Here is a 72,089-nt window from a genome sequence, read left to right on the forward strand (position 1 = left end):
GGTGTCCTTCTTTGATTTCCCAGTTGAAATGTCTGAGTCTGATTCTCTTTTCTCCTGCTGTTTGCTCTTGCTGGACTTGGCTCCCTAGAGCTGTGGTACTAAGAAACAACTGAATATTGATCTCTCCCAGTTAATTCTCCAGGATAATCTTTTTGTTTACTCTTTTTGCCAAAGCATTTTCCACTGAGATTGCTTCTCCTCTCAAAGACCAACGCGCTTTGCAGACACCCTGGTTTTCTAGGCAGGAATGCCTCTTCTCTCTCTTGCCTTGATGTATAACTGGCATTTAGCTGCACTCAAGCACTTTTCTCAAAGTGCTCTCTTGCCCCAGTCCCTGGTGTTTGTTGACCTCCCTGCTAACCTCTGTCATGCCTGTGGTTTACCAGAAGTGAGTGTGTATCTGCTTGCAGGGATTGATGAGGATGCTGGGTACCTGGATCAGCCCATGAGGAAGATATTTGTCCCCACTCAGTGACCTCCATGCTGACAGAAACTTGAAGTCTGTCAACAAGGCAGTTAGTTTTCTTTCCAGCCTGTGCTATATTTTACGTTAAGTAGAGGACTGTCATCTCCTGACCCCTAAAGTGTATGACTATTATGTCAGAGAAGTTATCTTTAATCATGAAATATGTCATCTTAATGAAGAATGAAATCATTATTTATTTGATAAGATTTTTGTTATCTGGGACGTTGTGCTAAGCAACATAACTATATTCCTATTATTAAGAGTTTTTTAAAATCAAATCCTTACATTAGCTTTTTCTGGCATTTTAACTACAATTTATCTCAGGCTGGGCTGTGAAAAAATGCATGGAGAAAACAGGATGTTGTCCTCTCCCATCCACTTTTAAGAGCTTTGTTCTGTACAGTGTTGCCCAAGGTGATCCTGATCCATTTATAAGAATGGAGGAAATTTTGAAAAATAGCCCAGTAATAATACAGAAATTATTTCCCCCAAAGTAGACAAAGATAGATGAAAGAATAACTTTTTCTCCTTTCTTGAGATGAAATCCAGAGCACTGAACTGATAAAATACATGAAAGTTGCCAAGAAAATCCCCAAATGGAATTATTAATGAATAATATTGATTTCCATTTTATTTAGATGTGTTACTGTAGAACAGTTTATTGGGAGGAACCCTGCTTTCACTCAAATATTTATTTTTCAGCACTCAAACACTTTCAATAACTCTGCTTACCTGCTTTTTTTTTTCAAAGCAAGAACTCTGCACATTTCTGGACCTCTTGGCTCTTCTCAATTTTAAGTAAAATGTGTCTTTGATAAGCCAAGAATTTAAGCACTCAATTGATTTTTTTTCAGGTGTCCTGTTGGGAAATGCAACTTTCCACTGCACCAAATTTACCAGAAGGTCCCTGGTCAGTATGGTGCATGTTGCACTAGAGGCTCCCCTTTGAGGCTCAGTCCCTGAGGATCTGGGTTGTCTGGGTCCTGGATATCTTGAGAGCCAAAGTGACTGACTGAAAATCAGCTGCTGCAGGAGGGTATTGGGTACCAGGGCCTCTGGGCCAGCCTTGGAATGCTGCATGAGCCCCTGAGGTGATGCCACCCTCTGGGGGAAGCCCACAAGGCATTGTCCCCTGGCTGACAGCTGTGACCATGGTCAGAGCTGACCTCAGTCCCACAGCTGCAGATTCCCACAGACAGATTCAGATAGGGCAGTGTGGGTCCCGTTCCCCATCTCTGTCCCAGGACACTGTTTTGGACCTGGCTTGCTGGCCCTGGGGGCTGGCAGGTGGTCTTAATCATTACTCATCTTAAAAGCTGATAAGGGCTGTCAGCAAGTCAGAGCCTGACATTTCAGCTTATGTCACAGCTAATTTTACTTTATTTCCTCGTAACCAGTGGCAGTCAATGGGCCACCACAGTGTGTGATAACCCTGTAGATGTGCTGAGGGCACAAGCACACAACATGATACAGGAACAAGGTAGTGTTTTATTCATTGTGAAGTAGTTTGCTGCTGAGATATTGATGTGCCCTGATCACCATGTGCCTTGTTCCTCCCTCACTCAATGCTTTCTCTCCTTCCACGGGCAGTGACATGTGAAAGAAGCAGAGAAGCGTGCTGATTGTGTACAACAGAGCTGTGTCTCATACCAACTTAACCCTGTCTAGCCAAGTCTGTGGGCACATTTCTGCAGAAAAAGTGAGAATAACTTCTATCAGCTTTTGCACAGTTGCTCTTCTGCAACCTCCTTCTTTCTCTTCTTCTCTCTTGCCCACTGCATCCAGCTTCTGTGATGCTCTGAGCAGGCCTGTCCACACAACTGACTTCTACCACTGCTGTACTAAGTCCACCTCCCACAACAGATCAGACTTGGTAGCAGTTTGCCTGAAATGCATAGTGTAAAAAGACATTGCTACTCTATACCTTTCCTGAGGATGTGTTTCAGAATTGTCACATTATGGAAGCCTCTAGGAATGGTGAGCATTCTCATTATTAAAGTAGACCTGATCAGCTGGTCTAGGATATGAATTCAATAGCAATCATTTTGCTTCCCTGCTCTTCTGAAGGACCCATCTCAGATCAATGGTAGTGACTCTCCCAATAATCATGAAAAAAGATGATGTAGAGAATTACATGTCAGTGTGCTTGGAAATTATTTTAATCAAATGATGAACTGTTCAGAAAGTACCTGAAAGATAAAGAAAGTTAAGGAGGTAGTGGGGATTTGTAAGGAGCAAATTGTGTTACAAAAAATCTAATTTTCCTCTGCAGCAGAAAAGCAGATCTAACTAATCTATACAACTTCACTTTGGGAACTCTTTTGATTTGATCTCACATGACATTCTTGTATGCCAGCAAAAGACATACAGCATGGATTACATCACTAGATGGTGAACCCAAAACATGTTCTGTATCTACACTGAGAATTACTTCAATGGCAAAATCTAAAGTGTCAACAAGGCTCTTCCAGGGGTCTTTCTGTTCCAGTTCTGCCCAGCGCTTGCACTGCTGATCACACAGATATCACAGAGTTGGGTTGGAACACAAGCTCAAGGTTCAAAGTTCCTTGGCAGTATAGAGAAAGGGCATAAAAACCAAGGACTGCTGCAAGGGAATGCTTCAAGGGATGAGCACCCAGCTGCTTGGGCGCAGTGCATTTAACAAGTAGCCAGGTTGCTGTTTTGGAGAAGGATCATGAGCAGAACACAACAACTCTGTAGTGTTATGAAAAAGGCAAACAACCTACCACGATCTATAAACACACGTGGAGTTGGCAAAACACCCAAGGTATCAGGAAGAACCGAGCAGGAATATCTTGTCCACTTTTGGGCACTGTGGTTTAATGAAGATGGAGGCCAATTGGAGAATGTCAGAAGAGCAATGTGAGCACATCTGTACTGTGAAAATATTTTTCCCTCCAAAATTGGCTGTAAACAGACAGTTCCCTGGCCTGTGCTAACTCATCAGGTATGTCCTGCAGCTCTCCAGGAGAGTGCAAAGCTGTCCCAAGTCCAGCTGGGCCAGTGACTGGTTGCTATGGCCTAAATGTTACATGATCCTTGGGTATATAGAGATCATGACCATTGGTTTGCAGGATTTTTTAATACACAAGGACACAAGAGGCTTTATCTTCTAAATTTCTCTGGTTTTATTATAGATCACCACAAATGCTATGCAAGGATACATATATCAATAACATTTACATATCTATCAAGCCATTAAAATTACTATCAGCAGTCAATACAGCACCCCCAGTGGTATAGCAACAATCCATTGCATAGCAGCAATCAATGTTATAGCAACCAATAGCCAACCACCCTAATGGGTGTAGGGACTATTGCAGGTTACTACACCCTCATCGCTAGTGAAGTAAGCTTCTCAACAATTAGCAGCACACATGCTTATGACAGATTACTTATATAGATGTCTAATGCCCATGTCAAATGAGTTAGACAGATTGCAGAAGGGCCCAAACCATCCCGCAGGTGGGAGAACAAACCAAACCAGACTGACTCCAAAAGTGGGCCCAAAGGGTGTCTAGTAACATAACAGAGAGACTCACTTCAGAGATTATCTCACATCATAGGGCTTGCAGCTGGATCCCCAGTGAGAGCCCAACATCTGGTAAAGAGTTCATGTGGAGCATTTAGCCTGTTTAAGGATAAAAAATGCATGCAGCATGTATTGTTCTCAGTTGTTGTACTCATTTTGCATAAAAATTAAGTCCTTTTCACATCACAGAGGCCTAAGAGGATGTAGACATCATCCCTTCAAGCAGCCAGTAGATGTTGCAAAACTTGATTTTTCCCATATAACAAATGATAGCTGGTGTTTTCTGACTTTTTCCAATAAATTTTTTTTTCTAGACTCCTTTTCACCTTTACAGATTATAAATGGTCATTAAAGGTCCTTGTTTTTCCACTTTTTGGTGGTATCTCAGAATGTCTCTAGTTTCTAGGCACCCTGGGTATATTTCAAAAAGACCAGCTGCTTCATTTTTGAAGTTTCTGGTTCTCAGGCCTGGATCCCAGGCTCACAGCTCCCAGGCTGGCAGGAATTTTCTGTGTTAATATATTTCAGCAGGCATTTTGTTCTATTCAGTAATTTTACCCTTCTAGCCAGGTTGCATTTGAGGCTACTCACATTGCTTGTGTCCAGAAATTATCTCTGATGTTGTTTGAATTATAGACAAAATACATGATTTCATGACCTTTATCACAGTCTGAAATGCCTGGCACCACCACATGAAAGACAAGCACCATTTCTTTTAAAGTTTTAAACATGATGCCTGAGAATTTAATTAGGTGACCTTTATTTATTTTGTTGTGAGAAATAGTGAATGCAAGTCCCTATTCACGGCTACATGCCATTCATGGCTGTGTACACATGAAGACACACAGGCTCCTTTCTGAGCCTTTTCTTTCAAAGATGAAAATATTTTGAACTCTTTAACCTTGATACAAAAGCTATTCCAAGGCTTTGACTGCTCTTACCTTCATATATATATGTATTCTACTTCTGTTTTCCTGGAGGAGGAAAGAATCTGAACAGCACAATATGATCATGCAGTGACAGAGGATTATTATTCTGTTTGTTCTCTGTTCCCTTCTCAAGAATTCTTAATGTTCTATTTACTTTTTTGATGGCTCCTGAGCATGGCATTGAGATTTTATTGTAATTGTCAATGGCAACTCAAAAATCTTTTTTTTCCTGCTTGCTGATAGCTAATTTAGAGCTCATCACGGTTATGCATGGTTAAGAATGTTTATTTCCATGTGCAATACTTCAAATTTATCAGCATCTCATCTGCCATTTTTCTCACAATCACTTGGTATTGTGGGCCATCTGCAACTCTTCACAGTTGAATTCCATTTTATTGCCTTAAATAATAGAGTATCATCAGAAAATTTCATTACTTCATTTTTCCAGATGACATATGAACATGTGGGATAACATGAGTTCCAGCACACATCCTTTCAAAAAACTACAAAGTGCAAAGTCTATCCATTAAATTAATGATTTAAAGACATAAAATAACAAAAAAAAAAAAAAAAAAAAAAAAAAAAAAAAAAAAAAAGAGAGAGATTTCTTAATAGGTGAGCAGTAGATATGTCTCCATCTTTTCCATCTTTTCCTGTGGTGTTATTTTACCTTTAGTAGTGCTATGGGGACTCAGATGGAAGAATACCTACAGAGGATATCACTCAATATTTCTGAAGATTCTGCCTTTTACTCTTGTGACTATTGTTTTTCTTTTGCACAATAGTCTGCTCTGCTCTGTATCAGGGCAAGATGTCACCACCCTATGGGAGCTGCTGGTCCTTCTTGCCATATTGTACTTAGGTTTTCATCATCTGACACAGAGATGTTTTTCATTTTCATCCTATACACTATCCCAGTAATACCACAGCATGAGAAGCCTTTAAGTCATTGTTGCGGGAGCCTCAGGAAAATTATATTAGAGAAGCCCTGCCACTGAGCTGTGAGGTGCAGAAAGGACCCCCTTGTGTACTAAACTCTTTCTCAGAGAGGAACCTGGGGGCAGATGGATCTGATCTTAGCACAGACTGTCAATGGCTCAAGTAACTTTGTCCTGCAGGCTTTAATGATGGCAAATCAGATATATTAATATAATATGAATTATTTATTATGACAAATGATTAGACAAAAGATCTTAATCAGAGTTACTTACTACACAGTATAAAAAGCTAAAACTATTAGCAGTGTGTAGTGTAGTATAGTGCAATATATCAAAGCAATTATATTAAAGCTAGCAAAAAGAAATAATTGTTAAGTAGAGATTGGTGTAACTCACCATACCAGTGCTTGTGGGCAGATCCCTTTCTCTTAACCTCAAGGAATATCTGTGGGGGGTCTCCCCCTGTCCAAGGGAGTAAACTTCACACATTCCAAGCAGGAATGTGTTGGAAGAACCTAACTCTATGAAAGTGCTTTTATACTATAAAGTGATTGACTACCCATCATATGTGTCCAGGAGAGCTTAGCAGCTTATCTGCCAAATATTTGCCTCTCTATCAGGATGATAGTGTGGGGGTAGTTAGCCGGACTGCTTTTAGCATAATTCAAAACAGCAAAACCAGCACGTGGCAGCCCCTCTCAATCAATCCACTATTAATAGCTTTGCAAACAGGATATTTTCCAAGCTGCTTGATCACATTCCAGGGCAGAGCATCTTGCTACAGTCATGCCTTCCCACAATATTTTCAAACAAATTTTGCAAAATCACTTGTGCTTTCACATCATGCCTTTGTTTGCTCCACTACTCCGTAGCACAGAAGAGATGTCTCCATTCCCACCACCATTCTTTTTCCCAAATAAAGTAAAGGAGGGCATAATAAAGAACTTTCCAGAGGCCATTTTAATGCCTTCCTAAACAGCTAATTTGTAGTCATCAGCTTTTCCCCTTTCCCAAGGTTTTTGCATTGTATACAATAGCTTGGTATTCAACCCAGGGGCCTGGTGTACTGTCAACCATACTTCTGTTTCAATATCTATTCTAAGATATGCACACTTGCAGTTCCTTTCTTCCCTTCAGCATCTGAGGCCAGGCTTCAATAATTACTTTTTCCCAGGGATGGTGCCACGGCAGGACAGTCTCAGCTGCAGCATCAAGAAGTGACATGCATCATTAGGCCTCTGAAATCCTCCCTGCACAGAGAAGAGGATGCTCTCAGTGAGAGTACCCAGCCACAAGACCATTAATTTCTCACTTTCCTTGAGGCAACTGAGGGAGGATGATATTCATGGTTTTGTTACTTCTCTCTTGTCTTCTTGGTTTGTGGTATTTACAGATCAGGAATGACTGTACATTTATAAAATACTTGTCTGCATGACTTCCCTCACTCCACTAGATGGTTCAGGAAAAAAGGCCACATTGATGCCAGGAACTGGGTACAAGAAGCAGCACAATTTTGCATCCTTTCCCCATCATGGCTTTTCACCTCTCACTGGTGCCTCAGCACACAGAGGGGTAACCAGGATGCCACAGTGGGCTAGTTCCACCTCCAGAAAAAGGGAATGGAGGCCACTGGAGACAGTGAGGATCACTGCATGGTCTCCAAGGAGCACTTGCTACTGACGAAGCTCTGCCATGGACATTGCACTACTTCAAGCCTTTGCTTTGCCTAAATCCTTCTAGGAAACTTTGGGAATTTGCTTTATCTATTTGCTGACCAAAATCTTCATATTCTGCACTTGCAACACTGAAGGAAGATGGAGTGAGCATTCCTTTCCACAGTGCAGATATACTTGGGCTCCTGTCCTGAAGGGAGGACATTAGGTTGAGTGATGGCTTTGGTGGAAAAGTCAGAGGAACACAGCTAAGTTAATTGTGGTGTTTGTTTGGGATATCTGGTGAAGGCATTCATAGTGGATGCATCCCTCTTCCCTGACAAACCAGAGCCAGAATGAAGTCCCACAGGGACTTGCTGTGGGGACTTGTGTTCCTCGTGTTTGCTGAGGAAAGCCCTCAGTGCACAGACATCTCCCTCTTTTCCAGGTGGTGTTTCAGATGGCATTGCAGAATGGAGCAGGATGAAGTGTGGATGAAACAGAAATCTTTCACTGAGTGAAGCTATGCAAGGACTAAATCACAAGGAGAGACTTATGGCTGGATAAGAAAAGAACAATTCAGAAAGAGGTCTGGCAAATTCTCTGTAATTAGCCACATGAGATAGCACCGGCTCACACTTGTGACAGAGAAGCTACTCAGAACCCTTCATGCCTCTTTCTGAAGTCTATCCTGATTTCTAAACTTCTCAGTTGAGCCAGTCACTGCAACAGAGAGTCACTGCAGTTTGAAATATTTGATCAGGATAGTTAATGTGTCTCGTAATGTGGTAATTCTTCCCCCACTGCCCCAGCAACACTGTGTTAATTGAAGCTTGTGGGTCCTATCTTGTAGTAGCAAAATATACAAGCAGCTAAAATAGTGTATTTGTTGGTTTTGCCTATTTAGAGAGAATGGAGTAGGTGGTACATAGGCCAAACATAAGTTAGGAAGGTTCAATTACCACTCAAACCCACTAAGCCAAATCATTATTTGCAGCAGCAAACTGCTTTAGTAGGACTTTACCCCTTTAATAGGACTTTCCCCATTCCAGTCTCCTGAGCACTCAGCATAGCTCATCTCCAGCTCTCTACAATTTGCAGTTCCTTACATTAGACTTCATGGTCCTGTGTTAGATTTGCTCTCTTCCCTTCCACCCCTGCAGTCGACAATAAAGACTGTCTCCATTCTCTATAATATATTACCTTTACAGCTGCTGTAATTTATTGGCCCAGAAATAATATAAACAGCTGGAATAATCAGACAACCAAAATGTTACATGGAATAATTATATATATTTTGAAACTACACAAGAGAACAGAGTATAATTTGTATTTCCAGTAAAATATGTAAGACGGTGGTACAACTTGAATATGGATCATCAAATACTTAACACATGAAGATCACAGTATTTTCTTGTAAGTAAAAATGCAAAGGAAGAAGGAATGAATTCCTAGGACAGCAAGGAGGAGCAGTGGGTACATGCTGAAATAGCAGTGTGACATACTCTGCTCCCATTGACAACCCAAGCCATGGGCTCTGGCGGTGTTTCCTGGGTGAGGTGCTGCAGTGGAGAATTCATTCCTCTCCCTGGTAATGGAAACACCAGAACAATCAGAGTCCCTTCTCAGACAGCTCCCCTGAGTCAGTGCAGTGGGAACGGCTGCAGGCAACAAGCCCTTTTCATTTCCTGCTCATTCATTGCTCCCTCTGTCACAGCTCTTTAAGTGTCTCGTTTCCTAAGCCTTTTGACCTGGAGAAACAGAGTAATGAAATTTTTGTGAAAGGCTGACTTAGCTCTCAAACATCAGTCACTGGTCATCATCATGTGAGGTAGAAAAAACTTATTACTAGACCTTTCATGGAATCAGGGCATGAACCACAGGTCACCAAAAGCCAGGGTTATTTTTTTATTAGCTGCAAAAGCCTTCAGGTACAACTGTCATGACCAATTCTCTTTGAAGAGGACCATGAGGCCAGCTGACCCCAGAGAGAGCTGGAGAGGATTGTGAAGGGGGTGTTCAAGCTCCAGAAGTCGGCCATACCTTGCAAACTGGATAGCTTTTATCTGGGAAACTTTTCCTAGAGAGAGAGGGGTAAAGTTGGGTGATTGATGGGCTGTCCAAAGGGATGCAGTCAAGAATATGAAAAGCAAAGAATAATTCGTTATTCTAGCTTTGGAGGAGGATTAGTTTTGGGGTGGGGGGGGGGGGCAGGGGGGGGCGGGTGGCTGGATCAGGGTGGGAATTGCACCTCTGAACTAAAGAGAACACTGGAGAATCTTTAAAATCATCTGTACTACTTCAGCTGGCACAGTCAGAAGAAATCTATCTCTGCTTCATCCTCTCTAATTCCACAAATAAAAACATCCACTAAGGGGTAAAAAGTCATATATATTTGTGGCTTGGCAGCATATCACAAGAGTGAGAAGTTGGGTCTGCCCTTCCAGCTGTTGCAGATCACTGAATACCAGCAAGGTTTGTCTCCTGGTTTACCCTCAGCTGGCAGCTCAGCCCCATGCAGCCAATTCCCACGGGCAGATGGGTGTTCTGCCATCTGCAAGAAAGACCACCAAAGATCCCTGAAGCCCTCTGACCCATTTCCAACAAGGTCTAGAAAAACAAACTGTGTGTGATAACTAATTTGCATAGAAAGCAAGAAACTTAGCTGCAGGGTGGGGAAAACTTACCTGTAAACCCTGGTAAGCCTGGGTGCACACATCCAAGGACACCCATCAGCTGGATCAAAGCTGCAACTTGATTGGTGACCCTTCCTTCCGACACTTCCTTCCGACACTTCCTTCCGACACTTCCTTCCTTCTTTGTGTGTTATTAGCAGTTTTCAAGTTTTCAGCACAAATCCAAAACACAGCCCCATGCCAGCTGAAGTAAATTAACTCTATCCTAGCAAAAACCATAGCAAAACAGATTTTTCTCTCACTTCTTTCCAGCAGCTCCAGAGATACCAATATGGCAAATAATCAAGATAAGTAATAAATTCCCAAAATGTTTATCTTGCAGTTATACACTTATTGAAGGCTTCTTGCTCACTTCTGTTTCTCATTTCCTAGTTTTCTGTAAATTGCCTGGATGCTATCCTAATTTCCTGCTGATAATAAGAATTATATTAAAGTACAGATTTAACCTTTTATTTAAAAAGAAATTCTGATATCTATGATACTAAAATAATCTTTCAGGAGTGCAGAGAAACTCACAGAACTACTGAAGAATAGAGAAGATTAACAAGTTCTGAAAGACAATTTAAAAATAGTAATAGAATTTGTGTCTAGAGAGATTCAAGAAAACATTCTGCAAATGGGGGACAGGGACAGATGCAGAGCATCTAATAAACATTTCATCCATGGCACATGAGTGATGAGCTACCCTGAAAGGTTTGGGCATTTTGGAAGGCAGGACCAGAGTGAGTGTCATGATGAAATTTATTTCTCGTCCTGGGCTCTCAAGAAGTGTCTTAGGAGTGTGCCTTCAAAATGTTAATTAATCTAATGGGAATTTTAGGCTTTGTGATCTACTTCAACAGCTATAATAAGGCATCTCTTAACTAGGTTTGAAGAAGATTGAATTATCATGGGAATTGAAATTTCCATGACATAAGCAGTAAGTCATGATTTTATGCAGGGTGCTATAAATCTCAAATACAAGCATGTCTGCACTGAAAGGTGCCCTTGAATCTCTCAGCTCAACTAGTGTTTCCTGTTTGGCTTACAAAAACTGACATGCCAGCAAGTTACTGGGAGGCAACCTGGAGTGAGTTTGAGGTGCTCTGGTGCAGCAGAGCCAGGTCCCTTGGGCAAACAGCTTGAACCGGGGCTGGTGTCACGATGTCCATACCTGACTGCAGCTGCATTTGCAGCTTCCCATGGAAAGGCATTCCTCTATGTATTGACAGAATCAAGTTTTGGAGCTTCCTCAGGAAAATTCTGGAACGTGGTGGTACCAGCTAGGATCTGCACTTACCTCAGGCTGCCTAAAGGCAGGTATGCCACCATCAGCTGTAAGCAGACTGGATGCACTGGGAGCCAAAATAATTGCCACACTTACATGAAAGTGTTCCAAAGATCCCAGCTTTGTGCAGAATACAGTACTGGGGTTAGACGCTAGAAAAAGCTAGAAATTTAGAGTTCCAACAAACCTGTACAGCTGATGGACTTGTACCCCATCAAGCCTGAGTGCTGCTTCCCTGCCCTTTAAATGCTATCAGGGATATGTGTTCACCAAAGCAATGTTGAAAAGAAGTGTGAACCTGTCATCTCTCTTCAGCCTTGGTGCCATCTTTTCCAAAGATTAGAAAGGACTTTGGTGGCAATCTGCCATTTCAAATGGGAGCTGCCTTAGGATCCTCACTCATCACACTCATCACGGGAATGACTCGTCCCATACATGGCTAAAATGACAATTAAAAATTGCATTTTGATAAATTTTTTTTCTAAAGCATTTCTAAACCCACACATCCATGCCAGACAAACACAAGAACAACCATCAGCAGGCAAGGATCATTCATATACAGCCATATACAGAGAAGGCACACACTCACATACCTCTCCAGTGTTCAAAACAAGCCTGTTTCTCTACTTTGGAAGGTGCAGAAGGCTAAAGTCAACCCAAACCAACACCTAACTCCTTGGATCTTTCAGTAAGAAGAGTCTAACAGATTCTCACAACCTCTTTGAAGCCAGTTGACTGCCCAGCCTCAATGCAAGGCAGGAGTGTTGTGTGTTCTGTTGTGTGTCCATCTCATAATCATTGTAGCACACAGAGAGAAGATGAACTTTTCATTGGCATTATAGTTTATATGGACTGACAGCACTGATAAATGCTTCATCAAAAGGACTACTTCATAAAGGAGCTGTCAAGATTTCCTACAACTCATCATTTAGAAGCATGAAAATGAATGTTAACTTTTTGTTTCCCTGATACCTTTGGAGATGTAGCTCTTATAGCAATGCTACCTATGAAAGCACAGATAATTTCTTTTCTGGTATTTGCACTTTGTCTATACTGCATTTAGTTTAATTCACTGAAGAAAGAAGCAAAATCTAAAAGCAAAGAGTCATTATTTTGTCTCCACCCATGTGCCTTCACTTTTTTTGGAAATTATGATTACACTCACCCTGACATCTTCCATATGCTGTGAACACCTGTGTTCAGATGGAAAACTGGTCCTGTGCTCTTAGAAAAATTGAGCATAACAATTATACTCCGTAAAATAATGTAACAGAAAGGATTTAAACGTTTAGAAGGAGTAAAATCAGTGTGATTGCCTCTTTTCAATGGACAGGGTTCAGCCTAATCTAGGTGAGAATTAGCTCTCTGCAGTACCCATGCTAGAGGTAATAGCAGACCCTGCAATGTTTGGAGATGTGTCCTGCTGTTTTGATCTTCAAAAAGAGTAGGATAACCTTTTTTTCTTCACTGAAAGTAATGCTAGCCTGTATGGCCAGTCACTTTTTCAAACTTCAGCCTTTCTCTTAGATATCTCCATCACTTTTTTTTTTTTTCAGTTGTTTCTCTGCTCTTTTCACCAGGCACAGTAACATTTTTTATCAAAAAACATCTTGCATTGCTTGAGAAGACTCACCCCATCCATCTTTACTGTTTTCTTCAAAGCCTTATTTTCACATGGCATCTACAAAAAGTCTGCAAAGAAGCCAGTGCTGAAGGTAACAATTTCTATAACATTTCCAACATCAGAAATGTTTCCGTTCAGGTTTCTCAATGGATGAAACACCACAACTCAGCTGTAGTGATGTTTCATTTTGTTCTTCCTGTGCCTCTTGTTCCTGGTAAATATCTACTGGGTAGGCTTTGGAAAGTGTCATTGCAGAAAATTATCCCGCTCTGGTGAAGCAGCAGGGAGAGCACATTTTTCTCTCAGCAAAATTTTTTTTGTTTCCCCCAATAGCATTTATTTAATTTTTCAGTGCAAGAGAATGTGGTTTTAGATCCTCTGCCTTAATTTGAATTTTAGAGCTGTTCTAGGGTCTGTTGTGTTTGTGTGAATGTATAGTGACTTACCAGATCTGTTCCCTTCTTACATGGAAACTGCACTCACAAGTTCACTGGAGTGCCTCCTGAAGCTTAACAAATTCAAGTATGGTTACTACAAACAAATGAAAAATTATAATAAAGAAAATAATAACCTACCTTAATCAAAGGCCAATAATCTGTTGCAGGAGGATTAGCAAGAAGTTGAGGTTACACAAGAAAGCTTAAGAATCAGTTCTCAGTCATACTGATGAAACTGAATTAAGTGGCTTGAGGGACCCTAGAGTAACTCCCAGTAAAGATATCCTTATTTACATTTGACCAGCTCTGAATGAGGGTGCACATAATATTCCTAATATAAGTATAATATGGAAATAAGCTTCATTAACTTAATTTCCTGGTAAGAGTGTCCTTTAAGCCAGTGGCAGAAAACTTAATAAAACCCAGTAAAGTTAATAACCCCAAACTTAATAAAACCTATTAGGTAAGAGACTTGACATATTTTCTTAATGAGTATCTTAATAAATCCCTATGTCTGATAGTATGAAACAGCAAAGAAATGTATTTTTCCAGTAGAGAATTCCCAAGATCTCTCATGCAAATAGAAATACAATGTAAACTGGTAATTAATGTCAACACTGGACAAGATGCAGCAGAAACCAAGAGAAGCACAGTTCTGCTCCAGAACATTTCTATCTGAAAGTAATGTCAGGCAGCATTAGGTGATTCTTTTTACCATTCTTTGTATTATATGACAAACCTAAGAATTGTGGGTGTTGGTGGACAAGGAGCTGGACATGACCCAGCAATGTGTGCTCACAGCCCTGCAAGCCAGCAGAGTCCTCAGCTGCACCAGGAGGGGTGTCGAGGGAAGGGATTCACTCCCTCAACTCCACTCTCATGAGACCTCACCTGGAGTTCTGCAGCCAGCTCTGGGGACCCAGCATGAGAGGGACAAAAGGCTGGAGCACCCCTCCTATGAGGACAGCCTGAGAGAGCTGGGGCTGTTTGGCATGGAGAGGAGAAGGCTCTGACCTGCTATCAGCCTTGCAGCACCCAAAGCACTGAAATGAGAGCTGGGCTTTTTACCATGGCCTGTAATTCTAGGACAAGGGGGAATGGCTTCACCCTGAGAAAGTACAGGTTTAAATGAGATGTCAGGAGGAAATTCTTCATTACTGTGAGATGCTGGAACAGGTTGCTCAGAGAATTTCTTTACTTCTTTGTGTGTTCAAGCCATGAGATTGCTGATGTGCCAGCACAACTCGTAATGGCCTTGTCTGCCTGTGCAGAAAGAAACCAGACTGCAGACTTGTAGAATTTGCAGCCTCTGGGAACTGCATTGCTTGCAGTGCTGTGAGAAGTGTCTTGCAACACTTTTGTCTATAGATTTTCCAGTGAGTATCAGGGAACTTCCAATTTGTGCAAAGTGCTACATAAAAAAAAAACCAAACTAATGGGATTACTGTGCTCCATACCTTTTAATGTTAAATGCACAGTGAAAGGTCTGTTTTGATACATGTAATCTGTGAAAAATATCTACTCAAATGCAGTATTCAGATTATTTAGTAGTGTTTAATATTATAATACACAGATCACTTGGAAGACAATGCAATATAAGAAGCAGTTTTGTATAATGATATATAACAGAACTGTAGCCAACAGGATAGAAAAAGAAATTGAAGTTTTAAATGAGGGATGGTCTAAACATACAAAGAAAACCTTCCCAATAAACAGTCTTTTGTCAATTGTCTATACTGTTTATGCTTTAAATAATATTATTAATAATAAGTCAAACATGGAGCGAAGTGTGAGCTGCATTATGAATCTGAATAAAACAATGCCAAGCAGAAGAAAATGAAGTTAGTGTGACATTCTGCCTCCTGCAGCACTCCTACATTCCTAAATCTGCATCCAGCTCACAATGTTTGTAGTGAGGATGGAAAAGAGCCATGGACCTGGTGGATTGGATGGATGACCTCAAGTGCAATAACTCTCCACAAAAGCAACATCTCCTTCAATTGTGAGCTGCAATTGATTCTAAGAGGGCCAAAACTGTTGTGTAACAGATGCTCTAAGTGGTATGGATGTTGAAGCAAAGGTCACTCACAGTTTCCTTCCAGTGAGCCAGACACAAAGTCCACCAATGCCAACCTGTCACAGGAGAGCTTTCACAACATGCCTCTGTATATTTCCATTAATTAACCTTATGCAGCTAAGTTTCACAGCCAATAACTGTTAGATGTATCCAATTATTCTAATACAATTGCTCAGAGCCCTTTGTTTTTACAGGCAATGCTGACAGCAGCTTTTCATTGCTCAGGCTGTGGCCTCCTCTCTCCCCTGCTCCCTCCACAGCCCCCGGTGCTGCATTCACATCTCCACCAGTGCTGCAGGTCAGTGGTGGCAGAAATGGGAGCATCAAAAAACCTCTCCTCTGCCAAGCCCTTTGGGTTTGCACACCTGTTGCCAGTCCAGTGCTGCCCATGGGAGCAAACTGGACCTGGGATGAGGTTCTCAGCGGGATTTTTGGTGGCACAGCCTTTGGTCTGGTCTGTTTGGTCACTGGAAGATAACCCTTTCTGATGCTTGAAAATTCACGCAAGTGGATAAAAATGTTTATGAAACTTGTAGGTTTTCTTCTAACTAAGAAGCAAGAGATGTAATCTATTTTGTCTGTCATGCTTTATTAGCTGTAAGTTTTGTGCAATTCAGTATTCACATTTGACAGTCTTCAACTGTGTCCATATTTATGTAGAGGCCAGTCATGAGCAATTTTAAAAGCATAGTGCATAAAATTAGAAAATACATCAAAGTCACAGAAAAAAATCCAAATTGTAACACGTTTTCACTTTTTGACATTTTTTCTTCTAAATTTCCTTCTAAATGCTATTTCAAGAGAGCTGAGACATTGACATTAATGCAAATTTTCTTTTAATAGGGAAATTATTTTTCACTGTTTTTATAGCAGATTATACAGCCTCTGGAAAAGGAAAGCAAAGTATGTTTCAGATGAAATAAACTGCACTGTCTGTGTGCACAGCAATACAAGATATTTACATTCTATACAGATGGCTGAATGCATACATACATTACTTTGCAAAGCAATAAATAATATTCATAGGGAGTATCAAATTTTTGCACATTTTATGAAATATGTACAATCTTGTAGTTTGTAACTAAGCTTTTGCACATATGCACTTGGAAACTGAAATGAAGGGAGCTGTGTCTTCTGCTGTCCTCAGAGTGCACTGCTGATAAAGCTGTGGCTTCTCATCCTGCTGTTCTGATTTTTATAAAAAGCAAATACTGCATGGTCTCTTTAAGATATTTTTAAGTGCATATCATGGTAATGGATTGCCACCTTCCTGAATCGATTCCTGGCTTGTTCTAGATTGCCAGCAACTGGTCTTGAATGCACATTCAGAATGATTGGAAGTGCTCAATGATTTTTCCTCCAGGAACAAACAACCGAACTTGAAATGCCCCCCTGGAGTTTAGTGCTCACCACTCCCTCAAAGGGCTCCACTTCTTGGAAAGAGAAAGAGGTGAGTTCTGCCTGGACACTGCTAACTGCTGAGTGAGGGCACAAAATTAGAGTGTTTTTCAACCTAGACTCTGTCCCTCAGATGATACTGTGCAGTTTGCCTCTTCCCTGAAATGCAATACTACCCTTATAGGGAGAAACACACCCACTTTTCCCAAGTTTTGTTTTGGTCATCAATAAATTGTTTTTTTCCTACAGATTGTCCCTTTCATGGCACATATGAGTGTGTTTCAGATCAAGGACCAGTTCTCTTGCTCTTTGCCTTCAGCCTCTGGCATAGATAGAAGAAGTGTAAATACTGTAGGCATGAGATTGGCTTGAGAACTTCCTGGATTACCTTCTTCTGAATGGCAGTAAGACATTTTTATTCTATGTAACCAGATGGCACATGGGAGACAGGCCATAAATTAGACTTCTGGTCTAGCAGAGCTTGAGCAAGTTGTCTCAAGTGGTCCCACAGGGTCCCTGTGGCCACTGGGAGTGTTTTCACAGCCAATTCCCCTTATCATGCCAGTGGGGAATTTGACAACCCCAGAGGGACAAATGAGCAAAGACCTGAACCACCATCTGAAGAGGTCTCCTATATGCCTCATTAAGGTGACTTGTGGGGAGTAAAAGACTCATTCTCCTTGTTAAACCTGAGAGCCAACCTAAGGTGACATGAGATGGTAGTGACAGGGCAGCAGCTGGTAAGAATAGAATAATGGGGCATCAGGTACATCCTTCTGCTGGCCAGCAGGGAGACAGGGCTGGATAGAGAGACTCAGATCAGTGTGCTGGGACTTAGCTGGACAGACATCAGCCATTTAAAAGTTAGGCATTCAGCCCATGTGGCCAGCTGGAGTTGGTCTGGGAGATGGGAGATGGGGCCTGGGTCTCATGCAAAGGGTGGTGTCCAAAACAGGGGGTACAGTGTGCACTGGATGTGCCTGTCCATCTCCATGGACTGGTGAGGATGAGCCTGTCCATCTCCACGGATTGGTGAGGATGTGCCTGTCCATCTCCATGGATTGGTGAGGATGAGCCTGTCCATCTCCATGGACTGGTGAGGATGAGCCTGTCCATCTCCATGGACTGGTGAGGATGAGCCTGTCCATCTCCATGGACTGGTGAGGACAAGGTAGATGCTCAACAAGGCTGGGTGCCCGCTTTTATCAGTGCTGTAGGAAGGAGAGTGGCACCCCACACCTTTGGAACTATGCTCAGCTTTTTTGCTGACCTCCAGGGCCAGTGAGCCACCCATTTCTACCTGCTTTGATTTGAGTTTAGGCAATCATAAAACACAGATAGAAACATCACTTTTTTTTTTCCTTTTTTTTTTTTTTTAATTTCCTTTAACTCTTTGAAACGTTTTGGACAAGAAGACTTGCTCAATGGACATGTGTTATAGTCTTCCTTCTCTACCTCAGTGCAGAGCCTGGTGTCAAATCCACTCCCACTAAAGCCCAGCTGCAGAGGGATGTCGGTGTGGATAATACACTGACTCTGCAGCTGGAAGTGCTGACACAAAGCTCAGATCCATCACTTCAGAGCAACACACTGGGTGGACCTGACTTGCCTGGAAAACACAGAGTAGCCATTACAAAGAGATGTTCAGCATAAGGCAGGCATTTTGCCAGTAAATGTAATTAATTTACATTAAGATAGATTCAATCTTTTATTTCAAAAGAATTCTAGGATTGATTCTCTTTAATTCATATCCACTTACAGTGAAACAGTCAGGCTAATCACAGAAATCATTTGAAGTAGCTATTTCCATAAACAAGCAATTAGGCACTTATAAAATGACTTTTAGATGTGATTTTAATACAAAATGAGACATAGTCTTCATTGATAATCTTAGCATTAAGCAGAATGTTATTCAGTCTCTATTCTTTAAAGATTTTACAATTGCTGTGCTCAATTATTAGGAAGTAATAAAGACATAATACTAATCCAGCTGGCCAGCAGTGAGGGACTTTCTAAGGGGGAGCTCTTTCCGAAGGGAACTCTTTCATCCCTTTTGTGGATGACCTGCACAGCTGCCCTACCTGTGTGAGGACTCATGGGTTAAGTGTGAATCCTCATGAAATTGGTGAATCCACTGATTTCAAGGTGCTGAGCCTTTCAAGGTGGCCTGAACAATTAAGAAATAAACTTCAGCCTTCCTAGGGGAGCCATTACAATGGAGAAATAAGTTACAGGAGATCTGCAGCCTGGGCCCAAGCAGCAGCACCTGGGGTGCCTGAAGCACCATTTGGAGATGTCTAGTGCCTCTTCTTCCAGGGGTGCAGCTGCCTACAGCCCCAGCTGCAGTGGGATGGCAGCAGTGGAACCCTGCCAGCCCCTCTGGGAGGAGAGAGGGGTCAGGGCAAGGTGTCTGACCAAAGGGAGTGTGTGAGCACCAGGCTGGCCCTGGCTGCTGGCTCTGGCTGCAGAGGTGCATGTGAGATGTACAACCCCTGCAAGAAACACCCTGTGCCAGAAGACCCAAGTCAGCTAAAATCAGCTATTTTCCCTCCACGATTTTCAGGGTTAAAAGACAGTATCACATATAAAGATTATGCCATTAAAAAAAAATACAATGAAGTGAGGCACAAATATTTCAGTAAGGGGCAGAAAACTCTCAGGTTTGAACAATGCCATCTAAATATTTCCTTGCATCTTCAAACTGCTGCCATGTTTGTCTTGGAAAGGGCAATATCAGTAATCTCTAATGATTTATGGTGAATGACAGAGGCCCATCACCTGCTGTGGTTTCCTAGGATGGAGAGGATAAGCTACCCTATTATCATGGCCCAGCACTAACAATGAGCAGTTAGCATTCAGGGGATTGCTCACTGCTCAGATAAGCAGCACTGAGCTTCTTGCCTTTAAAGAAGGCTGAAAGATAGGGACTTTTCCCCAGCTGAATACACACAGTTTTCTGCTGTAAAAAAATTATTTTGTCAGAAAAATGAGGAAGAAGGTATATTATTTCTGCCAAACCATGCATAAAAGTATAATCTTTCTGGGGTTTAACTATAACATTCATTCCGCATAAGTCAAGCTAATTGGGAGAATCAGGATTACACATATCAGTAACAGGCTTCCTTCTTTCTTGTTAGGTGAACAGAGATGCTTTGATTTTTTTTTTTTGTTATTTAAAACAAAGAAAAAGTCATTACCTTTTGCATTTTTGGTAGATTTAAAAAATAACTGAGTTCAACAAATATTTTCATAAATAAATCTTTGTGTTTAAAACTTAAACTCTTTCTTTTCACCATTTCTTGCCATCTTGATATTTTTTCACCATCTGATATTTTTTCTTGTTTGCACCTATTGTTGCCATGTAGCAGAATTATACACCTTTTATTTTTCATATTTAAACATATTCTAAAAGAGGACATTTGGAAATACTGCAAGAAAAATTTCTCTTGCAGACAGAGGTGAGGAATATGAATTGTATATCTGGTGTCAGTATTAGCAAGTTTCTATAGTTTTTGGTCCTTTGTGGTGATTTTTCAAACCTACAATAAATAGTTTTAGAGCCAAATTGCTCAGAAGAATCCTAAAATAAAGCAAGAACAGCTGAAAGCTCTGATTTACTTGGCATCTTCATCTCCCACCAGGTTCAGGAAAGGAATTCAGGAATTTCAGAAAAAAATTAATTCCTAATGAAGAACAATTTTTAATCCTATTTAATTCCTCCTCAGCAAGCAGGGACATAATGTAAGCATGAACATAACTCAATGTAGAATCAAAAAATAGTTTGGTTTGGGAGGAACCATAAAGACCATATAGTTCCAGCCCCTGTCTCAAGGATCTGGACACCTTCCACTAGACCAGGTTGCTCAGAGCCCCATCCAGCCTGGCCCTGAACTCTTCCAGGAATGGGGCATTCACAGCTTCTCTGGACATCCTCTTCCAGTGCCTCACCACCCTCACAGTAAATAATTTCTTCTGTAAGTCTAAACCTAAATTTCCCCTCTTTCAGTCTGAACCCATTGCTCCCTGTCCTGTCACTACAGTTCCTGATGAAGAGTGCCTCTCCAATTTCACTGCAGTCCCCCTTCAGGTACTGGATCCATCCCTGTTTAATGTTAGTTTTGCATTTCATACCACTTGAGCAAATGGCAGCCGTGTATTCTTTTAGTGCCTCTCTTCCTGGTAGCACTTGTGACCCAGGAGGAAAGCAGAGCTGCACTGTGGGAACAGCTACAGTGCCCTGCTGTGCCACTCACACAGCCTGACCCACACTGCCAGCCTGCAGACACCTGAAATGGCACAAATGCCATGTGTCACACAGGACAGGCCGGACTGACCCACACTGCCAGCCTGCAGACACCTGAAATGGCACAAATGCCATGTGTCACACAGGACAGGCCGGACTGACCCACACTGCCAGCCTGCAGACACCTGAAATGGCACAAATGCCATGTGTCACACAGGACAGGCCGGACTGACCCACACTGCCACCCTGCAGACACCTGAAATGGCACAAATGCCATGTGTCACACAGGACAGGCCGGACTGACCCACACTGCCAGCCTGCAGACACCTGAAATGGCACAAATGCCATGTGTCACACAGGACAGGCCGGACTGACCCACACTGCCAGCCTGCAGACACCTGAAATGGCACAACTGCCATGTGTCACACAGGACAGGCCGGACTGACCCAAAGGGCTGCCTGGTTCAAAGGGAATTTCACCTTTCCACTTTATTCCTCAGTCTCCCAGGAGCCAGGCATTCCAGGGACACTGAAATATAGCATTCCTCAAAAACCACGGCCTGAGTCACTGCTGCAGTGCTTCCAGTGCTGATGGAGGGAGCTGGAAGCAGGGTGGAGAGCCACCCCAGGGTCACAGCCAGGGACTGCACAGCCTCCCAGGACTGGGCAGTACCTGAGAGCACAGGGCTGGAGCTGCCTGCCAGGATTTTATCTTGGGCACAGGTTTTCTTGGGATATGCTTGGGCACAGGTTTTATCTTTGGCACTTTGAAAATTTACCAAACAAACAAAACGCTGCAGACAACGCTCCAGGTTCAAAGAATCAGCACTGCAGCTGTGCCAGCAAACACTGGGAGAGCCCTAGATAAGGGATCAGGCTGCTGCAACAGTGTAAAGTACATCGTGTTTTTGAAACCAAGGTAATGAGACAAGGAGTGAGAAACACACATAAAAAATGCAGCTACAAATATTTCAGTTACATGCTGGCATATTTCAGAAAACTTTCTTGAATCTTCCTTCCTTCCCTGATCTCACCTGCTGCATTGATATTTTTCATTATTTTAGTATGAGGATGAAATAGAAATAAATCCAACCACAGGTTTGCTCTTCCAGTGGTTTTAAAAAATGAGTGCAAGTTTGTGAAATGTGTTTCAAAATACTTTTTGCAAGGAACTTTTTTCAATATTTTTTTTCACAGACCCATCAAATTGTCTTAAAGATATTGAACAGGGAGTCACGGATCTGAATAAAATGAAGAATGTTAATGAAAATTGACATCTCATTTGAAAAGACTTGATCTAATTTTCTAAATATTAAAACAACTTGTATGTATCTTAGATTCTGATGAAAAGATTGCATTTTGCATGGAGCCCCCCCTAAATTTAAGCCTATCAGATGCAAAAACAAAGTAAAAAGGAATCATGGAATCACAGAATCATTAAGGTTGGAAAGACCTCTAAGGTCATTGAGTTCAACCAGCAGCGCCAAGTCCATCACTAAACAGTAGTGAGCAACTTAAGCAAGAGTGAGGTTGTGACACATGTGGACAACCTGCAGCTGCATTTCTGGAAAGCACTTTTCAGACCAGAGCCATAACCCTTTTCTGTTCTTGGAGGAGTCACCAGCTCGGGTTTGAAGTATATAATCAATAGCACTTATTTAAATCTACAGTGCTAAATCTTCATAGCTCTCCTGTGTTCAAAACAATGCCTTTCTCAGAGAGGCAGGCTATTTGATTCAGCATAGCCCTAAGGGAGTTATAACCGTGCTCTTTTCCCCATATTTATGATTTTCTCATTTTTATGATTCATGATTTATGATTTTAGTCCCTTCCCTCAGAAAAAAAAAAATCAGAAACTTTTGAAGTCTCTTGTAGAACAACAGTAATCTCTTGTTTGTTACCAAACAGGAGGACACATTGTGTAGCTGTTGAAATATGTAATTCCTGGTGTGTTTGCTGTTGAAGTATGTAATTCCTGCTTCCCTTTGATTAAATTCTTACAAGGCTAAAGAAAATATTTAATAAAATTACCTTACACCAGATAATTTTTTCTCATTTTGAAATGTCATTAACAGCTCAGAATTCAACCAAACTCTCTGAAATGGTTGCAGACTGAGCTTCTGGTACTGTATGTGCCTTTGTAGGAAAGATTAGGGAAAGCACTGAAAATTTTAGTAAGGGAGGACCTCAGATAGCTCAGTAAATTGAAATTAACATCATAGTGACACAGTCAGCCAAGCAAGGGCATTGACTCATGTTTAAAATAACCCTGTCCCATTAGTTTTCAGCCTGCCTGGGATGTGGGGCACTGATGATGCAGCAGGGGGTGACACACAGGTGGCAGTGCCCAGGGCTGGGGTGAGCAGGGCAGTGTCACCCTTGGCAGCACAGTGGCCCCATCCTCAGCTCACCTGCGTGCCCAGCCTCATCCAGAGCACAAAAGGGAAAATGAGGTGAAGTTTTCAGGGCTCTGCCTTTGCCATCAGAGCCTGTTTGAGTCCTTGGAGACAGCAGATCCCACCAGCATCCCAAAGCAGCTGCAGACACAGGCTGAGAGCTTTTACACTGCACACATGACTTTTTCTACAAACACAGAGCAAACCCAGGTAAAGTTTTACCAGCTTTAATGTATCTTTTGGTGTGGTAATGAAAAATATCATCATCAAAGAGGATAAGGACCATTAAAAACCCAATATTCTGCTACAGTGATTGGTTTATGGCCTCATTTGGCAGCAGTTTTATTTATCAGGTGTGCAGCTTCACTGAATGTCTTATAGCCCAGGCGCTTCAGGAGTTTATTATCTGCAGGACACTGCACTCCTGTTCCAGAACAGAAGATATCTGGAACAGGAATTATTCTGGGGCAAACTTTACAGATCTGTTTCTCCAATCTGTCAGCCAGTTTTGGCACTCTGTCTCCACAGATTTCTGTGAGGACAGTAGGAAAAAATGTAGGCTGGAGATCACACCTTGCATTGCTGATAGCTTTTGCTGAAAAACTAGTGTTTTACAAAGCACTACTACAAGAAAAATAGCTGTACATCAATTTCTGCTATTGCCTGCCCTTAGTTAAACCTGACTCAAATTTTGTGGTACCCCTTAGGTGATGGAACTTTCACTACCTCACACCTTTGAAGACAGGAAGAACAAAACAGTAATGCTTGGAAATTGCCCTGCTGTCTCTTCCACAACACAGCAAAAGCTCACACAGTTGAAAGCTGTAAACATATTGCAACTCACATTTATTCACATTACTGCTTTCACATTGACGTGGTGCAAGATAGTGCTCATTTCAGATGGGGCCACAGACATGCCCCAGTAAACTCTTGATATCTTTTAGACCATGAATTAACACTGTACTCAGGACATTAATAAATACTTGAAAAGTCTGTAAATGACCTATGTTGAACTCTTTTGTAAAAGTATTTACCTTATTTAAATGGATTTATTTCTATGTCAAAGTACATTACACCATGAAGTGATGGATGCAACTGTTCTGACAAATTGTGTGCACCTGATATGGTCTTTATCACTGCTGCAAGTCTGCAAAAGTATGGGATTGAGCAGGAAATGATGAGGATTCTGCAGAGCCAAAAAAGATTTGATCTTAAGGTGCTCATTTTGCTCTCATTGAAAGCACAGCAGCCCTTCCCAGGGAGATCCTGTTAGCTGGTGCTCAATGACCTGATGCTCTGGCGATGCCTCAGTCCAGGGTGAAATGCTGGATGCTTCATCCTGAGCCCAAGATGAAATGCCGATTGCTTCAAGCTCCTCTGAGCTCTCTGAGCACACCACACCTCCCTGCATGTGCGTGTGCACGCGTGTGTGCGCTGCTCACCATGCCCACGGAGCAAAGTCCAGCAGCCACGCTCATCAATTCATGTCCCTGCCTGTGCCCTTTAGACACAGCCCTCGTGGCACATGTGGTTGCCATTGATGAGGCTGAAGGTGGCCAGGGAGTGGTTGGTGCTCTTGAGGGAGGTCATGCGCGTGGTGCTCCTGGCCATGCTGTGCGAGCGGATGAGCAGGCGGGCCCTGCAGCACAGCAGCTGGTTGTTGAACTGCTTCCGGAAGCTCTTGCTCAGCAAGTACAGAGCAAAGGGGTTGACACAAGAGTTAGTGAAGGCCAGGATCCGAGCACAGATGCTGGCAATGAAATGCAGCACTGAGGTGTCCACCTCGGAGTAGTGGTAGGAGCGGTACAAGTAGATGATGTGGGTGGGCAGCCAGCAGAAGGCGAAGAGGCACACGAAGACCAGCACGGTCTTGGCCAGGCGCTTACGGGACTCAATCTGGACAAAGAAGAGAAACACAGATTAGCTGATGGTCCTAGCTCAGATCAGGGCCTGGCTATTTCTGCCAGTGCTGCAGCTTTCCAGCTAATATATGGCACATAGCACACCCAGAGCAGGGATGTGGACTGCAGGTGAACACAGTCAAGAAATCTGGACTGCAGGTGAACACAGTCAAAAATTCTCCTTGTCTCTCCTCAACCTCCTTCCCTTATAAACAAAAAATTCTGAGAATTTATTACATAAGAAGTAGTCTTTCTTTTCCTTTCTGTTTAGAAATAAAATTTCCAGTGGCTTGTCACTTTGCAAAATCCCAGCTCTGGCAAGAAAAGTGTGGACAATCTGCATTAGTTATCCACACATAATATATACAATCAAATGTAATTTTAATAAATTACCTTATTATTATTGCTATTATTATAATGAATAATCATGTAGGAGTCTGGGATATTTCACAGAGCTCACAGGCAGGACATTCTGCCATGGGGCCATGTGGTGTATGTATACAAAAGTGCTGTCAACAGCTCACAGCCCTTTAAGACCAAGTTCAGCACTCAGTCTGAAGCAGATGGAGAAACAAAAAGAGGATATTCTGTACTTGGAGGAACACCAAGGTGGACCCTTCAGCTGAAAGCACTGGAGCCACCAGGAGAGAGCTACAGGTGGTGAATAGATGGATGACCACCTCTAGGCAGAATCTGAGCTTTGTCAGGGAAAGGTGCTTTCACAAAGCCACTGCACGCAGTGTAACCTTCATGAAGACCAGCCACACTTTTGTTTTACTTTTTGCTTCCACAGGCTTGGAGTCAACCCAAAGGTATTGCTCAACTGAGGGGAGCTGAGGTAAACCATACCTTGTCTTTTGCCTACAAATGCTGTACATTAAGATAACAAAGCCACTGAAAACCACATCTCTCTTCCTTATGAATGCAAAAGCCATGAAGGAGGTTGCCAAAAAAGAGAGGACAGAGCTGCCCAGAAAAACCTGCTAAAATGCATCACTCCTTGGGAGAGGTAATGCTACCAGAGTTTGCAGGATTGGGAAATGTAACGCTGCTGATCTTTTAGGGCTCCCTAATGTTCTCCTGTGTGGTGATCCCACTAACACTCCCTGGCACTCCTAGAGAATTAGCTGCATCCCACTTCTTGTACTTAAGTAGGATGTGAAAGGCCTGCAACTGCCCCTAGCCTCAGCCCTGCTGCCCTTGCTCCTGCCCCAGTGCGGCCACAGCGCCTGGCCAGGCTCCCAGGACACTGCCCCATCCTCACTCTGCTTCCAAGCTCCACAGGTAAGTCAGAAACTGAGCATTCCACACAGGCTGATCTATTCTCAGGACAGCTGCAAGCAGGAAGCAGGCAGGAGAGACACTGCAAGCCCATTTGGACTTTATTTCATGCCCCTTTAATGGCACAGACTAAAAAAATCAGCCATTGAGCTCAGGAAGGACTGACATGCACCAGATGATAACATCTCCAGCGAGCAGGCTGAAAATTAAATCCTTTGAGAAAGGGCTCTCCTTGGCTAAACCATATATTCTTTTAAAATGTATTCTTAATTTGATATAGGGCTATTGAGGCCACATCTGCACTATAAAGAAAGGAAGCAATGCAATAAAGAAATCGATACCAGTTATCTCAGATGGAGACGTATAGCACTTGAATGCACTGCAGGACGGGAATGATGGACGGAGGGTGCTAGACCAGCCTGGCCTTTTGCTTTCTTTAGAGCTCTCTCCCCAAAACCAAAGGGGAAAGGGCTGCTTGTACTGCTCACTTTATTGCCACTAATCAAAACAGCCATCGAATCAGCAGAGAAATGGCCTGCGGGGGAAAAGATTTACGCACATTCAGAAGGGAAAAAGGGTAAGGATTTCAGGGATCACACATCATTTGATGGGCAAAACCCAAGTCTTTCCAGCCTTACAGCTTCAGCATAGCACCTGAAGGCTGGGTAAGATGATTTTGTTGGGTCAGTCTAAGGTGGAGGCGCCAGCTGGGAGCAATTGAGTGGACAATTGCTCAGCTACGAATGGCTTGTGTTAGTTTTGCTGAGGTTGAAGCACACCTCAGTTAAAAAGAGGAGGTAAGGCAAAATAAGATAAATACCTCAAGGTAAATAGGCTGTTTAAAAACAGGCAAGGCTTCATCCAAGGTCCTCCCTCTGACAAAGCAACTTTGTGAAGTTTTGCTTTTCTCCCATATCACCCCTTTGCTTCAATCTGCAATGCTGTATCTGCTCTGCCCCTTTCCCTGCATCCTAGTCAGTACCTTTCCAGGCTTTGGCAAGGGTCTCCTGCTATGCTTGCCATGGTAACCACTCTGCCAAAGTCTCTGAACTTACAAACAGGAGGAGATGCTTTAACTGTTTAGCCCTGTATTATGGCTTCTTTCATCCATTTTAATTCTTTTACCCCAACTAATCTATTAAAATCAGTATGACAGACACAGTCTGTCACAATATAAATTTCCCTGTATTCCCTCTTTCCTCCCAGATTCAAAGAAGAAAGTCAAATCTCTACCTGTTTCCTCACATGCACATTTCCTTCCACGGGGATGTTGTAAGCACTCCGGATCAGATTCTTAGCAATAAAATAATAATATACTGAAATTACAGATAGGGGAATAATATAAAATATGAGAAAGGATGCCATTGAGTGAATTTTGGGATGCAGCCCATCTGAATGAGGGTAAGGAGCGCAGCTGATAAAGGTTTTATTAGTCCCTTTGTCATGGAAAGGGTGCAGATCTGAAAATACTGCTTCAGGGATGGCAAGCAGCATGGATACAATCCAGATTATAGCAGCTCTCACACAAATCTTCATCAGTGCATGCGATGCTTGGATCTCCATTGGCCTTACTATAGCTTTATACCTAAAAAAACAAACAAAAAAAGGATATAGTTTATTGACCTCAACATTCAAGCATAGTATTACTGCTTTTCCCTTCCATTCAGAAATAACAACACAAACAAAACCATTCTTTACTCAAGACTGGATTTTTTCTGGTGTTTTTCATTTCAATATTTTCAATAGATTTCTCAATTTAAACCCAGAGCCACCTGTCATCAGTTCATTCAGCTTCATGTGTATTGAGTTCATTTAATTTGTAATTGACCCAACAAAGCACAGGGCTCCCTGACACTAACATGTTAATTAATATTAATGACATTAATATGTGTCCAAACAGCATTAAGACAGGAAGTGCAATCATAAACTTCTCTTCCAAAGTGTACAGCAGCTTATACCCCAGAACAGTGTTGAAGGAAACTGGGCTGAGATTTTGACACACTTTTCAAGCTGTGAGTATAGCCGTCTCCTGCAAATCTTATTTTTTCTCAAGCTACAAAGAGCATGCTGCCTGCTTAATTGCTGTTTGGTGGTGTAGCTGCCAAGAGTAGCTCAATGCATTGAGGTAAAGTAGCCAGAAGTGCTAACTGAGTCTCTTGCAGAAAATCACCATTATTGCTCGGTATTCTATATACATAGAGACATTTTTTGACTTGAAATGTTGCCTTTCATGACTTCAGCCTTTCAGAAAATTGTACTTTAGAATCCAAGGATATCAAAGAATGAAACTTATTTGAAATTGGTGTGTGTAATGAGAGGAATGGAAAACATCAGAGCTTAATATATGCTGGAACCCTGCTTTGGCAGGATTTGACACTCCAAGCAAGCCACAACTCACATATGCTTTTAAGGAGCATAGTAGAAGAAAAAAAAAGGTGATTAGGAAGGAGTATCTACAGGTTTCACAAACTAGCATGGAGGGTCATTATTATAAGTTACAAACTGTTGGATATTTCTTCCAGGATCTGCCTCACTCTGCCATGGTGTGCTTGGCTCCCCGTTGGTCACTGCTCCCTGGGACTGGTGTGTGCCTGGGTCCCGGGCAGTCCCAGCCCTCTCTGGCATGGCAGGGTACATCCCATCAGCTCCTCAGTCCATCTCTAAGCTCCTTCCAGCATCCTGGCTCCTTCAGACAGCTGAAGTGGGCACTGGGTGGGAGCAGAGGCAGTGAGCACACACACCCTGCCCCAGTGCGGGTGGCACAGCAGGGCCCCTCCATGCAGCAGCACAAACCAGGCTCTACAAACACTCCATGAGTCCCCCCCCTGCTACAGCCTGCATTGTCCTAAAGCCCAACATCTGAAAGAGGAGTCCATCAGTCCTGAAGTGTTTTAACTGCTTAATTGCTTTATTTGCAGGGTTAGCATGCATTCAACTTCTGATTATATGCAATATCCTGCTCAGTACACCCAGCTTTCCCTCCATGTAGGTATATATGTGTCTACGTATCTTTGTGTATGATTTTAAACACACACACATATTTATTTGCATGTACATTTATGTATACATAACTACATACATAGTTACACAGTTATTTTTATGAAGACTGCATCTAGACATTTTATCATTTGCAGGTATTTCTTCATGCAGGTGTGTCTTGTGTAGAGGACTTTTCCTTTCATGTACTACCAACACCGTGCTCAGTAGTTTGCTGTTTAAACACTTACTCTCCAAGCCCTGCAGCTCCCCTTTTATCCAGCTACAGGGGCCACACACAGGATTTTTAAGGCTTGCTTAGTGCCTCTTTAACATTCACTCTGAAAACTGTAGATTAAGTGGTGTCATAACACAAAACACAATCTTCCAGCACCAGATCATAAACTCAGGTGAAGAACGTCACGGCTCTTAAACAAATATGATGCTCTGGATATTGCAGTCATAAAACAGAAGTGCTAGGCAGATTACTAAAGGAGTGGTGTTAAAATAGCTCCATTTATAGTCTCATTGACCAGATATAGATTATTGACAGAAACATTAGCTCACTGAAAGTCTTCAGTAAATCTTAAAGAAAAGAAATGCAAAAGGAAATTAATAATATATCAAGGTATTAGCAAATTTGGTTGATTCAAAGGTCTTTCTGCAGATTTTTACTGCATGCTTATCAACATGACATGTTAGCATGATTATTTCAGGGATTGTCTTACAAGATATAGACAGCTGAGAGAATATTTTCTAGTATTATGTTCCAGGAAGATGGGTAAGTTAAAGAATATAGAGAAACTGTTTAATTTTTATTAACATTAACAGAGCCAGGGGAGCCAGAAAATTACTTCATTTCAAGTTATTGGCACATTTTAATCAGAGATGGCATACACAAACAATTTAATTTGGACAGAACATAATTAGAAATGTCTAGGATGTTGGCACTGACTACTAGGCATTTAGTGTATTTTTAAAGCCTCCTACAGCAGATGTAAGAGAAGATATGAGAGAAGTTTTGCTTGCAAAGGGTTCAGTGTAGACCCATGGGATAGGAGTGAAAAAAGAGAAAGATAAAACAGAGGAAACAAAGCTAGAAAACAGATTTTGAAAATATTAGTTCCCAGGTACAGGACCAGGTAGGTATTTTCTTAATAGCCTGACAATCAAATAAAATTATTTTGCTGACTTTCTGCATGACTTCCTTGATGGTGCGTAAATTTAAGCAGAAATCTCTAGTAATCTCTGTCACTCTCCAAGTATTGATGTGTGAGTGATCAGTACTGATCTGGTAGGAATCCCCATTTCCAGATGCCTTGCTGATGTGTCAGTGGGTCTCTCCAGTTTGTGTTCCAGCATTCCACTCCAGCTCAGGCTCTTGACAGCAGCTGCAGGGGCTGCTCCTGGTCAGGGCACAGGGGATGCTACACATGAGGAATTGGCTCCCCTGGCTGGTGCTTGGGCTGGGTGGGACAGCACTAGATTTCCCTGTTGCTGGTGCTCAGGGTGTGAAAAAGCTGCATCTCCTGGTTGGCTCCTGAGTGGGGGTCAGAAATGCCTTCACTCCTTTACTTTTCCATACCACTTTCCTGGCAGGGTCAAGCCTGGGGCTTACAATTTATTTGACATTTATTCAGAACTTCATCCAGGTAGACTGGATTTGAGTAGCAGCTCATTCTGCTTTTCAGCATGTGTATTTCCAGTTTGTATGTCAAACAATATTTCAAGTTTCCACAGCTTTGTCCTCTGCCATTTGTTTTTCAATGAGTTAGCCTGAGGCACACAACTTTCCCATATTTAACATCCAGCATGTAAATATTTCAACCCCCTTTGAAGGAGACATTGATGAATATACCTATACACCTTAGAGGAGCCATGGATCTCATGGAACTGAGTTTTCATGCATAATTTTTAGGCCAGGTCATAATATGGCCTCTGAGAATGTGAGTCACATTGCATGCTCAACTGTCTGTAGTAGATCTAGACATGGCCCTGGCCTGATCACCTCTGCTGCTCACACATTCAGTCTCTAGTTATTGAATTACTGTTTCAAATATATATATATTCTTTTCAGGTAAACTTCTTTCCCTATTGGCTTTTAAAGAATTTTTGGAAAAAGTTTAAAAAACAGAAGTACAATTAATGCATGCAACAAAGCCCAAAACTTCAAAATGTGTCTTGTGAAGATTCAGTTGAATTAAAGAAAACACAGTCAAGAACTCATGCCAAACAGCTCAGATGAAAATGACTGAGTTGCTGATCTGATTGGAAATATGAAAGAGATGCTGCCCTTTACTACTGCTCAGTCTTTGAATTTCTCTGTTCCCAATGGTGAAGCAGCCAGGTACACTGCAGCTGCCAATCACCTCCCAGCCAGGATGGATGCCAGTCAGCTCCTTGTCTCACAGTCTCACTCAAAGAAGCCCTCAAAAGAAATTACTCATGGGGCTATCCTAAGTGTGCTTAATGCAGTTGGAATTCATGAGGCACTGTGAGGATTCCCCTGCTAAGGAAATCCTCCCCACACCAGCCACAGTGACTCTGGTTCTGTCCCTGTTCTCCAGGGCAGTATTCAAGCCTCCAAGAGAAAGCTGTGAGAAAGGTGATTGTGTTCCTTCAACCCAGAACACCTGATCACTTTTTAACCCAATCCCAAAAATTCACTGTGGATTGGTAGAAGTCCACAGAGCATGTGCATCTCCACTGAATCCTTGAAAACATCTTTTACACATCCCTTAGGATCTCTATCGTGCTCATTGAGTAATTGTTTCTCACAACTTAAACTATTGAAATGACCATAAACCACTAACATGTGGCACACCCAAGGTCTTTTTGTGGCAAATACTTTTCCCACTGAGGTTACTATGCAAGGGAAACAGGAAAACTGTGTCATTGTCCCTGTATTAATAATAATGTAACTAAGGATAGCATCACTTAATGTACTCTAAAGCTTGGAGTATGCAAACATTGGTTAATACCATGCACTTAGCCCCAAAGCTGCAGCTTCAAATATAAACACAGAAGTAGCTGCAGCATGAAAAAGACACTTATAGATACACGGTCCAAAGATACCAACCAAATTATGGCCCCAAATGGATATCAGTGTTTCCTAGGTGTATTTCTCTGCTGGTACAAAAATATTTTATCCATCTTTGTGCTCCTCAGCTGAGCCAAGAAAATGCACATCATCTGAAGCATGAACAGGCTTTACCTTCAAAGCCACACTGCCTATACATTTCTAAGCACAGAAGGGCTGCAGTTTTGCTCTCTGGGGAAGAAAGGACCTTACCCACAAAGACTGCAGCCTCTGTGCTTCCTTCATGGCTTTTTCCTGTCACCTTCATCCCCTTACTTATGCCCGCTACATCAGCCACAAAAATTAAATGAAAACAACTAAAGCATGGGGGGGAAATCAGATGTTTCCCTGGGATTTGAAATTAGTTTAGCTCCATATGGCTAAGTATCTGGTTTTGTGGTTTTGGTTTTTTTTAGGGAGGTAACTTTATGCTGTGTGGAGAAGCTGGTGCTATAGGCAGCCTCAGCTTGCTCTCCTCTCCATGACTGCTTGGTATTGATGCCTTTCTTTCCCTTATGACAACAAGGAAAGCTAATGTAGGTGACCCAGGAGTGTAGGGAGAGAAAATGGCTGAGAAAGACTCTGCCACAGAGTACTGCCCTTTTCTAGCTCTGTCCTTCCAAGCACATCCATCTTTCTACAACTTAACATCACACTTGCAAGAAATGTAAGAGGAAAAAAAAGGTCTGCCCATCTTTCCTCCAGAGAAAAGGGACAGTGCCCTTCCAAAATGAATTTGCAGGAGTACTCAAATGTCAAGGAAAGTTTCCTCCAAGTAGTATCATCTTTTACTATGCCCTACACATTTTATATAAAAAGATCCTGTGCCCCACTCCTGAATTTTTATCGTGGTTTAAAATCCAAGTGTATTAAAACCTGTTCAAACACGATTTCAGAAGCTTTGCCCACTCTTGCTTTATTACTAATCCCACTATTTAGACTGCATGAAGCTGGTTCAAAGATGTACACATTGCTACTTTCTTTCTCTCTGAAGGGAGAAATCCACTTACAAAGTTTTGAATCTGTTTGAACTGTGCTCTATTTTGAGAAGTTGAACTAATTTGAAACTCAGACTTAAATAAAAAAGCAGGGATTGGCTGGAACAAACTGATGTCTTACAGAAGCAGTCATCTAAATTGCTGAGAAGTGAAAACTGTGAGTTCCTCCCAGTTCTAGAAAATGAGCTCCCGAAATTGCAATGACTTCCTGTGGTAAGGATGGAAGAACTGCCAGCATGTCCCCCATACTTCTTCTGTTCCCACTTGTAACTGAATCCCTTGTAGTGAGAAAAGTGCAATTTGCAGTCCCTCTGATCCGAAGTCATCTGTTTCCATTTTCAAGGTTAATGGCACACTGGTCTGGTCCTGGTCTGAGAACAGACCAAACACAAATCCTTTCATTAAGATTTTGCAATTAAGTTCTAAGAGCATCACATTAATGTTTTGCCCACATAATATGAAGGACTGGCTCAATTACCATGCAATAAAGCCTCAGGCAACAGAGAAAAATTGATGCCATGGAAAAACTACATAAATGAAGAAGATGGAGCCCTGTTGAGTGTGAAGCTCCACCTGGAAAGCAAGAAAAGAGTCTTGTTAAATATACCAAGAAATTTATGACAAATGCAATCCGCAAACTTTCTTTATTGTTTCCACCATGGATGTTATGAATATTTATAGCTCTGAAGACAATTCAGTAAATCCACAAAATTGCTAGACTGTCTAACCCATCAACACACTCCGACAACCTATTCTGGGTCTATCTGCTTTCTGCATACTTAGTTAAGATTATCATTATTATGCATGATTCTTGAGTGAACATCTGTTATTAAAATCTTTAGTAAATTGCATATGGGCACAAAGACATCTCTAATGGGCAAATCTTAAATACATTGGCAGGTACTGCCTACTTTCTCTTTTTATTAATTTAACACTTAAATGGAAAGAAAAAGGAGGCATTGATGAAAGTGGCACAGCTCTTACTTTTAAAGTATATGTTCAAAATTCAATCTGTATCTGCATACTGCTACATTATCCTGGAATATGGACAAATAAAAATCTCAGTATACGAATGCCTAAATTCAGACAGAGTGTTTTAGAGACCACTGGACTGTACTGCATACTGGTGAAGGAGACCTTAAACATTAGTCATTTGATAGTGAAAGTGTTATTCCTAATCATAATCATCATCAACTTAAAATATTTCAGAAATTGACTATACATATGAAAACTATGCATACATATTATACATATGAAAATCCATAATACAATGGATTAAAAGGTTACTGCAGGAAACAGTGTGACTTCCATGGACATCAGAAGAATGCCCTTTACACCCAGGGTAGTTATTCCCAGAAGGTGATCTTCAGCTTCATGCCAGGTTAAAGATTTCAGTGGGGCCAGCTTCATGGATCCCTGCAAACAGATGTGAGACCTGCTGTCTGAAGCAGGGCTGGGACCCATCTATTTACAGAACCACAGAATATGCTGAGCTGGAAGGGACTCACAAGGATCACTGAATCCAACTCCTGGCCCTGCACAGGATACCCTGAGAGCCAGACCTTGTGCCTGAGAGCATTGTCAAAATGCTTCTTGAACTCTTGTCAGGTTCACTTCTGTGACCACTTCCCTGGGGAGCTGTTCCAGTGCCTGACTACCCTCTGGGTGAAGAACCTTTTCCTGATATCCAACCTAAACCTCCCCTGATACAACTTCAGGCCATTCCCTTGGGTGCTGCCACTGGTCACCACAGAGCAGAGATCAGGGCCTGCCCCTGCTCTTCCCCTCATGAGGAAGTTGTAATTGCAGTGAGATCTCCCCTCAGTCTTCTCCAGGCTAAACAGACCAAGTGACCTCACCCACTCCTCACATGGCTTCCCCTTGAGACCCTTCACCATCTTTGTTGCTCTCCTTTGGATGCTCTGTAATAGTTTAATATCTTTCTTATATTGTGGTGCCCAGAACTGCCCCCAGCACTGGAGGTGAGGCTGCCCCAGTGCAGGGCCAGAGGGACAATCCCCTCCCTTGCCAAGGGACAGTCCCCTCCCATGCCAAGGGACAATCCCCTCCCTTGCCAAGGGACAGTCCCCTTCCCTGCCCGTACAGTGATTCAGGGCCTGATGCCCCCCTGGACACAGCTTGGAAACATCCTTTAATTTCAAAACTGGCAAGCTCCCACTCAGCTGCCCAGCACCAGCCAAGCACTGCACACATTTCTGTGTGCTCAGCGCCTGGATGCAGCCAGAGGGATGTTCCTGCCTGAGCCATGTGGCACCAGAGCATGTGCTGGTGTCAGAGTTGTGATGTGCTGAGCGTCTGGAGGCAGCTGGGACAACTGGGGCTGGCACAGAGCTGGCATGAGAAGGAGCAGGCCTCAGGGGTGCTTCCATCCTGGGCTCTACTGCCTCAGCCCATGTCCAGGGATGCCAGCAGCCTGGGAGTGGGAGATGTGCAGGCCTGAGGATTGAATAGTGACCAGGGCAACTAAAGCTGCAGCCTCAGACATGGACTCCTCATTTCCCTAGAGAATCTGCCTTATTTCTGCTGAAAGCACCACCTTTGGTCCAAAAAGACAGAATCACTGAGTAATCTAAGCAGGTGGCATAACTGCTGGGTATCCCACAGAGCCAGTTATAGAAATTCATTAGAGTTTCTAAAAATGGCAGTTTTTCAACAGAAAAAGTCCTGCCTATACAATAAATCAATACTGTACCTTGTTTTGATAGAGAAAGAAGAGCTCATCATTGACCTAAAAATTAGCACTCCCATAAGCTATAGCAGCTGTGGTTTGCTTATATTAGTTTTTTTGAAATAGAATAAAAAGCTATATATATTTAGAACCAAGGCCAGGTTGGATGAGGCTTTGGGCAACCTGGTCTACTGGAAGGTGTTCCTGCCCACTTCTGGGGGGTTGGAAGTAGATGACCACTAAGGTCTCTTCCAACCCAAACCATTCTATGATTCTATGATTATGTTAACTTTAGAGAAGCAGATTTCCTAAAGTTAAAATCAGCTTTCAAATCAACAGACTCAGAACACAAATCTAAAGGAGTATCACTAACTATAAATTAGTCACTGACTTCCAGCCTGCTCCCTGGTGTCTCTCTCCTTGCCATGAAAAAAGCAAAAAGCTGCCCTGGATAACAGAAAAGGAGGAGTCATGCTAAAACCTCAAAGAAGTAATTTAAAAAATCAATATGCAACAGATGGGAAAAAAAAGCAAAAGTAAATGACAGCAAGTATTGGAGTTTTAAAATGTTCATGACTGATAAGGGAAGCTGAAGGAGCCAACAAATTATCAAAGGTCCCTCTGCAACAGACAAATGTGCATTTTTAAATACATCAGGAATAAAAAAAAAATCAGTAAGGCAGGCATACCCATAAATAGTGAAGATATAAACAATGATGAGACAAAGTGAAAAGCAGTAACTTGATAGTCATCTTCAGGACCAAATGAGCAGGAGATCTGTGTGGTTCTATACTATGTGTGCAGCACTACAGATGTGGCAGAAAACTTGTGAGCTGTATTAAGGAAGCTGTGAGCCAACATCTGCTAACACAAACTAATTTCACACCAGCAGGCCTGAATAATTTACACCTAGGAGTACTAAAGGAACCAGCTGAAGAACAAGTGGAGCTAATTTTTTTACAAATCTTGAAAAAGTGGCGAATTTTCTCAGAAGTGGAGAACTGGCTTCAAAGATATGATGTTCAGAAAAACTGGATGGTGTGACCAACAAAAGTGCAAATATTTGTGCTGCCCATGGCCAGTTGCAGAAGGAGTAAGAGATAGGCTAATCCTGCTAACAGGTGATAATTAATATGTCTGTCTTGTTTAACACAGAGCAGATGTCAGCATTGTTTTATCTTGTCACAACATAACAGGGAGTGTAAATAGGGTGGGAGCCATGCTGGTGTAGAGGAGCTGCAGCTTTTGTGAGCATGTTGGCACAGGTGACTGTGCATGTAGATATGCACATGTGTGAACCAGGGTACATGTGATCCTCCCTCTCCTACCCATGCAATCCCTGTCCCACTCCCACAGGAGAGGGTTAAAATGAGAACTCCTGGTCTGGGAAGGGGGGAATTCCAGGTGGAGACCCTGAGCCCCATGCTTCCCTAGCAGTGCAAAAAGCATGGTGGTAAAAAGCAGTGTGTGGAAACATTTGTAGCCTGGGTCCTGGGCACTTTCTCTAGCTGCAGTGTTATTTATTGTGTGTATCACCTGCCTTGAGCAGGCTATAAAACCTTGGCTGGAAAAGTTTGCAGATGACACAGTGGCTAACCAGACTGAGAACGTTGTAGAGTCATTGGGGTAAATGGCCACAGTCTAAAACAAACCATTTTAACTCAGTTATGGGTAAAATAGTAAATACAGGAGCCAAGTGAGCTGGAGATGCAAAAAAATTAGTGCTCTGTTAAGAAGAGATAAAATAAGACATCAGAGTGACTCTTCTGCATGTGACAAAATGAGATCTCCTGTGGGATTCTCATGGTGTCATGGCTTTAGTGTAATTCCATATAAAGCTAAGCCAGTTATATGATCCTTAAGTCCCTTCTGTAGTTTCAGTAAATGTAGGTGTCATAAGAGATCATCACTACATGAACCTTCAGCAGCATGTAGGGGTTGAACAATCGATTGCTATCCTTGACTGCTCTAATCATAGAGCCATAGAATTAGGCTCTAAAGGTTAGGAGGGGACCTTTAAAAGCCCCCCACAATAAGTAAGGACATCTTCAATTAAGTCAGGCTGCTCAAGGACCCATCCAAGCTGGCTTTGAACACTTTGAGAGGTGGGGTATCCACCACTTCTCTGGGCAAGCTCCCTCCAGGGCCTTACAACCCTCACCATAAAAAATTTCTTCCTTATGTCTAACTTAAACCCACTGTCCATTGCCCCTCATCCATTACAGGCCTTCGTAAAAAGTTCCTCTGTCTTTCTCATAAACCTCTTTAAGCATTGAAAGGCTGCAATCAGATATCCCCAGAACCTTCTCTTCTCCAGACTGAACAACCACAATGCTCTCAGCCTTTCAGGTTTGCTGTGAGTTGGGTTATTATGCAGTGGTTAGAGGTCAGACAATTTTCAATTTGAAACATGACCTGAGTTCTAAGAGGAGAGGGTAACAGAGTGCCAGACACACCAGAGGTGGCAGAGTGATGTATGCGCCTTTAGTCTGACTGCTCAGAAAGCAGCCTCGGGTCACTGGAAAGATTTGTTTTAATCCAAATCTTGTGAGATACTCAGTAGCCTCTGTGCACAGGTATGGGCAAGAACTACTGCTGAGTTGATGGCTAATGTGGTATCTCCTAGTCCTGCATCCACATCTCTGGTTCTTCCAAATAATTTAAACATTCATGTCTCAATCTCATGCTTCAGGGTTCTTGAAGGTGTGAAGAAAAATTTTTTCTCTCAGGGTGTCATGGTACTGCTTTCTGTCCTGCTTTCCCAGAGAGCTGCAGAGACTGGCTGCGGACAGAGGGCAAGTGAGGACAGGATGGGCAGAGCTCTACTGATGCTTCTCCCTTTGATGCTCCACAGTTTTCTGCAGTCCAATTAAACTGATCACTAGCCTGGCATAGGAGGGGAGTTTCTGCAAGGCATCTCCAGCTTTCTGCTTTTCTCTACAGCAGAGCATTTGGCTTGCTGCTGGGATGCCTTCAGGTGCCTCAATACTGTGAGAGGCCCATGGACTGTCCCTGTTTTCTGCCCCATGGCACAGGGATTTTGAGAGCCCTTGCTCTGCCTGAGATCCTGCTCAGCAGACTGTGGCGGGGGAGGGGGGGGCGTTACAGAGCCTGCTATGAGCAGGAGATCACAGCCCATGGTGTCCCAGATATTACAGGGTGAGGTGTCAAACTGCTGAAAAACAAGGTGAGGGGGCTCCTTAGGGACTGTGGTGAAGTCTCTTTCCAAAATAAAGGAAAACAGGTTATTGCAAGGGTCATCTCTGAGCAAAGCAGTTACTGGATGCTTCACAGCGTGGTTGTGCCTGCTTCTACTTTTTCAGCTCAGCTACCTCCTACTCCTCTCAGCCAGGCTCTTGTCCACATCTGAACATCAAACAGTGAGACATGAACGGATGGGTCCACAGTAAGCTCATCTCCTTGCTTGAGTGACGGTGAAATCCCAGCCCACTGCTGGGACACACAGCCAGCAAATTCTCTGCAGCCAGTTGCTCTCCTTAATAACAGTGTGTAGAGCACCTCGTACTATGAGACCATGACAACTGATTGGGGGTTTTAGGTTTTACTGAAATGTAAACAATAGGTAATCTGACTTTTCTTCCTTTTGATTGCTTAAATATTGACAGTCTCCAGCACATTAGCACTGACTCTAAACTCAGATTTCCGTACTAGTCCCACTGCTATAAATGGAAGCTCTAATCTTCCTGGTTATAGAAGTACATCCATTGTGTTTTGGCCATCTGCTCTGGTTAATCAAGATATTAAGAAAGTTTGTGCTCTTTGATCAGTTGCTCTTGGTGCAGATGGATTCAGGGGCTGAGGAAATGAGAGCTAAAACTAAGGGTGTAAAGAGTGTTTATATTACACTGACACAGTGTCCAGCAACCAGGATCAGCTGAAGAAGACAGGTGTCCATCACCCTGCATCCATCAGCACATGAAGGGCAGCAGCACAGACACTGTGCCAGTGGCAAGAGTGGAAATGGGGCTGCCTGGTGCTTCAGAGTGAGGGAAGGCTTTGGGCTGGGCCCCAAAGTCCCTCCAGTTTTCTTCCCTGTGACTAGAATGCCCAGAATACATTCTAAACTACTACAGACTTGGCACTTTACAACTGATGGTATTTTTTAAAAGGGTCATTATGTAAATGAACTCAGGGAAATCTGAGTTGATTTTTCATAGCTTTTTATTACCATGGCACACTTCCCTTAGTCCGGTAGTGGAGATATAAACCAGTGATTGTAAAGTAAAATAAATTATCTGGCATATAGATATTACACCTCTGGTAGTATGGTAGGTAATATTAATAATAGGGTCTGGAGACATCTAAATCACAGAAGTGATGAGTCCACTAAACAAAGACATTTGCATGTTTAAAAGTGTTTGTAGAAATTCTGGATTTGTTTCTTTCCTTGCACTGAAGCTTTTTTTTAGGAGCGTTGTTTCAAAGTTTTATTTCTTAGATAAATAAACTATCAGAGGAACATCAAAATTTGTGTTTGTGGTGCATTCCAAGGGACCCAGCAGAGCTGGGAGCCCTGCAGCATTCCTGCGTCCATCCCTGCACCCAAGGCACTAAGGCAAACATTTCCAAAGCTAACATCCTCATCTCAGGCATCCCACATGAGTGCAACCCTGCTGTCTGCAGCTGGTTGTACCACTGTAAGCCACCTAATCTCCCGTGTAATGTCACTGCACATATCTCAGAACGCTGTCACTCCCACCACGGGCTGCAGGCATGCTGCAGGGCTAGAATCCACGTAATGCAAGGTGCTTAAAGTAAAGATGCTGCCTGTAAACTCCAATTACATTTCACATGACTCTGCTGTGTGCTTGTGAAAACAGCATTGCTTCAGAAAGGTTTCGCTGCATGAGCACCGGGGCATTTCGATCTTTTACCATGCCGGCCTAACACGGAGGAACGACGATCAATGCTTGACAGCCTGGCTAATTCAAATGCAAATGTACATACCCTGTCAGTCACGGGAGAAAGCCAATTAAATAAAGACATCTCCCATGACATGGGCAATTAAATAGTTGCTTTTCCTCTTGCTGTGCAAAGATTTTCCTTAATCTCCTGTCCCTTGCTGAGACAGCCTTGGCTTTTCTGCCTGGCCTAGAAGCTCAGGTGCCACTGCTCTCACGGCTGCCTCTGTACCGCCGAGGAGGAGGTGAAGGAGGAGGAGGGCAGAACCCAAACTCCCGTTTTTTCTGGGATAAACGGAGCAGTAGCTGAAGAAACCACTGGCTCAACAGTGTAGAGCAGCAGGGCAGACAGCTGTCCGTCCCCTACCAACCTCATTTACAGTGTTTCTAAAACACACAAACATCATGCACACACATGGGCTGCTTGTTTCCTCGCTCTTGTATACTCAGTGCTGGCGTCTTATCACTCATGGAAGGTGGCTGGAAGCACAGCACACGCCTTAACCCTCTCCTGGCTGCTCTGAAAATCTGACACACTTGCAGGAAAACAGGTGTCTCCTGACAGCTCCCACTGCTCCTGCAAATGCAGCCAGACAGATGCAAGCACTGTGCAGACAGTGGAGTGGTCCCAGAGGAAATACATTTATAATACTGTCAACTTTCTTTTGTGTCCTTTCTTAGGTATTTTCTGAAATAACAGTGAAATCTGAAAGAAATCTCATGATTGTACACAGACCCATCCTAAGCACCCAGGGATGCTCTGGCTGTGCCTTGCTGCTCAAACCTGGGCAGGCATGCTCAGCTGTGTCCATATGTGCACAGAGCACTTGCAGGCTGGGAAGCTCCCACGGCAGGAAAAGCTGATGTCAGCAGTTTGTCCCTCTGTTTCTCCTTGAGAAATGTGCAAGTGAACAATCAATCCTCTGGACAACTCCTCATTCTGGTGGGTCAAACCACCGAGTAGCTTTAGGTGCTCTGTGCTGGAGGCTGGCACTCAGTCAAGGGTTTGCAGTCACTGGCAGATGAGAGATTCCTAACACAGGGCAAAGTGGAAATGGAAATAATGAAAGTATACCTCAGGAAGGCACATACTGATGCACTGATGATGTGAGTGTAAGAACCTACTAAAATTGGGCCCCTCGTTTTCAGAAGGTGATCCAATACAGCCAGGACAATTTGTGCCATTGTTGTAAAGCACCAGAAGTGTCTCACACTCCCACATACTCTCTCTGCCCATCACACTTACCCACTGCCTTTCACCTTGTGTTTCAATGCTCATGTCTCTGGAAATGACCCTCTTGTATCACACTCCAATGCTTTTCTTTACACATCAGAATTCTGCTCCCTGTGATGTATCTCAGGCATCACCATGATATGCTCAGTAATGCCAGCAGTTGTTTCCATGTTTGCTTTTTCAATGGAAGGATGCTGAAACCAAGAGGGTTTTATGATAACTTTTTGCAAATGATGAATTATAGACAGAAAAGGTCTGTAGTACACTGACAAGTCTCCCTTTCCTTGGAGACAGTGCCATGTAAGGCTATTCAGAGCAGGAGGTTTAGGAGCCTTTTCTCTTAGATGGCCTATGGCTTTGATTAGTGAGAACAGGGACATTCACACACCTCATGTAAGCATCTCATGTAGGATTCACCTCACTGAACATTAACCATCTCACCACCACACCCCTTTTTTCTGTTTCCCTTCATGCAGTGCCATATCTGTCATCAGAAATGGGTGTCTATGAAACCACCCCACATGCTAGGTTCAGCATCTCACCTGCAGGAGTTGGGCTTCCAGACCCTCCACAGCCCCCAGCCAGCTGGTTCACACACTGGTTCACATTCAACTCACATTTTGGAAGCTTTCCCTTTACATTTTGAGGCTATTTCCCTAATGATTCTGACACGATTAATGCTGGGGTCTGGAGTTCAGGGTGACAGTTCTGAGGAGCTAGACTAATGGGCTGTGAACTGACAAAATACAGGCTGTATTACTTTGTAACAAAATTAACCCAGCACTGCTGATAATTTATCAAAATCTAAACTTCTGTAAACTTAACAGATAAGGGACATTTGTGTTTCAATGCACAGCATATTAGATTCATAGACCTAACAAAGTTACAAGTTTCATTGTTATCTCCTTCGGCAGTGGACCACATATGCATTAGAAGAGAGTAAAATGATCCCTTGGAACTGGAAACATTTGATCATCAGTGCAGCATAATGGTTAACAGGTTCCTGATAAGGCTGAAGTTCAGAACTTGAAGTCAAAACCCCAAGCTTGGCAGAGCTGCTGTTTTCTATTCTGTTCTACCACTTCAGGCAAAAAGTGCTATTGATGTGCTGCTCAGTAAAAGCATTTGCAATGTTTACTTTAGGTAGCAAGTGATCAGATAGCAACAAATATCTCTAACATAATCTTCTTTACAATGCATTTTTGTTTTCCTTACACCCCTTAAAACACATTACAGCTTTAGAAAGATGTATTTTCCTTAAGAGATACTTATCATTTTCTCAACATTTTCTTCAGAGCGGTCAGAGGGGATCCAGACACCACATCAAGGACCACATCAAACTCAGGAGCAAAAGTGCATGTGGTCTTTCAGTAGTGCAGGTTTTTTCTACCTTCCCAGCATTTTAAAGCATACTGCTTTAAGACTTTTATCTACACATAGGCCTGTTTGTCATCTGCTACTGGGACAGACAGTGCTATTTTTATATATCCCAACACAGAGGAGAGGACAAACATATTGACCATTCTGTCTCTGAAACACCAAGGAGCTCCTGCTTTCATTGAGACTGCAAAAAGTATATTGAAATATGTGTGTGAACTACACTGAAATCTGAACAAAAGTAGTCTAATGTTTTAAAGCAGCTTAGCAAGGGACAGTGGCATGCAAGAGACTACCCAAAGCAAACCTAGTTTCACTTATTTGTGAGCAAGGATACAATCCCCATGTCTTTTTTGATCACAACAAAACTAAAATAATTTTTCACTCAGTACTTCTGTGTCACTTCAGCATGGTAACAATGTGTTCCTTAATCTCTTTTGGAAGCATTCAGAAAATAAACCAACATATTTACTGCACATTATTTTTTACTAAACATTACTGGAAACGGAAGTTTCTGAACCAACAACACAGATCAGTTTTGATTGGATAAGGGGCAAACTGTTTAACCAAGGGAAATACACTGGCTGTGGCAACTGCGATTCCTGGTTTCAGGCAAGCTCATTTGAGTATTTGAAAAATATTTTATGAAATATTGTCTCACATATTATTAACTTTAAGGAAGCAAGCCACTAGAAAGAAATTATTCTCATTGCACTTTAAATTGCTGCTCCAGTGCCTTCACACTTGATGAAGTATGGATCAATTATCTTTTTGGCAAATATGAACACGCTATCTTTTAGCAGAGCTCCATTAATGGCATTTTCTTTCTGTGGTCTTTAGCTTTAGCTTGATCTGCTCTTGTCTCTCTTTGAATTAATGTAGACTATTAGCTAAGTTGCACAAACAGTTCAGAAAAAGCATCCTGTGTTCAGTCTGCATCCTTCTCAAGTTGTATGCTAATATTCATCAGAAATCACCTGAGGTGGTTCTTCTTCCCTCATCACATTAAAAAGAAACATTTTACCCGAAAATACAAATTTATAATTGTACATTTTATGGGGTCATAATTATGCAGGCTTCTTTTCAAGGCAACAGCAGCCAAGCTTACCTGTCAGCTGAGAGAGCAGTGAGAGTAAAGACTGACACCCCTACAGAGGTGAGCTGTATGAAGGGAATAAGTTTGCATCCAGTTCTGCCAAATAGCCACTCGTCAGCAAGGTACCTGCTGGCATCCACAGGCACACAAGTCACTAAAAGCAGCAGGTCTCCCAGAGCCAAACTGGAAATGAACAAATTAGGGACATTTCTCATGGATTTCACAGTACAGAAGATCTTAATCAAGGTGATATTGCCAATAAGGCCTATCAGAATGATGATCCCATAGATAGTGGGGATGGCGTAGAGGAACGCTGGGTAGAACCAGTCTTCCCCCAGGAGGGAGAAGTTTGCACTCTGGTTCACAGAGATGTTATAGAAAATGAAGTTATCTGTTTCTAGGTCTAGCAGAAGGCACTCTCCAGATGCCATCGTCCTACTTTGCTCTTCTCAGAAAACAGCTTTCTTCCTTGAAAGTCCCAAAATTCCTCAAATTAAATTCTTGCTTCAATTTTGCTGCTCCTTGCTGGCTTTAAACAGTCAGAAGAGTTTAAAAGTCATATCACTTTGTGGCACATCTTGTCAATAACCCAACCAAAAAGCCCCTGCAGCTTACTCCACGGTCCTGTTTCCATAAGGTCGAAAGTAGAACCTGTTTTAGCATCGTTTGAATTGTGAAACTTGCCTTTTCCTCCTCGACTTCTCTTGCTGTTAAGTATTCCTCAGCTCTGGAAGGCCAATTATCAAACTCAAAGACCAGCAAGTGACAGGCATTTTCGCAAACAGGGCTGGTTAAACTCGCAGCTTCGGCTGTGCCCGGCGGCTCCGAGTCCGAAAGCCGGGAGTTACAGAAAGCAAGAACTTTGGGGAGTCGCTGCCGCGCTGCATTGCCAATCTCTCCCGCTTTCGCCGCCTGCCATCGCCGGCCGGATTTAAAACGAGGGGGGAAAGCGGGGCTCGGCTGGCGGCCGGGATCCTATAGGCAGGATGTTCTGGACGTCAGTCCTTGCGCTGCTTCCCGGGGAGTGCGCGGGCTGCCGGCGGCGCTCCGGGAGCGGCGGGAGCGCGGCCGCCTGCTGGATGCTCCGGGCAGCGCCGCCCTTAACCCTTCCGCGGACAAAACACACATCTATCTGCTCGCTCTGGGCTCCTGGCGTGCCTCACCGGCTCCACACACGCTCCGTCCCCCCAAAAAACCCAACCCCAAACCTCCCCCCCCCCCAAAAAAACCCAACTCCAAATCTCCCCCCCCCCAAAAAAAAACAACCCCAAATCTCCGCCCCTTCCCGAAAAAAACCCACCAAGCTCCCCCAAACAAGCCACAAAAAGCCAAAACCAAACAGCCGTACCCCATACAAATCAACCAACGAAACAAAACCCAACCTAGGCAATTTCATGCTGCGAACAATGTGTTCAGGAAAGCCATCCCACCCTCTTAACTAAAAGCACACCTATTTTTCTTGCACTCCGGTATTCAATTATTCCAGTGAAAGAGAATGATGATATAAAGCCAAATTCATCTTCCCCTCTCCTCCCTAGGCAGGTGAAATTAATAAAGCCAATTAGGATAAAACCCAACATTGTTGTTAAGGTAGGCAAATGAATATCAGCACTGTGAGCCTGAAGTTTTACAGGGAAACCTTAACTCTGCACACTTTTATGTCAATTTTTTAATTTGGAGGTAACAATGCCAAGAGACAAAGTTCACCATTCTATGCAATAATTTCTATTTATGAGGTACCCATTATATTGGCATCCATAGATAATGCATGTTGAGATGAAACAGAAAGAAATTTGCTTGGCTTATAACAGTCTGAAAAAACTCCTTCTTAGAACTGAATTAAGATACAACTATTACTGATGCCTTACTGCTTTATAACAGGCTATTTATGAATTTATAGGAGAACTTTCTGGACTGCAGAGATACATAGTTAATTTGGAAACCAGCCTGCAGAATTAAATGAAGCTGTACTTTAAATTTTCTCTCCCGACTGCTAATTTTTACAGGCAAAAGAATGTTTCACCAACTGCTAGTTACTTGGAAGTGAGAGGGGAGGCAATTCAAAACAGGCATTAAAGTGTGATCACTGGTTTCTGCATAAAAGAAGCATTTCAGGACACATTCTGGAAAATCCCCAGGGGTTTGCAAGTGGTGTCCCAGGGTGGGATTTGAAGCAGGAGGCTTCAATAGCTGTTTTTCTGCCTCATTCTCGTGACCCGGGTCAGTGTTTTCAGCTGTTTTACTGCTGTCCACTCTAAGTCAACAAAGGACTTATGTGTACTCTTAACTTTAAGTAGGGCTACTTCCATATGTTTTTCAAGCCAAACACACATGGCAGTGCTGTGCTGAGAGCTTGAGAGTGCAGAGGAGAAGCCAAATTTTGTAGTGTTCCTTTCAGACAGAAGCCTGCTTTTAAGAAAAGGCTGGAGGTTACCACGGTTAAAAGCAGAGGACGCAGAGCAACTGTGAGCATTCTGGTCGGGGCACACGGGCACTTGTGCAGGTCAGGGCCAGCTCTGGGCAACGCTGCCAGCCTGGCTGGGTGCCCCTGGGAGGCAATGCCATATTTGGCACAGCAGAGCCAAAGGCACAGAGAGGAGCTGTGGAGCTACTGAGGCAGCCCTGCCACACACCATGGTGGGACACCTCTCCCAGAATATCCCCCCAGCATACCTGGGAGCCTGGTGATGGGGGCTGCATGAGAAAGGGATGCACACCTCCCCCTCCCTCCTCCCACACTGTGCCTTCTGAGCATTGGGATAAAGGGGACAGGACACTTCTGGAAATGGGAGCAGCCACTTGGTGTAATCCTGATGGACCCCTGTGCCCAGCAGCCTGGTCAGTCGTTGGCAGTGACCTACCCTGAGTAGGAGGTGGGGACTTGTCTCCTTTCCCGTTCAGATTGACACTGGGATTTGTAAACCCACCACTCAGAGATAGAACATCTTGTAGAGCCTTCCTGTTCCGAGGACGCTGTAATCTGATTGTAAGACTCCTCCCATGGGACACCTGATAAAACCCCATGGCCCCAGGTCTGCTCGCTCCCAGCTCTCTGGGCTCTGCTCAGGCTCTCGGGCCCTGCTCCCCCTGGCACAGGGGGGGAGTAAAATAGACTCTTGTACTACACAAAGACTTGTCACGTCTGTTTTCCCTGCCACCAGTTATGGCCTCCCTGGATCATGATCACATCACTGCTGCCTCCTCAGAACATCACAAGTCCCCCCCAAGTCGCCCCCCTGGATGAGCTCGGTGCCCTCGGAGAACCACCCCTACCATGGGCTGTATGGGAGGTCCCCACAGCTTCCCCCAGCCCATAGCAGGCAAAATGTCTGGGCACTTCCATGAGCATACCACCTCTGTGTTCCTTTCAAGATCCCAAGCCTCTCTCCAAAGGACAGTAAGCATCAATACCCCTGTTTTACTGCTGGAGTAACCTGCATGCATTAAAAACAAAAACAAAAACAAAAACAAAAACAAAACAAAAACAAAAACAATAAAAAACAAACCCAAAACCACCAAAAACCTGGCACAAAGTTACTTAACAAACTGCTGGCAGAGTTGTGAACAGAATGATGCAGGGCTTGTGAGCCTGGTCCTGCATTATAATGGTTTCTGGTTGGACGATGGGAGATTCCACACATCCTTTCAGCAGATGCTTTTATTTAATCTCTCAGCCTTTGTCCAACCTCCAAATGACAGCTGCAAAGAGAAAACTTTCTTAACTGTGCATAGTGGGGGAGATTTGTAAAAGTTTGATGGGCAAAATTTTCAAAAGCACTTAAGCCTACATGAAAGGTAATGAAGTTTGGGCTCCTACATTGCTTATGAGTGTACCACCTGGAAGTGGAGCCAGAGTTTCAAACAACTACAGTCTGCACTGAGAAAAGTACACGAGGACCCACTTTTCAAAGGTGCTTGGAGAGCTGCAGCTGCCACAATCACAGCTCCAGGCAGATTTTCAGAGCCCTAACAGCCAGTGTGCTGAGGTCTTTTGTACGACACTGATCATGTGTTCTACCTATCTAAATGGACCACTTTGGAAAATCTAATGCAACAGGGGATTCTGTGAGGTTCCATGGGAGATGACCTGGTGATGGGAGCCAGAGAATGCTGGTGTGGCCACCAGCAGACCCTGAGGCTGGCCCAGCCATCACCTCGGAGAGCAGGAGCAACCTGCTGCACCAGGGTGGGCAGCCCGTGCAGCATCCCCCACACCAGACACCTCCCACATGCAGGGAACATGGTGGCAACGGGAAATCATCTCCTTGGAGCTCTGTGCCAGGGGTGTCATGGTTGCTTGTGCGACTTTCCTTTGCATCAAACTCTTCCCCTCTCAAAGGAGATGGATAAACTTGCATCCATGGTCAGGAGTCAGGAGGAGTCTCTGTGCTCAGGGTTTTGCTGTTCCTGATAACTGGATTACTGGGGCTAGGAACCAGTGAACCAGGGATTACTCACTGCTGAGCTTCTGGAGCACAACATCCGCTGATTTACTAAGTATTCTCCTGCAAACTTCATCTCCCAGAGGGAATGAAGCAGTGTAAGGCATCCTGCCTATAATCTCTTCAAGCAAATTCTTCATTTTTATTGCTGTCACTCCTACGTGCCCAAATAGTGCTCTGTGTTCACCACTCCATTTCAGTCACCAAAGTTAACAGAAATGGTTCACAAAAGGGTGATTTTCTAACCCATTTCATTCCAGGAATCAGATTTATATCAGGGCTTTACAGACAGTAAATTACATAAACTTTTTATTTTCTTGAGCCAAGATTTTACTCATACCTGCATGACTGGGGGTCAGAGGGGCTGAGGAAGAAACTGAATATAATTCACAGTGTAAAAATCCCCTGAGTAGACACAATGTGCTGGTTTCTTGCATATGTAAAAATGGAAATGAAGCATTGTCAGGTTTCCTCCATCCTGCAGCCTTGCTGACGCACAGCCTACAGTGCAAATGAAGATGCAGGCCATACAATGTGAAGTGCTCCCACTGTGCCTTTGAAAATAGCTTGTTCATTCTAAATTAGGCAACTCCTTCAGCGTGTTTTTAGCTTTACAAATCCCTTATATATTCCCAGCATTTCATCATGACACACAGCCATCAAAAACTGACACAGCTGGAAGGGATGTCTGAACTGCCTAACACACTGGATGTGTGCTCATGGAGAAGAAGTGTTTGAAGGAGACACATGCAGATAAATGTTTACAGGAATCTTCTGCTTGAAGAGTAACAAAGCCATAACAGCATCTGAAAATGCTGTAAGTGAGAAAGTAAAGTTTGCATGGTGGGCAAGCAGGAGCAGGGAACCAGACTGTACCTGGTAAATGAGGGATGAAAAGGGACTTGAGAATGTAGAGAGATGCCTGTGTGAGCCACTTTCAAGGAGGGCACAATTGAAAAAGATGCACAGGGTGTTGATGTGAGGCCAGTGCAAGGAAAAGGATCTTGGCAACCCTTCAAGAAGTAACAATGCATTTTTTGAGAGCAAAGAATGCTGTAACAGGCAAGATATGGGCAAGAAAGCTAAAAAAGAGGTAGGAAAAGTTTTATTTCACATACTTTGTGAGCAGACACCTCTCCGCACCCACACCCTGCAAGACAGAAAGACCTGGGGAAGCAGGGAGAGCAACAAGTAGGAAGCAGGACTGAGTGAAAAACAGTCCAGAAAAGTGCTGCCACCTTGGTGCAGAGAAGACATTAACATCTCTTTTAACCATGTGGAGCTCATGTTGGCAGCAAATAATTCCCAAGGAAATGTTGTAGGATGAGATTCCCATCCTGATAGATGGAGGTGAAGTAATTGAAAGAAAGTTGTCTGCATGGAAAGAAGGTGAAAGTTTGTGGATAAGGACAGCTCAGAGGCAAGATACAAAGGAAAGATCATCCCACAAACAGCTGAGGGGAGACAAAAAGAAACCATCAAAGATCCTGCAGAAGGGGAAAAGCATGCAGAAAAAGAGAAGGCAGATGAGAAAAGGAGGGGAAACCAAGATTTTGGGTTCAATGTATAATCAAATACATAATCCTAAATAGCATGTCCAGGTCAGGTGAAGCTAGTAGCACAGTTTGGGCTAGAAGAATCTTAAAGAATCATAGACTTTTGTGCGTGAAACTTCAGTGCTGTGGGGGTGATTAAACCGGATTAAAAGTTTGGGCTGGAGCTGTAAAAGAAGATGCTCTTTTTCCATGCATCTGTTTTCCAAGATGAAGGGGGAATAAAAGGATCTGGGTGCAAGAAGGTTGGGGACATCAGCATAGAAGGGCACAAAAAGTGCACAAAAAGTGCCTTTCCTGAGTTTGCTAATTCTTCCTGAAGGGCACCTTAAACTGGGCACTTTGGTGAGACACTCCTGGAAAGCTCTCCTGCTCTTGACCCTCAGCAGAGCCAGCACCTTCCTGCAGTTGCTGGCTCTTGGGAGGGATGTGGGAGCATTTCCCTGGTAAGACCACTGAGCAGAGCAGAACATTGAGTGGCATACACACTGCAAAAGAGGTGATGAAACACCACCCTCAATGTTACCAGTCCTTCCTACCAACACCTTATTCATATACTTCACAGGAAGTACAGGTGCCAATTTAACCAGATTAAATCTTTGTTCCTGACCCCTGGCTTGCCAGAAGTATCATTTATGATGTGCCAGCCCTTCCTTGGGCTGAGCAGTGCTGATGGATTCACACCCAGCTTCACTCCCTTCCTTCCCTTCATCATTCCACTATTTTCCTTGGGCTCCTGGGGCAGGAACATTTTTTCTTTCAATGTTGTCACTGACAAGCAGCTGGTGGAATAAATTATTGCTGAATGCATGCTGTTCTTTTCCTTTTATAAGGTAAGATGCACTTTTTCCCCCCATCTTGATTGTCATCAGAAAGTACAATTCCCCACCTAAGAGAAAAACACAAAAATGGAAATATTGTTATTATTAATAATAAGAATTGTACTCTGGGAGATTGGAACAAATGAAACAACTCAGTGTCAAATATGTATTTTAGAGAAGAAAAATATGTTGAAACCCATCATCAACAAGGCTGTTAAAGCTTTTTCTAAACAAATGGTTCCAAAGCTTCCTGGCATAACTCACCAAGAAATGTGCTGGAGAAACACAGCAAGGTAATATTACCATTTACCGTCTTCATATTGTACTTGAGGGATGTTTCAAGAAGAAAATCACACAATATAGAGTCAGACAGTAATGACAATTCTAAACAAATCGGTTTTGTCTATAGCTGGTATCTGATTGGTTTTCTATTATCTTCTCTCACATGAGAAAGAGAGCAAATCTCAAATATTTAAGGGCAGTGATTTGTCGTGTAAGTTACAAGGGGAAGCAGCTGCAGTTGTGACAAGCAAAAGGCCCCGAGCCCCTCGGCGCATCCCCGCAGAGCGCTCCAGCGGCTTCTCGCGGGCAGGGGGACTCTGGACCCTTACAGAAGCTCCGAGGGCAGTTTTGTTTGAGCAAGTCTGCTGTGCTTTATCGGGCCCGGTGGGACGCGCCCCGCCGCCCCTGCTCGGGGCTGGGCCTCCCGAGCCCGGCGCTCCCCGGGCGCTGCGGGCCGCGGCCGCCGGAGGGCGGCGCTGAGCCGGCGGCGAGGCCGGGCCGGGCCGGGCGGGGGCCGGGGAGGGTCGTGAGGGGCCGGGAGGGGTCTGGAAGGGGCCCAGAGGGCTCTTGGAGGGGCCGCTGCCGCCCTACCGGGCATTGGCGCTGCAGATCGCAGGTACAGACAGCGACAGCAGCGGCCACAGGCACCGAGAGCCGGCCGAGAGCGCCCCTGTGCTGCGCTCGGGCCTCAGGAGGGGCGAGAAGCCGGCGGGTGACAGTGACAGACTGAGAGGGTCTTCGTACAGCAGGGAGAGGCAGAGGCAGAAGTTGGGCAGGCTTTCTGTTCTTGTCTCAGTTTAATTTAGCTCTGATTTTAGTTTCGTGCATTGTCCCCATCACCCATCCACGGGATTTGTTTTAGTGGCTTTGCCATATCAACACAGCATCTGACTCCATCCTGATTGATTAACTCCAGCCGATGTCTGGGAAGCGCGGGAAGAATTGCATTTTCTGGAAAGCAAAGCCATCTACCAGTGTAGTTCCATTTATTAAAACACCTCCTGTGAATTTGCCAGTGCTGGGTTTTGTGCCAAGTAGTGACTTTGCTCTGACAAATGGTAGTAGAAAGAAAGGTGGTGCAAATGTTACATTGATGTCCAAAAAGCGTGGAGAGCTAGGGTGCTGCAGGGCAGACACCTTGCTTCTGGTGTCTGAAGAAGACAGCATATTTAAAAACAAAATCAGTAGAAGAAATACAAAGAGTAGGGGGAAAATCAACACAACATTCATAGAAGTAAACCATTGCCCTCAAACCTAATGTTACTGAAGTTGGGAGGCAGTGTGGTTGTAAATAAGGATAGTCAGACAATACATTTATGCTCAGACACCATGAAAGCTTTCATAAACTTGGGGTTTAATAAAGGTTACAAAATAGGAGAGTGCTTTGTATAAATAACATCTGAAAATTGTATATTTTCCTGTATGGTAGATGGGTGTTCAGAATGGTTTCATGGTATTCTCTGAGCATCCAACAAATGATAAACTAATGAAGGAAAAAAAAGGGGGGGGGGGAAATCGATCATTTGCAACAAGCAATTACATTAGCAACAATAAAGACAGAGGGATTAAAGGCTTTGCAATGCTGAAATAACTGGGCTTTTATCCCCAGAAAAATAGTGTATCAGAAGGAAACCTGAAAGTGTGAAATAGGTAAAGCTTAGTTTGATTTGGAGCATAGCTTAGGTTGCAATGAGGCAGAGAGCCAACTCTGATATCACACTGCTTTTCTAATGGCATAACTTCCCTGAACTCAGTGATTTGTTGTCTTGATTTACCAGAAAAAGACACATAGCAGCATTCAGCAAATTCAATTCTGCATTTATAGCAACTGTAGAGAGAGACAAAATTGAGATACAGAACTTTGAGTGTGCTGGAAAAGTCAGCACCGAACCAGGAGAAAGCTCTCCATGCTTCGTAAGGAAGAAAGGCCCAGTGTGCAATTCCCACTCCATCTATGTAGAGTACATTTCTAAACATGTTCCTCAATTTCACTCAGAAATCAGAGTGCCAGAGGTTTGTAGAGAATGTGCCAATGGATATAATTTAATAGGACCTCAATTCAGTTATATCATTCCAATAAAATACAGCTCTTCTTCCCATGATGAATGTTATCCATACAAAATGAGGGAGCTGGAAGATCCCTGGAGTTTACTGCCCTGATGGTTCTTACCATGAATACCACAGGGAAAAAAATCTTTCAGGAAGATGCATAAGCCCTCAACTAAAATTAAATCAAAGTCAGTGTAAAATACTATCTGTATTCATGAATGTATTGACAGCTCTCAGCACTCATTTCTGTTTCTTGGCAAGTCAGTGTCCTATCTTATTTAACTGAATAAACAAATTATTGGTTTTCTGGGCAGACAGACAAGTGTGTGAAAAATAAATGACTTCTTGAATAATTTTCTCAGCATATCACTGTGCTTCAGCAAACATCCTATTCATAGAAATCCCAAATAAGAGGCTTCTAAAACAATACAACAAGTATAACTATTGCTTTTTCTGCATTTCATGGAGCTAATCTTATTATCTGTCAGACTGCACTGTTAGAAGAGAAGAGAATTCAAGTACAAAGTGAATGTATCATCCTGGAAGTTCAGTGAAAATGTGAATATGGAAAAGACAAAGCATCTGGCAAATGCTTTGAGGATCCTCTACCAAGGAATGGCTCTGCAGTCATTCAACTGGAGCTCTAGTTGTGACACTTTGCTTTGATCTCTTTTCTTGGGACACATGTACATTGGACATGTATCTTTTTTTTTAACTTTAGGTTGCCTTTCATCCATCCTGCAATCTTTGTATTAGCATTCTTCTAGTGTGTTTGTACTGTTAATTTGGATGCAATATGCAGCACTAGAAAAGGCAAAAGGACTGTTCCAGCTGTCAGTAACTTTGCAGCTGAAACTAAATTATTCACTTCTGTTCAGCAAAGAAGTTTAAACCTCAGGCAATATGAACACATTGTGGACTAAATGAAGAATGTTGAGGTCCTCAGCTTCCACCTACAAATTTGACGGGAAAGAAAATATTTTCAGCAGGCATTTATTTAGCAAAGATGCTGTCAGTAAAATGAAGATTTTCTAGCCTCAGAAAACCAGCTATGCTGGTTGGGTATTGGACACAGATGAAAGTCACCAGAGGACTCTGAATTATCAACAATTATCTCTAACACACCAATTATGCTGTCATACTGAAAATCCTTTCCAGGAACTTGAGCAGTGACTGAAAACAGGACTATCCTTCGCCCACCTTCTGTGAGATTAAACTTTTGTGCTAATCCAGTCTGCTCTTTCGGGTGTGCCAAAACACAGATATCATATTAATATTTAAAACGCTGGGGAAGAAAGAGTAGAAATAATTAAATGCTTTGCCATCCAAAACTGAACATCATTCTATCCCTTAGATGAAAAAAACCCAGCAGTACTGATAAGACATTTAACAGCACTAACAGTTCAGGCTTCTCCCTGTAATGTACAATGCAAATGGACCATTTCAAGTGTGTTAAATATGATGAAGGTAAAATGAAACCATGTCCTTGACAATATCTAAAACAATTTCGAGGCAGACTCAACCCAACATAGCTGTATAACTTTCAGCCACATCTAAAAACTGTCCAGATTTTGTGGTTGCTTTCCAAGCCTCGGTAGTCAAATAGGAAACCTCCTATTTGAGGTTCCATTAATGCCAATAGGCTGCACTGGGAACACTCTTGGCCAATGCCTGACTGCAGCCATTTTCCTGACATAAAAATTCTAACTAAACTGAAAACTAAAAGTATCAAGATATTTGTACACAGGAAGGCACCCTACATTTCCCATCTGAATAGCTCTGAGACCAAAGAACCAGAAAAGCTAGAAAAAGTTATTATGAAAACTCTGTGAGGGAGCTGATAAATGAAAATACCTTTTTTTGACAGTAAGCTCTGTGTGTGTAAAGGCAATTCTAAGTGCTCTTTTTGTCTGGGCTAACACAGCAGGTGGAGGCACTTCACCTCACTGCCCAAGCTGCTCTTCCACTCAGAATGGTTATTAAGAGTGCTCATTCAGTGTTTCATGAGGATAAACTAAGCCACAATAAAAAGCTATGAGCAAAAGTTTTCCACTCTGAGAAATTACCTATCAACTTGTTAGTGGAGTTCAAAGACTTAATTTTTGTTGTTTTCTTGTCTGATTGCTCAGCATCACTGAGAAGACACTGGCTCCATCCTCTGGCACCCTCCCTTCAGATACTGATAAACATTGATGAGGTCCCCTTTTAGCCATCTCTCCTTGCGGATAAGCAGGTGCAGTTTCCCCAACCTTTCCTCATAAGAGAGATGCTCAGATCCCTTATTCATCTTTTTTCTTTTTTGCCCTCCACTGAACCCACTTCAGTACAAGTCTTTCTTGTGCTGAGGAGCCCAGAATTGGACACAGCAGCCCAGATGTGGCTTCACCAGGGGTGCCAAGTGGGGCAGGATCACATCCCTGGACCTGCTGGCAATGCTCTTCCTTATGCACCCCAGAATTCCATTTGCCTTCTTGGCCACCAGGGCACACTGCCAGCTCAGATGCTTCTGTATTTTGTGCTGTTCCTCTCCTGCACACTGCAGGAGTGAGCAGGTGGGTAGATGGGGAAGGTAAGCATATTCTAGTGGGGCAGGACTCCCACTTCACTCCCAGAATGAGGGCACAAAGCACACATAGAGCCCTGCCACAGCTGGTCCTCCCTTACCTTTCTCACCCTGGCTTCTCATCTCCATCCCACTCCTGAGCCTTGCACTCCTTTTAATGCCTTTAGTTCTGCACCTTCCCTGAATGCAGTGGTCATTACTCCAACCAACCCATCCATCCTCTCCTTCTTGTACTTGGTTCAATGGAATAATTAACAGTTTCACTGGAGCTGACCCAAATGGCCCTAATCAAGAGGAATTGGCAAGCTGGCAAACACCCTGCAGATGACTGTCAGGGATGAAGTACGATCACCTTTTCTGTAATAGATACCAGGATTAAAAAAACAAACTACATCTCATCTTCCCCACATTCATCATTTATAAGTAATAGTAGAAAGGATTTCAGATTTTTATATTAATGCTTTGGGCCCTGCCCATGCAGCATGGGGATGGATGCAGGATAGGTTATATATATTCCTTTACACTGGTTTTTGTTTTTGTTTATGTCTTCCTCTTATGTTTAGGCATTACACCCTGAGGCAAATGTAAAGATATAAACATCTGGTTTCTAATGGCTTACCTCCTGAAAATTAAGTCAATACAAATGCAATTGTTATGAAACAAAGGAAGATAAATGCTTTATCATGGGATTGCTGTTATTTACTAATAATTTATAGGAACACTGGTCTCAGACAGATAAGCATCTCCTTATCAATGTAATCATCCAACAAATTCATGGCTGTTGGAACAAAGCCCTGTGAAGTGTGCAGCAGTTCACTTTTCTTTCACTGAAGAGAGAAGCAGACATACAGGATGAACTGAGACTCAGCTGAAATCCAACCTATTTCCTTCAAGACAATTGCCAAGCTTTGGTGTGTTCCTTTGGCAGAAATGGTCTCTCAGAGCAGCAAAGTATATTGTCTGAGGGACTGACCTTATCACTCCCTGTGACTGCCTGAAACAAGGTTGTGGCCAGACAGGGATCAGCCTCTTCTCCCAGGCAACCCATGACAAGACAAGAGGACATCATTATCTTAAACTCCACCAGGGGAGGTTTAGGTTGGATATTAGGAAGGGTTTTTCACAGAAAGGGTGATTAGATTTTGGAATGGGCTGCCCAGGGAGGTGATGGAGTCACTGTCCTGGTGGTGTTTAAGGAAAGACTGGATGTGACATTAGGTGCCCTGGTCTAGTTGGCAGGTGTTGGCTTGTGGGTTGGACTCAGTGATTTCACAGGTCTTTTCCAACATGATTGATCCTGTGATTCAAAGAAATAAATAGCAGTGAAGTGCTGTTGTACGGTGAATGAAGCAATAAATAAGACTCCTACCCACTCTGGAAGCAAAGATTATTCTCCTGAAAAAAACCCCACAAATGAACAACCATGGACATGATCTGCATTCAGTCAAGGCTTTCATGTTGTCATGCTCCATCATGAGTGTCTGCCAAGCTCTGTGTTCAGTGACATCCCCTCAGTGACTCCTTTTCAGCTTGTTGAGTGCTTCTGCTGCTACTTACAAGTGCAGCCATAGTCTCTCGAGGCAGGCTTTAAAGTGTATGGATCTGACTGATGTGAGACAGTATTTGAATAGACACGTGAAATGAGAAGTATGCTTCTTATTGCCAATTTATTTCTCCTTGGAAATGCTGAATTCACTTGAGCCCATGCTGACAATGATCTGTGTTTATGAAGATTCATAACTGAGTCATAGATACTCTAAAATAGCCTGAAAATCCCACAGCAAGTGTGTAAAAGGAACATGCTCAGGAATAAAGAGAATTGTACTGGGAACAATGAGACCTTTCGTGCTGACATAATAACACCGTGACATTTTCCTGTTCTTTCTGCTATGGCTACCACACACTCAGGACCCTGCTGCACAGTCTGTACTGATTTTGGCCAATGTCTCATTCCATAGGTGAGACAGGTGAGACTGCACTTTATGTAAGGTGTTGCTCCCTGACAGTAATGGTATTATGGTCCCTAATGAGTTTAAATTGTTTAAATAATGCTCGAAAGACAAATGTCCTGACCACAGTACCAGACAGGGACAATGAGTTAGGCTGTGTGTGAGAGGGTAAATTTTTTCTACCGTTATGAAGCTAATACATTTATGAATGGAGCTCAAATTATGAATTACCTGACTACCTTCTGTTTTAGATTTGTATCAGATTCCTGTTTCTTCAATTTTACAGAACAGTGTTTTTTAAAGTGCAGTCTATAAAATGAACAGTCTGGGTAATCTTGGAAAGAATCTTTCCTTTTTCATTAATGAAACAGGATAAAAATCCCTATAGTCCACTTATCCCTCGGAATGTGTGAATTGAGATTAGTCGACAATTAAGTTATCTGGTATTGATCTTACATGCACTATCAACCTGCTAACCCCTGGCTAGCAGAGATAGAGTCTTTAGCTTGATGTTGTTCTGTTAAGTTTTTTTCAAAGATAAACAATGAAACATTATGTAGCAATTTTCATGAAAATGTTCTCATTTTATACCTCTCAAAAATGCATGAACAAGTTTGTTCCATAAGTACTTGTTTGGTAGAAATTACTTTGTGCTCAGGTGAGAAACTCAATCTCCACATTTTCAAGGAAGTAAATAGAACACTGAGTTTGAAAAGAAGAATGTTAGCTCTAGCTTTTACTAATTTCTCAGTGGCTATTACCAGAACATGATCAAGACTATTCCATTATCATGTGGGGAATTATGATTTGTCATTTAGATCAGTGAATCACAGTATCATATAATGGTTTGGGTTGGAAAGGACCTTAAAATATCATCGAGTTTCAACTCCCCTGCCATGGATAGGGACAAGTCCCCCTACACCAAGCTGTTAGAAATTTGGGAGTGTTCAATGTCTTGCAGAACAAAGCAAAAATACTTCCTTTTAAAAGCCTGCACTAAATATTATCCATGGGCAAATCAAAATGTGATCACCTCTTTTGATTCAAAACAAAATAGGCATGCCACGAATTCCTCCTCAGCTGGAAAGTGAGTAGCAGAGCAGTTTTCCTCAGAAAGGAGAGCATTTCACAGGTTATGCAGAACTCACAGGAATATCCATGTGCCAGTCACAAGGAGCTCATGTTGCTGCCTGGCCTTAGGAGCTGTAGAACAGGAGAGGGCAGAAGGATCAGCATAAAGAGTGCTGTGGCAACACCTTTGTGGTAAAAGCAGTCCCTTTTCAAGAGCAAAATGAGGCCAGAGGTAGCCTGGGAATAAAGCTGCCCTGGATCCCAGCAGCAAAGCGGAGCTGTAACTTTAGGCTCAGCCTAAAGGCACCCAGCAGCAAGTGCTCATGCCATGTGCACCCTCTGGGCTCCCAGGCAGTGATCAGCACAGCCCCCAGAGCTGGGAACTCACCTGCACAGAACTCTGTCTCAAAGCTCTGCCAGACCTCTGTGTCAGGCTGCTCCTGCCAGGAACTTTGGGCAGCCCTGTCACACTGGTGCAAAGGAGAATCTTCTGAGTTATCTGCGCTTCTCTTCCCCTGAGTGTAATTTAAATGGCATAAGAAAGTTGTTTAACTGTAGAAGTCTGATACAATCTCAGGCCTTGTGCTTCTCACTGATTTAGCTCTCTTCCTGGCTAGGATCTCTACAGGGAATGAGGCTGTTGTTCTGCAACTGCTTTAAGCTGCAAAATCCGAGGGGCAGCTGTCACAAGAGAGGTGCTGCCCTGTCCCCTTGCTGGGCTGTGCATTTTCCACATCCACCTTTGTTTTCCTGTGAGTACTGACACCTGAGACCCGGGCAGTCTCAAGAAGCAGGTCCAGCTGGCAGCAGGACCAGAAAGAAGTGAAGAAACACTTTTTATATCCAGATTGGTTTTGGTGTGGAAGTTACCAAGCAAAATATGAGCTAGCTGTGAGCTAGAGCACAGGCAGGCAGGCAACTTGGGGAGATTCAGCAGGGCAGTTGGCTGCTAGTCTACTGTTTAAGATGGAGAGTATATCACCACACATTAGAGCTCTGGGGGGAAAGTCTGTCCTCTTCAGGGTCTTATGGGATCTCACTCTGGCTGCCTGCAAGGCTCTTTCCTCCCATTTTTCCCATAATGGTACTGGGGAAAAGGTGCCCTTGCAGCTCCCCATCTAACTGTTCAACAACACAAGTCCACCTGCAGCTTCTTCCCAATCTCTAAACTCGTGATGTTCTTACAAGTTTCTTCTTCAACATCAATTATTCCTCCAAGAAAATATAAGGGTTTTAATAACATTTTTTGCACTCCACTGCCTTTAAGGCAGGGCTATAAATCATACTAAATGCCTCCACATTATGTAAATTGACTCCTTTGCAGAACATTTTTCATTCAGTATAAACAGAGCAATTACCCTTTGATGTTTGCCTAAAATTGCTATTTCTTTTCCCCCTTCCAAAGGGGTACTTTTAATCTGTGTCATCTTTTCTCTTGTGTTATATATTAAATGGGAATATGCTGCAAATGCTTCATCCCAACTCTTCTTTTTAAAAAAACATCTATGTTTAACCTGCTATCTTCCTAGCCCTTTCCACTGGTTCATTTAACCTCTTTCACTCTTTGTGCATTTCCTTCTTGTATTATTAGGTGACTCTTTCAATACTTTCCCTTCAATTTTCTTTCTCTTTTTTCAGAGCATGTTTCTTGCTTCAGTACAGGACATTCAAAAAGTGTCTTGTTTTGCCATGTCATGGCCAAACATCTTAAGCAGTTTATTTTATGTCAGTTAATTCATCATTTTGCCAAAGCTTCTCTGGGTTTCTGTGTTGGTCATCCCATTGATGCCCTTGACACAAACAGTTGAGTACTAGAGCACTTCTGCTTCTCTGCAGCACCAATGCTACATTATGTGCTATCTTTGAATGTTGCATCACAGTTACCTATAACAATCATGTTTTGATCCAAGAGAACCTGAAAAAATATTATTTGATCCAATAATGACCTGAACAATGAAAGCAGCAGTTTTCAGAATGTGGCCTTTAGAAAAAGGCATGGGAGTCTAAAAAACAGAGTGTAGCTCAAATTTTCCCCAAAGTATCTAGAGAATGACAGAAATCCCAGAATAGCTGGGATTGGAAGGGACTTCTGGAGATCATCTAGCCCAGATCCCCTGCTAAAGCAGGTTCACCTGGAGCTGGTTGCACAGAGTCACGTCCAGGAGAATTTTGAGTACCTCCAGAGAAGGACATTTCACAACCTTTCTGCACAGCCTCTTCCAGTGCTCTGTCATCCTCACAGTAAAGAAGTTTTTGGGTTTTTTCCTCATATTTAGATGGAACTTCAATTTGTGACTGTTACCCCTTGTCCTCTTGTTGGGCAGCACTGAAGAGTCTGGGCCCATCCTGCTGACAACTGCCCACAGACAGAAATGCCTATTATTCTCAGTGATTAATTTCTTTTATCTAGTTAATGAACTAATTACTGAAAATAAAGATCAGTTTTGTGTACCATTTTTGTACACTGAAGACCTAAGCTAAGGGATGTCTGCCTTTGAATATCCAAGGATGCTGAGTTGCTGAGAGTCTAAGGTGCAGTGCAGTTCAGAAACTCCATCCCACTCTCCTGTTAGAAGATGAATTTTATTGCAGTTAAAGTCAGATAGATCTTTATTTCTCTGTTTCAGATAGAAAAATCCATTATGACAGTTTGCTTCTTGCTATAATTTATTTTCTTAATTGTTTTTCCATGGTGGTTCTTTAATAACAGGGACACATGGAGTCAGTCACCCTGACAAAGCACTCTTCCAGTTAGCAGGTGGAAGTTCACAGTGGATTTTATCCCTACAAGTGCCATCTTTCCTTGTCTTTGTGTCAGTGTTTTTGCACTAAAAAGTCCATCTGCAGGAATGGTTTCTTTGCAATTCTATAAACCTTTAGGTACTTCTGAAGCTCAAACAATTAAATGTGCCAGTTTTTCTCTTGTCCAGCACCTTCTGTGCACCTTTAACTGATACTGGCTGTACTTCTGTTTTCAAGAGAATGCTCTTTATAATCTTAGTAAGAAGCTTCTGCTATATAATTATTTAAATGCTTCCTGTCTTAGATGAATTGACCACACTGATTCTGCAGACTTTAACACAGAGAGAATTTTTGCCACTCCATCTAATCCCTTTTATTTTATCTTCTTTTTTTTTTTTTTTTTTTTAATTTTTCACTGAAGATGTATTTATTTTGTAAATCAGCATCACAGCTTTTGACAAAAACGCTGGCATCTCTGCAAAATCAGGGATCTGCTGAACAAGGTTTGGTTCAGTTAGGTATAACTGGATGTTGGAAGCTCACCTGGCTTCCAAACTATCTGAACACTTCCAGGAATCCCCAGTTTTTGCTTTCACATCACCACTCCCCTCATAGCTGTATTATCTGTTACTGAGGCAATAAGCCTCTTCTTAATTTTCTACTAGTCAATTCTTTATCCTTAACTAAACCATCAAATATCCATGACCTTGTTCTTGGAAAGAGCTGATTTTTTTTGCTTCAACAACACCCTGCTGTAGCAAACTGTCCACAAAACACTCATGGAAGATACTGGATAATTTTCAGGTAGTGAGTAAGGCAGACTAATGGTATTTTTGGAACAACTAAGGTAAAGATAATATTGTTTTCTTATGGATTGTCCCATTTATATGTTCTTTCTTTTCCTTAACCTGGGAAAATTTTCTTTGTAGCTGTCCTCCCACTTGAGGTCAGTGACCAAACACAGTCTAGTCCCATAAGAAATGAAGGCTGTGAGTGGCTCAGCTGGAAAGCTTCTATTGCAACCAAACTGTTGAAAGATAAAGTCTATATTTTTTTTTTTTTACAAACACTGATCATTCAGTGTAATTTCACTCTAATCTACCCCAAGGGATCTATTAACAAGAACTTGAGTTACTTTCACCTTCTGGGCCAGGTTGCAACAGAGGTGAAGGGCTGGATTTTTCCTCAAGCCTCTAGGCAATTGTAGTTGAGGAGCTTTGCTGGAAGTTTTCTTAAAATCTTCAATTACTCTTCTTCAAAATTAAAAATTCCTTGCCTGGTTACAGTAAACATGGAAACATTTAAAGCCACTGTCCACATCCATATGAGTCACCCCGTCCATGCTTTCTGGAAGTTTTGTGCACATGCTCTTCACCTTTGCACTTAAAGGTTTGACATTATATGTTTCCCCTTAGGTTCAGAAGAGTAAAAAAAGGAAAAAACTCTATTTTAAATGTCTCTTGAGCCTCAGCTCACAAACTTAGAAATAATCTTCTGTGAGAGCCACTGTTTACTCTCTCCAGTCACAGAAAATTCCTTGTGACTGAAATTGTAAAAAGTGTTTATTTGAATGTTTAAACCCCTGACAGTTCTTTCATTCCTTATTAGAAAAGTTTTAGTGTATCATTTATCTTATTGGAACACACTGTTGGCAAATTATCCTTGTTTACCTCCCTTTCTATGGCAACCCCTTCTGGCTTTCCTTTTTAGTCCTGAGAGGGGGAAACCTTCCTTTCCTTTGCTCTCTGCCAGCCCTGGGCACTGCTTTGACACTGTTCCCAAGCCCTCCTGATTCACTGTGGCCCCACACAGAATTTGTTACAGACTGTTCCTGTAGTCCAGGGGTTTCAGATGCAGAAGAGGGGAGAAGTCCTGCTCTGTTTACAGCGAGCCATCACCTGCCTTTGCCACACAGGGTGTAATGATGCACTGACTGCAGTCAGCAGCGCTGCAGGACATTAGAGATGTAATCTGCCTTGCTAAGAGCAGTGCTGGTGATTTACAGCTCTCTATTATGCAGGGGAAAAAAACAAAGGAAAAATTTCTCCTCACAAGTTTACTCTGCTATTTTACTGTTACTAAGGTGCCCTCCAGCCAGGAGGGGACAGGTCAGGAGTCATCACTACAAACTGGGCATGAGTGCGCTTTCAGCTGGGTGATTTGAGAGGAAGGTGCGTCTCATGCCTATGGAGCAGGTAGAAACAGAGTTAGAAAATGAAGCAATGAAAGTGTTTCCTGTGGGGCTTGCTCTGAATGGGTGCTATGTGGGAAATCTGCGAGGTGCCACAGAGGCAGCGCCCCTATTGAGACCAGGTCTCAACTTTCTTTCCCGTGACTGCCCTAGAAACACGCCTATTTCTAAAGTTTTGGCCACCGGCAACAATCCCTAGTCTCAGTAGAGATTCTAAGTCCATATCTCTAAGAAGCACAATTTTTCAAATTGCACCAATTTTTCTCAAATGGCAATAACACCACTTTTATCCAAACTTTTGGATAAAAAGACATGGGCCATTTAATGAGGTCTGAAATCCCGTCCTGGACAAAGTCTCTGGCAGCAGACAAGAAGCATGGGTATTTAATTTCTAAAGTTTAGACACTCTGGATCTGCCAGACTGTTGAGGTATTTAATCTTGACTCATTATTGTGAGTGACTTGTGAACATCCTGAGGAATAAAAGCAATGATTTCATTTTAATTTATTTTCATAACAATATTTATCATTTATAGTAACTAGGACAGCTGCCTGCAATTTGGGAAAAACCTCTATGTATTCTTACTGAATTTAATGAATCACCATGGAGCCCATATTGCATTTCAAACACTTGGAGAAAGCCAGTCATTATTCACCTGCCTCCAGATTTCAATCAACAACTCTGGGAAGCAGAAAAATGAAAGAAAAATCTCTTGAAATATAATCAGGGAAATAACTTACTATTGCTTGCAGAAATTAAACATGTTTATAGAAATGGAATGATTCTGTAAAGGCTTCTCAACAGGAATAAATTTACTACCACTTTGATTTGTAATGATTCAGTCAGCAAATAAATAGAAGTAATCCATTGATGATAAAAAATTACTGTTATTTAGAAATATGATTCTGCTATGATGCAAAGAGGGTCTTGATAGTATGACTTGGCTCTTTTGTATCTAAAGTGGGGGAAGATAGTTGGAGACCAAGATCTCTTGGTTGTATAGCTTAGTGATTGCATCAGATGTTGAGAATGGGAAGCTGACTACAAAGGTTTTTGAAAAGAACCCTGCATGCTGAAATAGCAGATCAAGGTCTAGAAGCACACATACTCATACCACAACGGTACCTCAAAATCCCATATAAAATCAATTATATCATCACAAACTACTCAACACCACTAAGTCTAACTGATGCTATGTATTAGATTTATTTTCTTCCTTTCTTTTGTGTTCTCAGATGGAGGACAGTACATATGGAAATCAAATTTCAGTACAATTCAGAAGCTGGTGCAGTTTTTTATTTCCAAATATTTCTGTATATGAAACTTGAGCTGGAAAAGTGTGAGTGAAGGTTGCTGGTGGACATTGCACAGTGTGAAGACGTGTTGAATATTTCAAAAAAACATTATTGTCCTCGGGGCAATCTTTTCAGTACAGAATGGGCCTGACTGTACTTGTCTGGAAACTTATATTGCATCAACTTCTGTCAGTAAAATACACAGGTGGCTGATGGCTGTGTGACCTGTAAGGGCATATGGAAGAATGAACTTCAAAGCACTTAAATTGACAGAAATTTTGTCTGCACTGCTCCTCATCAAAGTTATCCATGCTACTTTTCTGCACTTTCTTTTCCTATGGAAAATTGCCACCAAACTGTAGTGTCTGCCCAGAAACACCCTTTGTCTTGACTCTTGATGATTACACAGGTTTTGAAGTACCAGCCACTTACTGCAGTCATACTGTTGAGTAAGGATAGTGTGATTAGACAGAGCAAGGCTTTAGACAGCTAAATCTCACAACAGAGATCAGCTAGCTCTGATTTTTCTTTGTTTTTGTGCTAGACTTCACCATTTTAGGAAAACATCACTTCAGACTTTTTTTTATACACCTTCCTTCAGCGAGGGTGTTAATATTTTAATTGCAAGGTGATGTGATCTCTTTTTGCAATGTTTGTGCCTGCTGTATTAGTGCTTCTCTAAAAGCATTCCCATTCAAGGGAAGGATAAGTCTTACTATTTGATATTCACTTTTGTGACTATTGGTTAGGTGTTAATGGACTTTGCCATTAATAACATTTTTGCTTTTAACTCAGAACCCCTCACTACTCAGGATGTGTCAGGCTTCATTTGTTGCTGTCTTTTGAATAATCCTCCTCTGAGGCTGATTTATGAAGAGGCCATCCTTAAGGTGGATTGTGAATATTAGTGAAGGATGCCCCTTACAGGTGTCTCTTTGTTACTGCCTGAGCATGAAACATTAAAGAATTATCAACAGGGATGACAGGGGACTGATTTTGACATTCCTTAAGACTCAACAGAGAGCCAGTGAAGTCTTCTAAATCTATGGAGTCAGAGGCTACAGAAGTCAATTCACACAGTTGAATCTGCAAATCCCCTTCAACCCCAAATTTGGTGTTTGTATATGTTGAGAGAAATGTTAAAAGTCATTTTACTGAGAATATATAGATAAATAGTCAGCCTTCTTCTAGGTTCTTCAGACTTCTGTAAATGTGTCAATGCTTATATATATTTGAGACAGATATATATCACAGGTAAGCTCTCCTGGATGTACCAAGCCACCTCCAAGAGCAGATGAAAGGTTCATGATGTGCTGACAATAGTTTTTTCTCTCTCACTAGTATCTGTGAGCCTGAGCAACAGATTGATGTGGCTGGAGAGGTGACAAAGAGTTTGGGTCTCTGCACGCCACAGGACAACCTGCTCCCATTACTGCTGTAAGCTCTCACAGGAATTAAAGCAGGATTAACATTTAGAAGAAATTGCTCAAAATAACATAGAAAATTAACACTTCTTTTTTTTTACTCTTACAAAGAGTACCCTTTTAATCAAAGCTTTTCTATTAGTGTCTAGAATATAATAAAACTGGATTAAGCTTTGTAAGTCTTATGCTGAGGCAGCTTTATAAGCTTTGCATGCTTTTGCATTAATCAGGGAATTCTCTATTCCCTTTGGTATACTGTCAGATTGTGGGGGTTTTTTGCCTTTTTTTTTTTGCAAGGGGGGATGCAAAGATGTGGAGTCTAGGCAGATTATTACAGAATTAAAACCTGCAGAGAGCAATTCTTATTGTGCAGAGCAAGACAGGAATTTAGCTTGAGAAGGTGGAAATGCAGGTAAACAGGAGCCTCACATTTATGAGCATGCAGGCATTTTTGGATTTTAGTCCACATGCCAACTAACTTGTTTTCCATCTGAGCAGAGAAGGGTGCTATAATGAAAAAAACCTACTAAACCAGAAGATGGCATGACCACTTAAATTCATGTGTATTTTTGGAAGTGCAAGACTTCAAATGTAAATCACTGCCACTTGAACACAGCTCAGAAGAAACATTTCTGAGCATATGGCTCTGTTTTGTCTCAGAGAGGCTGAAAGAAAAACATGGGGTTTTTGATTATGAGGTCTCTTATTCAGTACATAATAAAGAGAAATTTTCAGTCTTTGGGGAAAGATACTGATTTTGCAGGATCATTCTAATATTCTATGGTGTTTTAAAGTCATCTTATGTACTAAATCTGTTCCAGTCTTTTGATTTCACAGTATTCATTATATATTCATTAAAATATTAATAGAACAGTTTGTAATGTTATTAACACATGGTTTTCATTGGGACCTTCTAACCATTTGCCAAATGGGGTGAGCAGGACAGAGTTTTTTTGAAAGCAACCAGGTACAGCTTTAACGTGCAAGAAACTCCCCACAAATCTGGAAGCCAATTGTGTTCCACAGAGAGAGTATTTTTATGCAGCTAATACACTCTGTAACAAAAATATTATTCTTCATTCTCGGGAGCAGTCACATACTCCATACCAGTCCCGCTGGTATTGGTGCCCAAGGGGGCCTCTGATCTTGAAAAATTGCTAAACAACCAGAATGTCACAGTGCTGCTACAACTTTGGGGCCAGACTGTGCGTCTGTGGACCTGTTGTACCTCAGAGTCATTTGCTTTCCTGAGCCTTTTCGCTATTCTCATCATTTAAAGTCACCTTAAGCAGCTTAAAATGTACTCAGTATTGGGATACATTTTGGACTTCTTCCAAATGTGCAAAAGTACAATTCCTAGTTCTTAAGCCTGGCAGAAGTCTGGCTACTTGAAGCTGGCAGAGTACAAAATGCTTTTAATGTGAGTGAGAGCCAAGCTGAACTATTTTGTTTGGCCATTAACTCTTTGGGCACATACTAAGACATAATGTGTTTATTTTTAAGTCAGAGAATGCTCATGGGAATTGTTAAATAATTTCTTTAAATTGTGGCATAAACAAAATATCTTTTGTTACAGTGCTTCAAGCAATAACTGTTTCCAGGGAAATTTCCTTAATGAAGCAATTTCCCTTATTTCTCTCATTATTCACACATTTCTGTTGTTATTCACATGGTAGATTTGTTTCCATTAGGATAGCTATACACAGCTAATTTGTGGCCTTTTTGTAAGGGGATTGATTTATCTGTTTTATTGCATTCCTTAAATTGCAATGAAGCAATAAAATATGCAGAAAGTAGCTAATATACCTACAAATTTAAAGATATCAGCTCATGATGGAAATTACAGCAAAGAACTAAAATAATAAAGACTTTCTTATGTCCCAAGGATGGGTTAACTCGGATGAGGGGATGGGATAGTGTGGTCATCTTATTGCAAAAGTTCCATACCTTTTTGGCAATTTCCCATGAGCAGCTCCTCACAGCACTGACTCTTTCTTCTTCACAGCAGAGCCAACAATCTGCAGCTCTATTCTTAACCAGCTAACCCACTCTTTTATAGCACTCATCCTCACTGGACACAGCTGTGGCCTGTTAAGGTCAGGCCTGTTCCTAATCTTTGCTAATTAGTACAGCTGCAACTCCTCAGGGGTGATATTGCCTCCTGCACAATCTATATTTTCTTACATTCTATCCCCCACAGGATAGTGTCCATGTAGGGATCTCTTGCACTGTATCAGCTTTTCCTTAGCTAGACTATCAGCTATTCATCTGTATTTTCACCCCACCCCAGAGAGTGCAACACACACTATGAGTTTGTTGTAATAAGTACAGTCTGACAAGCTCCCCCATGCCCCCACTATCACTTCAGGTACTTTTAATATCTCAGATCTCTTGGCCAGTTGGCCTCAATTGCAGAGATTGTTCCTTGATCTTCTCTTTCCTTGGTGTAGACATGTACAAGGACACTCCGGATGCAGGTGGTCCTGTGTTATGGACATTTCCTGGGAAGTAAGAGGAATGCTGTACACAGTTAAATGATGCAGATAACTTTAAAGCATATTTTTATTGTCATTATAAAACACGGTGATAAAACACGGTGATAAAACACTACTCAGGTTTCTCACCTGCCATAAAAATTGCAATTTTGCATGTCAGTATTAGTTGGGCAGCAAGATAATCTTGTGTGATGGGCTGGTCTGGGAATTAGGCTGAGGAGCATGGTGGTGGTGGTGCTCTTTGCTGAAGGTGAGGTTCACCTTGCAGAAGACTACAGACTCCATATGGCCACACAGTCATGTGCAAACTCACACTTATGGAGAACAGCTCAAATCCAGGTTTCTTGTAGCTTGCAGTAAACAAAACCAAAGCAATCCTCCGTAGGTGAGTGTGACCTAAGATGACACTTCTAGACAGGCTGCTGGAGTAGTGCTAACTATGTGAGACTGGGCCATTTGGCACTTCCAAAGCATGTCAGACTGTACCAAAATACCCAGGCACTTCACCATATGCAGTAAGAATCAGAAATAAAACAAGCTGTGGTGTCTAGAAGCTGGTGTGTCACAGATATGTAAAGCTAACAGAAGGAAAATTGTAACTATTGATATAAGAGACATGGTAATTGCCTTAGGCCACATGGTGAATGCAGATTGTAATTTCACTGATGTGAGTGATTTTGTGCTGGTTGATCCCAACTGATGTACTGAACCAAAGGCATCCCTGACTGAACAGGAGTGGGTTGGCTGCAAGTTACACAAAACCAGAAGTAGCAACCAGGCATCTTGTAATGTACAGATTTCTCTAAGTGACAGTGACATAGTTTTATCTAAAGTCTTTCTTGATGCTCCCATGTAACATTTTTTTTTTGCATTTTTACAGTGCAATAAATCATCTGTATTTACAACTGATATCTGCACTGGGCAGTATTTCTGCTTTGTAAAGTCCATTTCTGTGAAGATATCAGAGCTTTTACAAACTGGATTCCAAACCTTTTTCAACTGGATTACTCTAAATCACAATCAACACAAGTGGTTAGTGATGCTCTGGTGTTGTAAACTGATAAGTCCTGATGTCTGCTTAGCAGCCAGAATATGGGGGCAAAAGCAAGCACAATCATTGTTTTCACTGAATGTATCTTAGAATCACTCTGGAAGTACCAGAGCAACCCTGAGTGGCTGAAAGGCAGGTGGCAGGGGGAGAGAAAGGGCTCAGGAGTTACCAGTCCTCAGCAGGACAAGGTTTCTGTCACCTGCTGCCTGCTTTGTCACCTCCCTCCCTCAGCTTCCCAGCTGCTCTCAGAGCTTGCAAAGTGATTTCAATTCATTTGGTCCAGTTATATCTATCTATCTATCTATCTATCTATCTATCTATCTATCTATCTATCTATCTATCTATCTATCTATCTATCTATCTATCTATCTAACTATCTATCTATCTATCTATCTCTATATCTAATCTATATCTACCTATCTCGTTCTACATGTGTGGTTCTCGGTGGTTCCCTCTCTACCTGTGCACTCCTGCTGCCAAAATGAACCTTATTGCTCCCTTCAACTCCTTGTGTCTGTATGACCCAAGATGCTGGAATAATTGGGGTTAGTAATATCCATGGAAAATTGTACTTGGTGTGTTATTTTCCACCACAATGATTTCTTTGTGTGCCTCACAAACATGTGGACCACCTTAATTGAAATGACAGCAATTAGTCCACAGTAATATAGCTAAATGTTCAGAGGTGAGAACCTCTTCAGCCAGGTCCTCAGGATAATGTAGGAAATGTATCCATCAATGTATCCTAAGGAAATGTATCCATCATAATGCATACTTTTGCAACTGAAGAGGAAAATTTTTACTTCTGTTTTCTCACTGGTGTCACTTTAGTGTCAGATAATAATTCTGGACTGCTGGTCATGATTCAGAAAAAAAAAAAAAAAGGATTTCCACAGGCAGAATATCTCCAACTTATTAAGTATCTGGCTTTTC

General features: G+C 42.4%; 1 protein-coding gene across 1 annotated transcript; it reads right to left on the reverse strand.

Moving 5' to 3' along the window:
- Positions 1-24,504: 24,504 nt before the first annotated feature.
- GRPR (gastrin releasing peptide receptor) lies at positions 24,505-46,238 on the reverse strand. Its single transcript, XM_063183019.1, has 3 exons — positions 45,241-46,238; positions 28,091-28,442; positions 24,505-25,571 (listed from the first exon to the last, which is right to left on the reverse strand). Exons 1-3 carry the CDS (start codon positions 45,657-45,659, stop codon positions 25,179-25,181), a joined length of 1,164 nt encoding a protein of 387 aa, XP_063039089.1. The 5' UTR covers positions 45,660-46,238; the 3' UTR covers positions 24,505-25,178.
- Between the last annotated feature and the right edge of the window lie 25,851 nt (positions 46,239-72,089).

Source organism: Melospiza melodia, chromosome 2 (assembly GCF_035770615.1).
Source record: "Melospiza melodia melodia isolate bMelMel2 chromosome 2, bMelMel2.pri, whole genome shotgun sequence".
Taxonomy (NCBI): Eukaryota; Metazoa; Chordata; class Aves; order Passeriformes; family Passerellidae; genus Melospiza; species Melospiza melodia.

Coding starts and splice junctions, on each gene's coding strand:
- GRPR (XM_063183019.1), bottom strand. CDS start 45,659: ATGGCATCTGGAGAGTGCCTTCTGCTAGACCTAGAAACAGATAACTTC. Junction 28,443..45,240: donor ACTGCTCTCTCAGCTGACAG/GTAAGCTTGGCT, acceptor TTGTTTTTTTAG/GTATAAAGCTATAGTAAGGC. Junction 25,572..28,090: donor ATGTGCATGTGAGGAAACAG/GTAGAGATTTGA, acceptor TTCTTTGTCCAG/ATTGAGTCCCGTAAGCGCCT.